At 37.0% G+C, this 68,115-nt stretch overlaps 1 protein-coding gene and 1 long non-coding RNA gene across 5 annotated transcripts; both read right to left on the bottom strand.

Annotated features, from left to right (window-relative positions):
• Window positions 1-10,655: 10,655 nt before the first annotated feature.
• LOC117319479 (piggyBac transposable element-derived protein 4-like) lies at window positions 10,656-22,110 on the bottom strand. 4 transcript variants are annotated; one of them, XM_033874271.1, is made up of 6 exons: window positions 15,905-18,222; window positions 14,597-14,723; window positions 14,205-14,363; window positions 13,478-13,660; window positions 13,072-13,244; window positions 10,656-12,678 (listed from the first exon to the last, which is right to left on the bottom strand). In XM_033874271.1, exons 1-6 carry the CDS (start codon window positions 15,954-15,956, stop codon window positions 11,954-11,956), a joined length of 1,419 nt encoding a protein of 472 aa, XP_033730162.1. In that variant the 5' UTR covers window positions 15,957-18,222; the 3' UTR covers window positions 10,656-11,953. The 4 variants fall into 4 exon arrangements, with proteins under 4 accessions (XP_033730162.1, XP_033730163.1, XP_033730164.1 ...); XM_033874272.1 differs by lacking the exon at window positions 15,905-18,222 and adding an exon at window positions 15,247-15,581; XM_033874273.1 differs by lacking the exon at window positions 15,905-18,222 and adding an exon at window positions 21,809-22,110 and having other exon boundaries at window positions 10,657-12,678.
• A 23-nt stretch (window positions 22,111-22,133) lies between these two features.
• LOC117319480 lies at window positions 22,134-40,371 on the bottom strand. The gene is made up of 3 exons (XR_004530745.1): window positions 40,185-40,371; window positions 22,849-22,931; window positions 22,134-22,334 (listed from the first exon to the last, which is right to left on the bottom strand). It is a non-coding gene; the product is annotated as an uncharacterized LOC117319480 (long non-coding RNA).
• Window positions 40,372-68,115: the final 27,744 nt, after the last annotated feature.

Genomic DNA, 68,115 nt, shown 5'->3' with positions numbered 1-68,115 from the left:
CCTTGTTATTGAAAATCAACTCTAAACCATGTACCAGTCAATAGTTATCTTGTCCACAAACAAAAACTTAAGTACTTTTCCATAGCTCATCAGGAGATAATTGCTGTCGTGGCCATCTTGTAAATTTAATGAATTTTTAAATAACACTTCTTGATCAGAAATGTCACTAGAACATTCCTAGAAAGTCTTCTCACTATGAAGCAAATAATATTGGAGTTATAAGGAAAAATATAATTTCAAAGATGGCGATCATGGCAGCCATCTTGAATTTTATTTTCACTTAATTCATACAAATATCTAGTCAGGACTTTCTAACTAATCATTCAATGCGAATTTCAACACTCTCGGATAAAAAAAGTTAACGGATAAAGCACGCCGCCCGACCGACGCCAGACGATACCCCATAGCAAAAGCTCACATGAACCTTTGGCTCAGGTGAGCTAAAAACTCTTGCATATAAAAACAATCAGTCACTTCCCTTGCATAAAAAAACAATGATTTTATACGGTATAACATATTGAAAAGTGAACTCTGTTTAAACTGGACTCCATCAGGATTATATTGTTACACGTAATTACATGTAGTGTAAAAAGTTAAAACACAAATTTTGAAATTGTATCCAACTATATCTCAGCAAACAATGCTCATTTTATGATGTAAAATGAAAGCATTATGCACAGTATTAAGTTTTAATCAAGAATAAGACTTAAGATTTATAATAGTTATTTTATCTCAACTTTCAGTTCACTCTTCTGTGTGGGTGGGTCTAGAGGTGGGCTCTGGGACGGTGTGGAGAGGACATAGAAGGACTTTAGATGGATCCTTTACAAAAGGCCTGATGTTTTTGTACAGGTACCAGGCATGTTCTGCTGAAAAAGCCTTTGCCTCCAGTCTCACTGGCAAACCCTGTGTAATAATCTTCACAAGCCTCACTGCAGTTGTCTCCCAATCAACACTTTTCTTTACTCTAACCATTCCTGAAAGAAACAGCAATGCCGTGTTATAATCAAATTTAATTTTAAAAGGGATACACATAAAAATGATAAAGAATCCAGTACAAAACCATTTTGTTTTTGAACTGGATAAAAAAATCAAACACTGTGAATCACAACTACATGCCCCACATACCAATACATCATAAGAATCAGACTCATAAATCTACCGGAAATACCCATGGAGGTAATTGATAATGCAAATCACAGTACTTTATATAAATGTAACGAATTAAAATATTTATGTAAATATAGTAGTACATGTACCTGAAGTGGTGGAAGCAAAGTGAAAGTGATGATATTTCCCACTACCAGGAACCGTGCTAAACACAGGCTTCAAAACAATTAAATTGTTTCCAGTCTCTCCAGATCCACGAGTTTGGTGACAGCTCACTATATACATCAGCCTGGCTATGTGTGGATGAAGCAACGATGGTCATTTTCAGGTCAGACAAACTATCCACATCACCGCATTGAATTTTCCTTCAGGCAATACCAAACATCCCATCAACAAGACAACGGGCATGATACAGCTTCATGAAATGTAAATGGATGTCATCATGATATCCATTTGCCAATCTCCATGGCAGATAGCTTGTGACAACCTGAATCATAACAAATAAATTTAGTACTACAGGTTCATTGTATAAACCATTGTATTAAGAACTTGTGTCATAAGTTTATAATGTTACTGACCTGCTTTCTACTATCATGTCAAAAATAAGACACCTGTATAATAACACTATTGTGACATCACAATTACAAAATTTTAGAGACATAAGAGATGAGTGGTTCTCAACATTCAAATGCTTCAAAATATGTACTTAAAAACGTCGTAATGAATATGTAATGTTGAATAATTGTCTCAGTACAAAGAAGCATTTACTTTACTTAGATAGAATTTGAAATGCTCCTTATATTTGCATAACTACCAGTTTTGTGATGAACAGAAACTTACACTACTGGCTTTTTAAAATGAATTCAGTTCAACTTGGCAAATAATCTAAACTGATGTGCCACACTTGTTTAAGGTGTTTTTTCTTAACTCAACAGCAAATATTCCATACCAAATTCTTATTTTAGCCACCACATTTGTCTGCATTCAAATACACACTTTTCCCCCTTCCCCACGGCGTTCAAAGAAGTTGTGCAACATATAGATACCACTGCATTGGCTGAGTGGCTCTGAGTACCACCCTGACCAATGGACTGATCCTCGCCAAACAAATAATTTGTTTGCAGGGACCGACCATCATTGCAAACACCAAATAAATTGGCTTTATATGGCGATCTGAAAAAAAATCAAAGCTGTACAACGTACAATGAATTATATTTTATTGAATATGATACAATACTACAGAGATTTAATGGTTTTAAATGTAACCTGTAACCTGTTTTACCAACTGCTTCTCCCTTTTAACAGACTGTAAATGGTTTTTACCTGAAGTAGAAAGCTCCTTCCTGTCTGCAATGACTGGGCAGAAGTACACTTTGAGCATAATGAAACGTGTATTGGACATCGTTTAGGTCCATTGAAGTTGGAGGAACAGGAACAGTAGACTAGCAGCATGACACTTTTGCCGATAATGGTCTCTCTCCTTTTGGGCTGATGAAATGTGTTCTGCAAAGTCTGTGCTAGCCACCATTTTATCTGCCTCAGTGATGACCTAGATGTACAAAAATCTTATCAAAACATGTCATCAAAATTTATCAAAACATGTCATCAAAATGTTTCATATACATACAAAAAGTATATTATGAACCTATTAAATGTATATCACGCTGTTTAAAGCAATAAAAGTTCTTTGTAATTTTGCTATTAAATTCATATCATAATTGTTATGAATAAATATGTATAAAATGATTACAATATCAACAAATGATTATCTGAAATTAGAACTCATATATTGAGATATTTTGGTTTTAATGTCCATGGATATTAAATAGGACTAGTTTGATCAGATTCTTACCTTCTGTATCCGATTCCTTAAGGATTCACATTTTGTGGCATACATCTGTCTTGCACGACATGAACTGGATGTGTGGGAGACACTGGTGCCATATATTCTCCTCAAAGTGGTCTCAGATAGGCATTGGTTTTCTGTTTCACTGTTGAAAATAAATATCATATCACAAGATCATGAAATTGGAATGTGACGATTATAAACAATACTATTGCTAAACCAATTAACAAAAACATTATTCTAAAAGATTTATGATTATCTTTTTCTGGAATTGTTAGAAAAAAAATAATTTTGAAACATTTGAGAATTTTAATTTTTCCACTTTCAAAGCATTTTAAGTGATGACAAACATATAAAGGGAAATAACTCCAGACTTCAATTTCAAAATAAAATTTGTAGACTGTGATTCCAATGACATATGTTTATAAAGATACAAGGATTTTCTTAAAATAGTAACTATGACCTTGAACCAACAACCCTGAAACTCTAACTTCAATGTCCGAGATGTGTAAAGTGTAATGTTTATGCTTGGCTGTGAGGGAATTATCTAAAATGTACTATAAAACAGGAGAACCTTTGTAAACAGCTTCCATCTTTTATTCTTCTTTCCAACTAACTCGCAAAACGGATTCGGAGAATCCGGATCAGGTATAAACTAATATAACAAAATTAGAAAACATAAAAATATCCGGAATTTGAATTATCTTTCTTTAAATCATAAACCAACTTAATTAAACTAATATGATTTCTAAAGACCAGTAATGTCATGTACATAACATGCCCCCCTTCAAAAAATGAACCCTGTGAATTTATACACTGGTCATAAGAAATCACACCCTAACCTAATGACAATAAACATAGGAATTCAATCTTCAATCAAAAATTAGAATTACAGAGTACAATGCTATACAAAATATTATCATATCACAAACATCTTGTAATATAAATCCATTCAAATGAACCAGTTCGACAATGATAAGTAGAGTATTACTTATTAGCAAATATTTGAATTATTCAAAGTTCAATATAGGAATATACTGGTGTACAGTTTTAGAAACAAGATAATCAAATTAAATTCAAAATCCAAAAATCTATGAGTAAATGATTGTTAGTAGCTCTGTGAATATAATCAACAGAAAATGTGCTACCTAAACAAAATTAAGCATATTGCTTTGCCAAATACTAACAATACATGAGTACTTGCAACTCTGTGAATAATATCAACAGGATGTGCTACAAGATATGTAAGAAGATAAATGACAGACAAAATCAACAAAGCAGGACTTTTACTATGACCTGAAAATAGTTTGACTAGGTCCTAACTAGAAAATCTAGTATGACTAGTATAGTAATACAAAAATCTAGTTTCACTAGTGATAATACAAATACAAACTATGTCCTGACTAGAGAATCTAGTATGACTAGTATAGTAATACAAAAATCTAGTATCCCTAGTGTGATAATACAAATACAAACTATGCCCTGACTAGAAAATCTAGTATGACTAGTATAGTAATACAACTCAACTTTTGTGCGACAAAATTCGACATCAAAATACTATCATAACAACCATGGCTAGTAGAAATATAATATTTTCCAAACATTCATCAATAATAAGATGAATGAAATATATGATGATATTCAAATACTAATTAAACATGAAATATATATTTATAGTCAAAATACTAGTTCAACAGTATGTCATTATGCACAACATACAACATGATTATGTAAACATGTATTACAAAATGTATGTATCAAACGTAACTCGTACATGTATTGTTCAGTTAAGAATGTTGATAATACTGATTATCAGGTAATCTGTATATTTCTAAATGAGCGGCGGAGGGCGTCGCTTAAGTCCTTGCCTAGCATTGCTAGCCAAGTCACGCAAAGGAAGCCAAATTGCGTTCTGCGCTGGTTCTCCCTTCATATGTACAAGGTACTCAAAAGTTCTACCATTCTGTCTCTTAGCCAAAATTCTCTGTACCTTTCCAGAGGCACTACTGGTACACGAGACGTCGGACGGGTTGATGTGGTCCACATCACGAAATCTAACTGGTTTGCGGACAGTTCGTTTTGGCCTTGGAGCAGATATAGGTCGAGTAGGAACTTCGCTGTTTTCATTCTTGTAAGTTTCCGGGGCGACGGTGGCTTGTTTAGAAGCTTCATGATTTCGATCATTTGAACTGTGGCCGGTGGGCTCAACAGATGGGTTCTGAGTAGTTGCCATGAATATATTGTCTTCAGAAGTAGATATTATTTCTGATGTTGAATCTTTCTTGCTAAACTCACAATCAATCTGCTTCTTCATTTTTCCTGTTTGACTGTCAACCGGAACAGAAATTTTGTTCTTGTCATTGTGAGTGTGGCCTCTAATCTCAGATTTGTCCTCTGAACCATAAAACACGGGATCCTTCCGTAAAAACGAAGGATGTCTGATGTGACGAGTCTTTCGCCTTCTGTTACTCCGAGCATGATGTTTGTCTTCGGAATCACCGTCATATCCGTCATCCTCATCATGAGAAGGAACGTTACCAGACTTAGAGTGAACAACAGGAACCTGTAAATGAGGTTGAATAGACCGAATATTGTTCACCTCGTCAAGCGAGTGGAAATCAGATGATGAAACTCCGACAAGATCTTTAAGATGATGTCCTCCAGGTAGTTGAATATGTCCTGTGTTGTCCTCTGCATACGGAAAGAAAGGATCGTCCTCAACAGGGTTTTGAATGGGATCACGTGGGTTGTGCTCAATACAGCGAGACAATGCATCTGGTACAATCATTTCAGCCGCTGGCTTATACTCTAGCTTGAAGTTGAACTGTTGGAGAATGGCGACCCATCTTTCATATATGGCTCCTCTCATCTGTTTCTGAAACAGAGGCCGCAAAGCCTGATGGTCACATTCAACAAAGAAGTAACGACCTTGGACATAGGACTTGCAATCTAATACTGCCGTAACCATTCCTAAAAGTTCTAGCTTTGTAGGACCGTACGAACGCTGATATGGACTCAGTGATTTGGAACCAAAACGTACAACACGTTGTACGACATCCGATTTATTTCCGGACTCACTGGGATAACACTGGTACAACATGTATCCAATGCCATGTGAAGATGTATCAACTGCCAGATGGAAAGGGATATCATAGTTTGGAAAGGCGAGTAGTTCAGAATGTACTAGTAAGTCCTTCAACCGTTGCAATGCCTCTTCTTGTAATGCTGTCCACCGGAAAGAGATCCCCTTCCTGGTCAGGCGAAGTAAAGGTTCAGCAACAGAGCTATATTGCGGAATGAATTTCCGAAACCAATTGAACATGCCTAGAAGTCTACGCAACCCTTTGAGGTCCGTCGGTGTAGGGAGATCTCTGATTGCTTGAACTCTTTCTGGAGGTGGTGAAATCCCGTCCTTGGAAAGGTGGTGACCTAGAAACACACAAGAGTCTTCTGCAAAGGAACATTTCCTTGGTCCTAATTTGAGTCCTGAAGACTGAAGTCTCTGAAATACCTCTGATATGTCCTTCAAATGTTGATCAAAGGTTGCAGATGTTATCAAAATGTCATCAAGATAACATAAACATGACTTAAATGTTAATCCCCTCAGTACTTTATCCATGAGTAATTGAAATGTACTCGGTGCTGAACTGAGACCCATGGGAAGGCGATGAAACTTGAAGGTTCCAAAACATGTATTGAAAGCTGTATATTTAGAACTGTCAACGTCAATAGGCATTTGAAAAAATCCTGAACTCAAATCTATTGAAGTAAAGTATCGAGGAGTTTGATTTGAGAACGACTCAGTTAGTTCTTGTAGATTCGGAATCTCGTATTGAAATGGCTGCGTTTGAGAATTTAAATAACGAAAGTCAACACAAAACCTGAATTGAGATAAACTAGACTGTCTTGTGATTGTCTGCTTTGGCTGACTTGTCTGTGCTCTCTTAGTGACCAACACAACAGGACTTGTGATGATAATTTCTTCAGTCTCGCTGACTGGAATAATGATCCCTTGTTCAAGGAGTTCATCCAACTGATGACGAAGAACTTCTCGCTTATCAGGAGGTAGCCGATATGGTCTTTGGTGTTTAGGTTTTACATCCGGTTTCAAAAGAATCTTGTGTTGAACAAACTTGGTGAAACCTAATCCAGGATTGTCTGAAGTCACAAACAAATCCTTGTGGTTTGATAGCAATGTTCTCATCTGTTCCTTTTGTATTGATGACAGATGGTCCGAAAGATTAAAATTTTCTTGAAACCTGGCCTCGGAATAATTACATTGAGTATCTGTATCAGTCGATGATGTTGAAAGTTGAATGTTTTGCACAACTTTGTCATCGACATCGGAAACTTCATCCTCAGAAGAAAAGTGGTCAAAATGTGCGATTGGCTTGCCCTTAAAAATAGTGATAGGCGATGATGTTGGGTTCAAAAGCTTTACTGGAACAGTGTTCTGTTGTGAAACTGTAACAAGGGTCTTGGCTACAAGAAGGTGATTGTGAACACTGTATGAGCTACTAGTACACATTCCTTGACATCCATATAAGGCTTGGACTGGTAACTGTCCCCATATTACTACTTCAGAATTTGGCTGGATGATGGTACGCTCCATGCATCTCACACGTGTTGATGGAAAGCTATATGAATTGTCCGCAAAGTTGAGAATAACACCTTTTTCTCTTAAATAGCAAGATCCCAGAATCAACGGATGTGAAGTATGTGGCAAGATATGAGCAAGCACATTATGTACCCTGTTTTGTACTTGTATCTTGAGGATTACAGTACCGAAGATTGACACTGATTGGTTGTTTGCCAAAACAATTTTGTCATCACGTGTTGGTTGAAAATTAAATTTAGCATGATTTGGAAGAGCCTCAAAGAGTTTGTTGCTTACAACGTTGATTGAACTCCCCGAGTCGATGAGGGCTGCTAATTTCAAAGTATGTACTGTAACAGGCATGTATATAAAGTTACTATTTTTCTTCTCAGACCCCAAACGATTTACATAGCTGTTCCCGGCGGGCTGGGGTGTGTTCCCGTCAGGTCTTGCAGGTTTCCCTGTCCCTGTTTAACAAACATAAGGCAGGCAAGTGCTCTGTGTCCATACTGAAAGCAAAGTTGGCACTGAAGAGAAGGTGTTGATTCCCCTACTCCATTCCAGTAACATGTCCGTTTGGTGTGACCTTCACCATAACAAGCAAAACACTCAACTCTTCTCTGGTGTGGTAGATGTTGACCCTAGTGTGCTTGATGTTGACCCTGATTTGGTTGATGTTGACCCGGATGTGCTTGATGTTGACCCCTATGTACTTGATGTTGACCCTGATGTGCTTGATGTTGACCCCGATGTGCTTGATTTTGACCCTGATGTGCTTGACTCTGGTGTGGTGCTTGATTTTGCCAGGGTTGTTGCTGAAAGGATGTTTTGTGCTGCGACTGTCTGGGCCTGTATGATGTTGTTCCTGTACCTTTGGCTTGGCCAACAGCAAGGTCTTTGACCAAGTCTGTTAATGCTTGTACCTGGGTTTTGAGATCATTGATGTCATCATCCCTGGGTTTGACCGCAGCACATATTTTTTCGGTGGGTGATGAAGGGACATCATGTTTCCTGTACCCACAGGTTTCACCCATCTTCGCCAATGACAGGACTGCATCAATGTTGCGTGGACATCCTGCACGAACAAAGAAGGCAAGCTCATGGGGCAAGCCACTTATAAATTTGGAGAGCACTTCAAAATCGGGTTTTCCAATCAAGTTACCTTTTTCAAGGACTTGACAGTAAAAGTCCACCAAAGGCTGGCCAGAAATAAGAGACAGTCCCTGAAAGTTGGTGCTCTCCACCATCATGCGTGGGCTCTGCCAATCTAGTGTCAGGAATCTCTCTTTGAACGCACCCAAAAGATTGTCCCATGATTGTTTGTGGGCACTGTCTAATGTATTAAACCAGGTCAAGGCAGGTCCCTGCAGATGTAGGTGAAATGCTGCTATTTTCCTTGATGTATTTACAGAGTCCACATTGATTAACACCTTCCTGTTCGGAGGTTTTTGAGGGTTTTTGTAGGTAAAATGAACAAGTTTTCTATTTTTTCATAATTTTAATCTTCCATGTATATCGAGTGTTATATATCCCAGGATAGGGTATTACTCAAAGTTCATTTTCCTTTCGATATTTTTCATCTATGACCTTTCAACTAGAAAAGGTCAAAGGTCAAAGATCACACAGGTCACATTTTTTAATGAAAAAAAATGTGATTTTTGATGTTTGACTTATTTTTTCACACATATAAAAACATCATGAAGGCTTAATGGATATTGAATTTTAAGCTACAGACATATATGAAGATAGTTTCATCAGATGACTTGGCAAAAGTCTGAAATAAACTTTTGGTGAAAGGTTTTGCACAGTGAATCTATATGGAACCAGAGGGATCTTGGCGCCCACCATTGAATGTTCTTTATAGGTTCCATGTCAGATTGATCTTTTCTCTACTTTTCTCTTCTTCTAAGTCTTACTAATCTGTGTAAATTCAGAAAAACCTCTAGTACTTTTCAAACAAGGGAAACCTATATATAAAATTTAAGATTTAGGCACCAAGGGGAACCTATATATGGAATTTGAGAAAGATTCCTTCAGTACTTTCTGAGAAATAGCGATAACAAACTTCAATTGTCAAAATCCAAGATGGCTGCCTGTTGGCCATGTTGTTTTCCGATTGGTCTCAAAATGCAATATGCATAACTAGGCACCTGGGGGAACCTACATATGAAATTTCAGGAAGATCCCTTCATTAGTTTCTTAGAAATAGCGATAACAAGTTTCAATTTTCGAAATCCAAGATGGCTGCCTGTTGGCCATGTTGTTTTCCGATTCGTCTCAAAATGCAATATGCATAACAAGACACCTAGGTGAACCAACATATGAAATTTCAGGAAGATCCCTTCATTAGTTTCTTAGAAATAGCGATAACAAACTTCAATTGTCAAAATCCAAGATGGCTGCCTGTCGGCCATGTTGTTTTCCGATTAGTCTCAAAATGCAATATGCATAACCAAGCATCAAGGGGAACCTACATATGAAATTTGAGAAAGATCCTTTCAGTACTTTCTGAGAAATAGCGATAACAAACTTCAATTGTCAAAATCCAAGATGGCTGCCTGTCGGCCATGTTGTTTTCCGATTGGTCTCAAAATGTAATATGCATAACTAGGCACCAAGAGGAACCTACATATGAAATTTGAGAAAGATCTCTTCAGTGCTTTCTGAGAATTAGCGATAACAAACTTCAATTGTCGAAATCCAAGATGGCTGCCTGTCGGCCATGTTGTTTTCCGACTGGTCTCAAAATGCAATATGCATAACTAGGCACCAAGAGGAACCTACATATGAAATTTGAGAAAGATCCCTTCAGTGCTTTCTGAGAATTAGCGATAACAAACTTCAATTGTCAAAATCCAAGATGGCTGCCTGTCGGCCATGTTGTTTTCTGATTGGTCTCAAAATGCAATATGCATAACTAGGCACCAAGGGGAACCTACATATGAAGTTTGAGAAAGATCCCTTCAGTACTTTCTGAGAAATAGCGATAACAAGAATTGTTTACGGACGGACGGAGGGACGGACGGACGGACGGAGGGACGGACGGACGGACGGACGGACGGACGACGGACCACGGACGCAGGGCGATTTGAATAGCCCACCATCTGATGATGGTGGGCTAAAAAACAACAAAATACAGATTTTCATAGCATCATTATGTATCATCCAACATTTTTAATGAAATTTATCTGTTGAATCAATATATTACATAGAGAAACAGTTTCGTTGTTACATTCCGCACAGCAAAAGGCTGAACATCTTAAAATATACACTGCTTTGAAACCATTTAGAGGTTTGGGGGGGGGGGGGGGGGGGGGGGGTCTTCGGGGGGGTCTTCATGTGCATTAAGCATTGCTGAAAGTTTGATGTGCATTAAGCATTGAAATAAGCAGTTTGAAATAAAAATTGGATTTATAAGTTTTTTTTTCATTGATGGACCAAATACATTATTTTGGAAAAAGTAAATAAAAATTGAATGATAAAGTTATGTACCTATGTATATGGAGTTATCATACCGAAGTGCACAAAACAAGGGAGATAATCCATTATTTTATTACAGACATGTTCTTGGTGTAACCACCTCTCTTATAAGCTCCTTTCAACAAAGTCAACTAATTACTTATCAACTCCTTAATTTATCTTGTCCTTGTTGAAAACTGAATTAGATTTTAAAACAATATGTTGCTACCCATAATAAAGTATTGGTGAGTTATTATTTAATGAAAAGAGATGATCACCTTTTTTATGAAATACAGTTGCAATTCTATCATGACTTGTTAGTAACAACATATTCTAAGAAACTCAAGTAACATTTTTGAGATTTCCATTTGTAATAAACTTTTGAAAAATATTTTCCAATTTCAGAAAATGAACATACAGATTGCTCCTATAGGGAAAACAACTGCATCAGTAAATTCTGTATATGTTTAACATTGATGTACCTCATATTTCCTCTTTCTGTAGTTACCTTTCTGTAGTTACCTTTCTGTAGTTACCTTTCTTCCTATGCCAATCTTGAACTCTAACACTCTCATCACTTCCATTATGCCACAACTTGAAACAATTTCTTTCTTTGTTAAGACAAAGACCAACATTACACTGTTCACATTTGATAAAGGTTTTCCTGCTTGGCAAAGGAATTCGCTGTATACTAGCTTTAGCATTACACATCACACAATCTACTCTCTTATCAGTAACAACAGGTAAACATTGATTTTCATTTATCTTTTCTTGCTTTCCATATTTATCATATATATATTGGAAAATACATTCCCTAAATTCAAGTTGTCCAAAATGAGATGGCAAATTACTAGCTGATTGCTTATACAATACAAAGGCATTAACAATCATAATGTCAATGGAGTGAAAAAATAAAACTTCCCACCAATGAAATTTAGTTCTCAAATATGAAGAAACTGTGTGACATATTGATTACTCTTATCTACACCTAACATACCTTGATTATAAGAATTTACAACAACAGGCTGTGACACATTGGTTTTCTTAAAACCAGTTCTATGTTTAACAGTACGTACACATGATGTAACATCTGAGCCTTTATGAATTGGAGACACAATCGTAACAGTTCTACAATCTTTCCACTGTACAGTTACATATCCATCTTGTCTATGCCATCTGAAATCGCCTCTACTTGTAGCTTTTTCCCACTGATCAACAGATGTTTTGAAACACAGTGGCATTGCTGTACTGTTTTTGTGTACCGCACCTATGAGATAGGTGGATTTGGCTAGCAAGTCTTTAATCAAATTCAATGATGTATAAAAATTATCTACAAATAAGTGATAGCCTTGATTCAACAGAGGAGATATAAGTTTGAAAACAACATTGTAAGCTAAACCCTTTCCCTTGTCAATAATTTCTGACCGTTTTTTACCTAAATACACATAAAAATTATAGGTATATCCAGTTTGAGTATCAGCAAGTATCCACAACTTTAAGCCAAACATCACAGGTTTATCTTTTATAAACTGGCGTATTCCAGAAAATCTGTGTCTTGAAGCAACCATTCTCTCATCTACTGCTATTTGACGAAAGGGTTGGAACAATTCCTGGGATACTGCGTTGACATGATCTAGAAGGGGTGTAATTCGAGTGAGTTTGTCACCTGCAAGAAAAGATTTAAAAAAAAAAACAACATAAGACAAATGCAGGAATTTATGGGTTTTGTAAATTAAGGTAAACCATTACTCCAGACACAATTTTTTAAACTTGCAGAAAAGGCATTGTGAGTCCCAGTGTTTTTAGTAATCTTTGAATGGCCAAATGTTTTTTCATGTGGCCAAGTTGTGTGATCCAATCTTATGTACTGGGATAGATTGACATGAGACAGAAGGACAGACTGACAAAGTTGAAACAATACTATTCTTCTCAAAATTGTGCAGTTAGCATGAATTTTTTCAAAGATATAACATGGTACTAATAAATGTAATTTAGATCGGTTAGTTTGAATAACATCTATTAAACAGTGGTAGTATATTATGCAAATTTGTATATTTACTTTTATCAATGTCTGCTGGAGGTGCTATCTGTAGGAACGCCAGGATGGACTGGAAACGTCTCTTTGGAAGTAGGAGGGGCACAGGATTGAAACGATACAAGTAGTTTGAGGCCCAATATCTATCCATAGTGGACATCTTTGTGAAGGACATGTATATGATAATACCTATAAACCTAGGACAAAAGGAACACAAAGTTAGTCAGCTATAAACATTTTGTAAAAAACAGGCAAAATTATAATATTGTTTAATTACACACACTGTTGGTCAAGTGTTTTAATTTCAAGACATTGAAGAATTATAATCATTCTAAATTTATCATGAAATTGTTCGACAACAATTGATGTGTACTTTTAAATCTGAAATTTTGCTATACATGCATGGTTATACATCAGGTGTAATACTTACTTATACATTTCTTCCTCTGTCACTCTGCACCAAGTTCCATCCGGCTGGGCATAGGAGGTGAATTTGCCTTTATTAACAAGAGACTCAGCAAAGTGATTGGTTGCAATGCACAGGGTTGTTATTAGCTGTGATGTTAGAAATAACCTCAAGAAATCCATAGGTGTTTTAGTCTTAAGGGAATTCCTGAAACATGAATTTCAAATACTGTTAATACCAAAATACAGACCTGATGCATTGTTTTTAATATGAGGGTTTAGATGCAGTCATACTTTTTTAAGAAATTATATTGCTATGTAAAGATATATGTAAGCAACACTTATGCATGCATGTAGTAGAATAAAGTATCAGTTGGATGAATAGAAAATCCTGTTAAAGTTAAATAACATAAATGTTTACTCTGTCATGCTTATTTACTGTTTAAAATGTTGTTCATTTCACAATATGGTATATTCCATAGATTTAACTATTAAATCATAAACAAGCATATCCCCAACTAACAAAATCTTATCTTGAAATACTTTGCTGAATGTGTATTTTTAGTAAAACAGATCTATACATATAACATTTTAAGCTATCTAAATACCAAACTTTTTCATTCAAATCCATTGAAACTAATTCGTCTGGACAAACAGGTGGAATGAAATACAGACAATGAAAGGCATATTATAGCCCCTTATAAAACTTATCTAAAACTTTGATAAATCATAAAGCTCAACATTGTACACACTTTCTCAGTCTCCCTGTATTTACCCCTGGTGGTAGATTGGGTGTAAATTGGGTTTGTTTGTTGTCAGGGCACTGTTCATCATCTACCGTCTCATCCTGCCAACAGATGCTACCAAGCGGTTCCTGAGATCCCATAAAACTTGAATCCTGGGAGTCAGCACTGAGAAAATTATAATGAAACTATTGAATATTTCACATACAGTTCTAATTTTCTTTGTTTTGAGATTCAAAACATATACTAAGAATATTAAATATGCAAATTAAAAAAGGTTTTCATTTTGAAAATGATTTTTATTATGTCATACATATCCTGAGTGTTGATGGCCATAGATATTAAAATTCTACACTATATTTGCTGAATCTCAAATGCGTAAATCATTTATAGCTGCATACCTTTCAATATGGTCATCATCTAACTGCACATAATCAGGATCAGTCATAATGTCATCAAGAAAGTCCTCTTCTTCCTCTGACATTCCTAGGTCAAAGCCTTCATATGGCTCAAAATAGCCATCAAAATCTGTAAAAAAAAAAAAAGTGATGAAAATTTGACAGACAGAATGGGTGTGGTTCATTCAAACCTATTTAAAGTACTGACAAGACCTTGATTGGATTTGACAATGTTTATTGAAACAATTTACAAGGCCCTCTCCCACCATTACAGCTAGTACACAATTATTACACATAACATGGATGTTGAATCCAGGACCTTCTGAATTCTAGCTCAACTCCTTCTGATCACGAGCTGTATCTATATGCTTTTACTACAATATATATAATTAAATTGTGATGTTTAAAAATTTCACTGAACATTTTGCAAGTAAATAAAGTCTTACCATATTTTTTCATGAATTCTCATGCTATTTGCACATATTTATTTTTTATTTCAGTTTACTTGAACTTGCAGTCTGATACTTACATACTAGATTCAATGTACATCAATGTATATTTATGAAAACATCACATGAAGATTTTTTTTTCAGTCTAGTTTTAATATGCAAATATTAAAGATATTACTTTTATTATTATTTTCTAAACATCACCTTCAGTATGTAAGGTAATTAAAAGTAGCCTAATGTCCCGATACATTTATTGACATGTTTTCCTCATCCACGGTACCATTTAAAGGCTGAAAGGTAATAGCGGACACTAATTAAACTCGTTATCAATAATAAATTGACGATTTGACATTATCATCGAGAGTTAGAGCCATAGTCCTGACTATATTAAAAACAACGAGCACCTGTTAATTTGTGACGTGCACGTGCTGTTCTGTGCATTAGACCAGATAGCTGATCTAAAGAATGTAGATCTAGGTTAGTCAAATTCGCCCAACTCGGCAACTGTCGATTCACATATTGTACAAACGTTACATTGAAGAAAATATCGAATTTATTTTGAAAAACTAAATAATCACACAGGCCTCGTCGGGAAAATATTATATGTATCAATGTGGTCCACATCGTTTTTCTATTGATTTAGTTTTACATCAAAAATTGCACACAATATCGTTGTGCAGGCCTATTTCAGGATGTGTAGCTATAAGGACGCTAGCTATTCAAGGGACTGCACTCTAGCTAGCCCTATTACTCAAAATCTATCATCACCAGAAAACACGAGCCACGAGTAGAAACTTAATATGATAATTTGATTAAGACAAGATTTTCAATAATAAAACGTGGATTTGGGGTTGATAATTACCATAGTTTTCACCACTTGGAACTTCCACGGCCATAGCGTTTGGAGCGTCCATGTCTGGTTAGATGTCGCTGTCAGCATCCCATAATATACCGATTCTATTTTTAGAACATCACCCGAAGAAAGCGAAACACAAGTCGCTTTACGAGTTTATTTCGTATAAATTTCAGCCAATTTTAAAACTAGCGATGTAGGATTTTGATTTTAGCACCACTGACTGTCTATGCAATTCACTTCATAACGTTACGATTAAAAAAAAAATCAAACGTCACGATTTGTTTAAGCTTCTCGTTTTTTCGCTTTGAGTAGGGTCAGCTAAATTCACCATAATTCCATTTCTGCTGCACCAATTTTCAAAACAAAAACTGATTTATAAAGGAAATTAACGTAGTGATTTAGATATTGTATGATTTAAAAAATATGATGCATACAGATATCCTTTTCCCCCCGCCGAACAAAAAATATTGTAACGTTTATGTTAAAAAAAACGAGGTATGATATTTGTCCTCACTTGGTTTCCTTAAAAAAGATGATAAAGAGAAAAGAAAACATCCAAGTTCTTTTTGGGATCTCCGCTTTTTATTGGTATAATCCTTTTAACACCAAGAGTTTTTCGTTTTTGACTTTGAGTAGTTTATTTACAGAAAACGTGAAGAAATTTCACGCCGTTTTCTGCAGTTTCTTAACTGACGTTTTTCCAACAAAAACTGTGTGGTTCTGTTTAACCTTTAACTAATTATAATAAAATTTATATGACTATAAAATAGAGAAATCACTTGTTCCATTGATATCTACTTTTCATTTCTGAGATGCATATAAAGGGCATTTTAATGCGTTTGAAATTAATGGATGACGTTATAAAAGTCATCGGTACGATAGTACCGATGCGAACGGGAAGGTGTTAAAGTTGCATATGAATTAAATTCATTTATAAATTTATCTCCATTTTCATGTGGGTACCCCGAAAATTTTTGACAACTAATTGATTTAGCCATTTCACAAATGTCCACAGGCAAATTAACTTCTAAATGTTCTGAAGGTATGGTCTTAATTGATGTCTCTACTGAATTTGTTATTGATGAAGTGTTGGTGGTGACAATCTCAGTGGTAAAATGATCACCTGACCTAACATTCAATGAATCTATAGAAAACTCTACAGTAGAATCTGTACATGACTCTAAATCATGCTGTAGTGAATCTAGAGAAAATTCTGGAAGGCTTGGAAAAGTAATATCATATTCCAAGTTTAAAAGTGGTATTGGAGTACTTTCATGTATAGTTGGTTGGTGTTGATTATAACAGGGTGTAACAAAGTTTGTGTTCAGTTGCAAAAAGCTATCCGAAAGAATTTGTAAAGATGTTTCATCAGGGTCCGCAGCCACTCTCACTGGTGTTACATTCATAGCATGATATAGTGCACTTTGTCGGCCTGTGGGCTTTCGACAGACTATAACAATAATGTTATGGCAATACCCAGCATGAGAATGTCGGCCGGTGTGCTTTCGACACAAAATAATCACAATATGTCAGTCGGCCGGTGGGCTTTCGACACAAAATAAACACAATATATAAGTCGGCCGGTGGGCTTTCGACAAATGTCCACAAAATAATCAATATATGTCGGCCGGTGGGCTTTCGACAAATGTCCACAAAGAACAAATTCAATAATGTCAATAAATGAATAATTAGTACAAGAATGTCGGCCGGTGGGCTTTCGACAATATATATATGAAAATTACTAGTCAGCTCTTAATTAAGTAAACACAACACAAAATGTTAATTTATTGAACTAGCCCCTGACACACATGGACTTTTTTCTCCTGCCATACTGTTAACAGGCTGCGGCGTGGGTGTAGGCCATCATACAGTTTAAAGTAAGAAAAATTGTGAAATCCTCCCACGTGATCTGTGGATGCGAAGATCTGTATGGAGGGCCAAGTGTGATCTTGTGTGTGTGTTATTAAAATTACAAATGAAAGTGTTCAATTTCATGACAAAGTCCTCAAATTGCTTTTGATATCTTACACATACTGCTGATGGAGTCAAACATGATTTATGAGGATACTTTCTGATCGAGTTTTGGGAGATCTTTTGGAGGAATGGTGCCAAATAATACGCGAGCAGTAGGATTACGATTTAGAATTTCACGTTCAATGTCCAAAATTGTCAAAATGATGTTGTTGTATTTAGTATTTTTGTTGTTGTCTGAATAATCCCCAATATTGCACATACAACATATAGTTCATATCCAGAGTGGTCAAAATCCCGTAACAAGAGATCCCAGAGGGATCTTGGCGCCCACCATTGAATGATCTTTATAGGTTCCATGTCAGATTGATCTTTTCTCTACTTTTCCCTTCCTCTAAGTCTTACTAATCTGTGTAAATTCAGAAACAGCCCTCTAGTACTTTTCAAACAAGGGCAACCTATATATAAAATTTAAGATTTAGCAATAATGGCTGTCTGTCGGCCATGTTGTTTTCCGATTGGTCCCAAAATGCAATACCAGGGACCAAGGGGAACCTACATATGAAATTTGAGAAAAATCCCTTCAGTACCTTCTGTACAATAGCGATAACAAACTTCAATTTTCAAAATACAAGATGGCTGCCTGTCAGCCAGGTTGTTTTCTGACTGGTCTCAAAATCCAATATGCATAACTAGACACAGAGGGCAACCTACAAATGAAATTCAGAAAGATCCTTTCAGCAATTTCTGATAAATAGCGATAACAATCTTCAATTGTCAAAATCCAAGATGGCCGCCTGTTGGCCATGTTGTTTTCCGAATAGTCTCAAAATGCAATATGCATAACTAGGCGCTGAGGCAAAGCTACAATTGAAATTTCAGAAAGATCCCTTCATAAGTTTCTGAGAAATAGCTATAACAAACTTCAATTGTCAAAATCCAAGATGGCTGCCTGTCGGCCATGTTGTTTTCAGATTAGTCTCAAAATGCAATATGCATAACTAGGTACCGAGGGAAACCTACATATGAAATTTCAGAAAGATCCCTTCATAAGTTTCTGAGAAATAGCTATAACAAACTTCAATTGTCAAAATCTAAGATGGCTGCCTGTCGGCCATGTTGTTTTCCAATTGGTCTCAAAATGCAATATGCATAACTAGGCACCAAGAGGAACCTTTATATGAAATTTCAGAAAGATCCCTTCATAAGTTTCTGAGAAATAGCTATAACAAACTTCAATTGTCAAAATCCAAGATGGCTGCCTGTCGGCCATGTTGTTTTCCAATTGGTCTCAAAATGCAATATGCATAACTAGGCACCAAGAGGAACCTTTTTTTGAAATTTGAGAAAGATCCCTTCAGTGCTTTCTCAGAAATAGCGATAACAAACTTCAATTGTCAAAATCCAAGATGGCTGCCTGTCGGCCATGTTGTTTTCCGATTAGTCTCAAAATACAATATGCATAACTAGGCACTGAGGGGGACCTATATATGAAATTTCAGAAAGATCCCTTTATTAGTTTCTGAGAAATAGCGATAACAAACTTCAATTGTCAAAATCCAAGATGGCTGCCTGTCGGCCATGTTGTTTTCAGATTGGTCTCAAAATGCAATATGCATAACTAGGCACCAAGGGGAACCTACATATGAAATTTCAGAAAGATCCCCTCATTAGTTTCTGAGAAATAGCGATAACAAACTTCAATTGTCAAAATCCAAGATGGCTGCCTGTCGGCCATGTTGTTTTCAGATTGGTCTCAAAATGCAATATGCATAACTAGGCACCAAGGGGAACCTAAATATGAAATTTGAGAAAGATCCCTTCAGTACTTTCTGAGAAATAGCGATAACAAGAATTGTTTACGGACGGAGGGACGGAGGGACGGACGGGACGGACGGACGGACGGAGGGACGGACGGAGGGACGGACGACTGACCACGGACGCAGGGCGATTTGAATAGCCCACCATCTGATGATGGTGGGCTAAAAATGTTTGAGAAAGATCCCTTCAGTACTTTCTGAAAAATAGTGATAACAAACTTCAAATGTCAAAATCCAAGATGGCTGCCTGTCGGCCATGTTGTTTTCTGATTGGTCTCAAAATCCAATATGCATAACTAGGCACCAAGGGGAACCTACAAATGAAATTTCAGAAAGATCCCTTCAGCAATTTCTGATAAATAGCGATAACAAACTTCAATTGTCAAAATCCAAGATGGTTGCCTGTCGGCCATGTTGTTTTCCTATTGGTCCCAAGATGCAATATGCAGAACTACAGACCAAGGGGAACTTACAAAAATGTTTGAGAAAGATCCCTTCAGCACTTTCTGAAAAATAGTGATAACAAACTTCAAATGTCAAAATCCAAGATGGCTGCCTGTCGGCCATGTTGTTTTCCGATTGGTCTCAAAATCCAATATGCATAACTAGGCACCAAGGGGAACCTACATATGAAATTTGAGAAAGATCCCTTCAGCACTTTCTTAGAAATAGCGATAACAAACTTCAATTGTCAAAATCCAAGATGGCCGCCTGTTGGCCATGTTGTTTTCCGATAGGTCTCAAAATGCAATATGCATAACTAGGCACCAAGTGGAACCTACATATGAAATTTGAGAAAGATCCCTTCAGTTCTTTCTCAGAAATAGCGATAACAAACTTCAATTATCAAAATCCAAGATGGCTGCCTGTCGGCCATGTTGTTTTCCGATTGGTCTCAAAATGCAATATGCATAACTAGGCACGAAGGGGAGCCTACATATGAAATTTGAGAAAGATCCCTTTAGTACTTTCTCAGAAATAGTGATAACAAACTTCAATTGTCAAAATCCAAGATGGCTGCCTGTCGGCCATGTTGTTTTCCGATTTGTCTCAAAATGCAATATGCATAACTAGGCACCAAGGGGAACCTACATATGAAATTTGAGAAAGATACCTTCAGTACTTTCTCAGAAATAGCGATAACAAACTTCAATTGTCAAAATCCAAGATGGCCGCCTGTTGGCCATGTGGTTTTCCGATAGGTCTCAAAATGCAATATGCATAACTAGGCACCAAGGGGAACCTACATAAGAAATTTGAGAAAGATCCCTTTAGTACTTTCTCAGAAATAGCGATAACAAACTTCAATTATCAAAATCCAAGATGGCTGCCTGTCGGCCATGTTGTTTTCCGATTTGTCTCAAAATGCAATATGCATAACTAGGCACCAAGGGGAGCCTACATATGAAATTTGAGAAAGATCCCTTTAGTACTTTCTCAGAAATAGCGATAACAAACTTCAATTGTCAAAATCCAAGATGGCTGCCTGTCGGCCATGTTGTTTTTCGATTTGTCTCAAAATGCAATATGCATAACTAGGCACCAAGGGGAACCTACATGTGAAATTTGAAAAAGATCCCTTCAGTACTTTCTCAGAAATAGCGATAACAAACTTCAATTATCAAAATCCAAGATGGCTGCCTGTCGGCCATGTTGTTTTCTGATTGGTCTCAAAATGCAATATGCATAACTAGGTACCAAGGGGAGCCTACATATGAAATTTGAGAAAGATCCCTTCAGTACTTTCTCAGAAATAGCGGTAACAAACTTCAATTGTCAAAATCCAAGATGGCTGCCTGTCGGCCATGTTGTTTTCCGATTGGTCTTAAAATGCAATATGCATAACTAGGCACCAAGGGGAACCCACATATGAAATTTGAGAAAGATCCCTTCAGTACTTCCTGAGGATTAGCGATAACGAGAATTGTTTACGGACGGACGACGGACCACGGACGCAGGGCGATTTGAATAGCCCACCATCTGATGATGGTGGGCTAAAAATCGTGCGTGGTCCCCAAGCGTCGAACGCCGGGAAACTTTTAGAGTCAACTCGCCCAAACGAGCACCGGCAAATCTCGAGTCGGTGAAAACGATACACTTGTCCTTAACCTACATTTACCTTACATATTCGCTTAAGATGACCTGAGGATTCTCCACCATGTAATGTTTATGCTTGGCTGTGAGGGAATTATCTAAAATGTACTATAAAACAGGAGAACCTTTGTAAACAGCTTCCATCTTTTATTCTTCTTTCCAACTAACTCGCAAAACGGATTCGGAGAATCCGGATCAGGTATAAACTAATATAACAAAATTAGAAAACATAAAAATATCCGGAATTTGAATTATCTTTCTTTAAATCATAAACCAACTTAATTAAACTAATATGATTTCTAAAGACCAGTAATGTCATGTACATAACAAAAGTTTGATCACTTACCTTCAATGAATGAAGCCACTAGAGCGCTGACAAACTTTGGTGTTACGCACGTTATGTACATATACAGACAGACAGAGAGGGAAGCTATAATCCTCCTGGGTGTCACCTTTAGGGGACTAAAACTACATATTTTTTATTGTTGTGAGTTATTGTTGTACCACTCTTTTGGATGAACATCAGGCAGGCTAGATACTGGTATGGGCATCTGGAAAAAAATGAAAACCTATCAAACTTCACCATATATAAATAATAGAGTTTAAACTAGGGGTGCACTGATTAATATTGGAGTTTCAAATATAGCTCCTCATCGATATCGACCAGATGACAAACATGATCCTTCAAATCAGTGTTGGCTCCAGTAACTCTGGCAAAGTCTTTGTTGTTGAGGACACCTTGTACTGAGATCTGAAAAGTGGTGGCAATTCATCCGTATCAACACCTATACATTTCTTTGTTTTTTTTCTACAAACTGAAGGATGAAACAAAAAGTGATAACTTACTTGAGTTACAATATCTCGGGTAACATAGAACAGATAAAGTAGAATGTGGCCAGAGGGGCCATGATAAAGTGCTACAAAGTGTGGAGAAATGTGTGCTGAGTATAGTTATTGGTGTCAAGGATTACCAGACAACCACTGGAATAAGACATTCCTCCCACAGGGGACAGTGCTATGTCTCAGTGCTGAAGATGATAATCACTTTAAACAATGTGTGTTCACCTCAGCATAGCGAGTGTCTCGACAGCACCGGTGTCAGCAGTCCTGTGGTGAGTGGCTCAATTGTTGTCAATCCCATCACATACCTATGAAAGAGACAGTAATATCATTAGCAACATCAACGATAACTCATGTTCAAAATAAGGAGAGGATATCACAGAATCAGACGGTATTACAGGCACGCCAAAGTACATGTTCCCACAGTGACATATAAACCTGGAGTGGACAACCCAAAGACAAAAACTAGTGACCAAGGGGACATGACAGTAAAGTTTGAAAAATATCCTTCCAGTACTTCTTGATAAATACTGATAGCAAGAATTGTTTATGGACACACAGACAGACGTGGAGGAAACCTATAGTCCCCCGGTGTTACGGGTAGGGGACTAATAATCTGATTTAATGGGTGATTGAGTAATGGTGGTCGATATGGCCAACTTGAATGAAACTGTGGTGGGACAAGAGAAAACATATGGTGGGACAAGAGACAATATCTGGTGGGACAAGAGAAAATATATGGTGGGACAAGAGACAATATCTGGTGAGACAAGAGAAAATATATGGTGGGACAAGAGAAAATATATGGTGGGACAAGAGACAATATCTGGTGGGACAATAGACAATATCTGGTGGGACAAGAGAAAATATCTGGTGGGACAAGAGAAAGTATCTGGTGGGACAAGAGAAAATATCTGGTGGGACAATAGACAATATCTGGTGGGACAAGAGAAAATATCTGGTGGGACAAGAGAAAGTATCTGGTGGGACAAGAGACCGTATCTGGTGGGACAAGAGAAAATATCTGATGGGACAAGAGACAGTATCTGGTGGGACAAGAGAAAATATCTGGTGGGAAAAGAGAAAATATCTGGTGGGAAAAAAAAATATTTGGTGGGACAAGAGACAATATCTGGTGGGACAAGATAAAATATCTGGTGGGACAAGAGAAAGTATCTGGTGGGAAAAGAGAAAATATCTGGTGGGACAAGAGACAGTATCTGGTGGGACAAGATAAAATATCTGGTGGGACAAGAGAAAGGACAAGAGAAAATATCTGGTGGGACAAGAGACAGTATCTGGTGGGACAAGAGAAAATATTTGGTTTAAACAGTATTTTATTATCAATGGTATATACAATACATGGGTCAATATATACAATAATTGGAAGTTAGGGATTTGGCAACAAGAGTATGCTCTTATTTAAAGCCATCTCCCTATAAGATTATTTGCAATTATGATATACAATATTTAATTATTGTTTTAAAAGAAGATACAATAGATATTAAGATCATTTAACAAGACCGACTATGATTTTACTGATAATATCAATACATTGATGGAGCAGAAAAGATTCAAGTGGGGAGTAGGGGGGAGAGAGAGAGAGAGAGAAGAGAGAGATGAGATGAGATTTGATGTGAAACCCAGTTATTGTATTAAAATCTACCTGTTCTGATAATGTAGTTTTGAACTTGATAAAATATTAATTTATTTTCCTCATCTGTCAAGTTTGGGTCGCCATGTAGTAATGTCATGATGCTAAAATTAGTACCCAACCTTGATATTGTTTCTGCCCTAACAGTATCATATTTTCTGCATTCATAAATATAATGAAAGATGGTCTCTTCATCACCACAGGAACATCTGCTGGTCTCTGAAACATGATTATTAAATAAATGATGGTTTAACGAGCTACACCCGAGTCGAAGTCTTGTGTGAAGTACCTGGGCACGCCTTTGGCTGCAATAATAATAAATGTTGGGACTACATGTATTTGATTTATTTCTATAAAGATAGGAGAGAAAGTAAGACCTAATCGGATTGTTTCTAATGTGATCTGGTATCAAGTTCCACTCACGGATGGCTGTTGGAAAAAAGGTTGACATATAGATATTAGTTCTGCTGTGTGGGGGATGCATATCCAAATTTGATCTTAAATTGTAACCCTGGGTTTGACCAGTCGCTTGGGGTAGGAGGTTTTGCAGATATGAAGGTGAAAGTCCATGGACAATATTGTACATATTCTGCATTCTATGTTTGTATCGTCTGCATGACAGAGAATCCCATTTTGTTTCATTTGCTAAACACTGTGATGATGCTGACTTTGTTGCATCTGTCACGATACGAGCAGCTTCAGTTTGTACCTTTTCCAAATCTAAAGTCTGCTGGTGGTTACAGTTCCCCCATACAATATCGGCATATTCCAATATTGGTCTAATATAAGAAAAATACATAGTTTCAAGGGATTTACGATCTAATTGAAATTTCAGTGCTCTAAGAATATCTATTCTTTTCCATGCTTTTGCAAGCATGTTATCTATATGTAACTGCCAAGAGCAGTTCTCTTCGACAGTTAGACCAAGGTGAACATGACTTTTGACTTGTTGTATAGGGGTGTTGTTCATAAATAGGGGAGGGTGGTTTGTTTGGTCACGTTTTCTAGATAGAATCATACTTTCAGTTTTATTTGGGTTGAAATTTACTAACCATTGCCCCGCCCAGGTACTTATAGTAGCAAGATCAGAATTTAATATTTCTGCTGTATGAACTGGATTTTCAACTATAATGTAAAGGGATGTATCATCCGCAAATAGACGAATATTAGCTTGTATTCTATTAACAATGTCATTTATGTATAAAATGAAAAGTAGTGGACCTAATATAGAGCCTTGAGGCACACCTGCTAGTACTCTGCCTTTTTTAGAAGAAGTTCCTTCGACAATTACCTTTTGACTACGTCCATCAAGGTAGCTAGTAAACCATGATAATAATGTGCCAGAGATTCCAGCCTGCTCAAGTTTGTGTATCAAGCCCCTGTGCCACACCCTATCAAATGCCTTACTAATATCACAAAATACAACTCGAACCTCCTTGCCACTGTCAATTGCCTTGAAAAAGGTATTAACTATATCGGTTAGTTGAAGTGCAGCAGAATCTTTTGGGGTAAAACCAGATTGGAATGGTGTAATGTGTCCATTTTCCATAAGAAAGTTGTAGACGTATTTAAAGATACATTTTTCAAAAACTTTTGCAATACAGCTCAAAAGAGAAATTGGTCTATAGTTTGTCAGTAGGGAGTTATCTCCCTTCTTATAGACTGGAATCACATTCGCAGTTTTCCAAGTCTCTGGGAAGTTACGTAGAGATATTGATGTATTAAACAATTTTGATAAGGGCCCTGCTAGTTCAGTACTGGATTCTTTTAAGAGTTTAGGATGTACTAAATCTGGGCCACATGCTTTATTAGTATTGATTAATTTCAGGGCATCTTCCACGTCTGTAGGTGTAAGATGTATATTATCCAATGAAGTTTCAGGTATCTGACTTGGTGGAAGTATTGCATGTAGATCATCTACAACAGATTGCTCACAGAAGAAGTTGTTAAAGGCTTCAGCCTTTTCCTTGGCAGAGCAGAGCTTTATATTATTATGAAGTATTGGTGGATATTGACAATCAGAGGTCTGTTTGAAAAATTGTTTTGCTATTTTCCACCAGTCACGTGGGCTTATATCTCTATTATTATTCAGCTCATCACTTAGTTTGTTCATGTATGAAATTTTCGATTTACGAATTAATAATGTTACTTCATTTCTTTTGTGTCTGAATTCTGCCCACCGTTCAGGACTGTTTGACGATTTTGCAGATTTGTGCAATCGATTTCGAATTCTTATCTGCCTACGAACTTCGTTGTGCATCCAGGGTTTATCGCTGGAGCGTATAGTAACAAACTTGTTTGGAATGTGTGATTCTGCTGCGTGCATGATATTATTAGTGAGTTTGTCCACTTGTTCATCTATGGATAAATTGTTCATATCCCAATCACTATCAGTAATAGCCTGTCTGTAATTTTCATAGTTCCCCTCATTATATTTCCATATCTTCCTTTTGTATGAGTGGCAAGGATAAGACTGGGCAGTGATCACTACATATGGGGTCAAGTACTCCTGAAGAAATAATTTGAATTTGGTTGCTAACCATTATTATATCAATCAAACTTCGAGAAGTTTCTGTTATACGAGTTGGTTCATTTACAATCTGGGACAAATTAAAATTTTGCAGGATATATTTTTTGATCTGTTCTGTGATAGCATATCTTCATTAAAATCTCCAAGGATAACTGCTTTGTTATTCACAGTTAAGGCTTGTTCAATGGAATATTCAACCAAATTCCAATTGTCAAATCTGGGATGTATATAGAAGGCGCCAACAAGAAGTGGCCCTTTGGCGTGATTGATCTCGATCCAAATTGCTTCAACATTATTTATTTGTAAATCATTTCTAGATGTGAAAGATATATGATTTTTTACATAAATTATGACCCCACCTCCATGTCGATTTCTGTCCTGCCTGATAGGAGCTTGGAAACCGTTTATGTTTAATAAAGAATTGTCAATGGAGGGGTCTAACCAAGTTTCACTTAGAGTTACTATATCGTAGTCTTGTAATTCCAGGGATAACTGGTCTATCTTACCAACAATACTACGTGCATTAAGATGACATAATTTTAAGTCATTCGAAGGGTGCGACACAGAGTTTCCTGGACCTGGATTTAGTTCAACATCATTAGCTAATTTAAGAAGAATACATATCATTATTGCAAGAGTTAAAGTAAATTGCATAATAGAATTATTGTAAGTGGGTAGAATTTTATCATCATTAGTTTGATGTAATGATCTGTGTTCCACTGTTAACATAATAAGTAGGATTAGTGGTATGGCTTTCTGGCCGTAGCAAAGGAAGAGATTTACAAAGTAAATATCAAGTAATGTGAATAATTTATATTTATGGTGATTAAGTGATCTACTGTAATGCTGCCCAATCCTTATACGATAACTTACTATATCACTATCCATTTTCAAAAGGAAATGCATGTACCAACAATACGTAGGGAAGGATTGGGACTAACATGGACATGTACATTTGACATAAATTCACAAAGTATATATCATAAACACGTTTATATTTGTAGTAGTAGTTATATGTATGTGGGTTTTCATCAATGGTCATCATAGTATCTAAGTTTTGTGGAGTGAAGGAAAGGATGAGAGTAAGTGAAGAAGGAGTAGAAAGATTATTTAGTGTAGAGAGAAATATTAGCAGAAAGGAAAGCATATTATATAGGTTAGAAGGTTGAGTGCATGTATCATTACATTTTGTGCTTCAAAATTCATACATTCTTTGGGAAATTTTTCGATCTTTAATTTTCCATATTTCACAATTTGCTTGTTATTCAACCAATAGTAATAGTATATCATATCATTGCAAGTTCTGGAATACACTTCAGAAATTACATTTACATATAATTTTATAAACAGTGTATATATACAATAAATGTGCTGAATATATAGCCAATATTTTGTACTAATTAAGAAGATAAAAAGGAACAATTTGGAACAAAAATGTCAATGTAAAAGAAGCATTGATCTAATGTCTCATTTATGGGATTATGATCAGATCATAAATAATGTTTTATGTAAGACATAAATTCAAAAGTAAAATGCTTGTTGCTTCAGGGTTTGAAGTACAGTCATGGTTATTTTTTAAACATATCTTTGCTTAGATTTGATTTTTACCACAATTTGAAAATTCTAACATAATATGAAAAACAAAAAACAAAAAAACAAAAAAAAATAAAATATATATATATACTTCAGTATATGAAAAAGAACACGAAGAATCTTTATTTACCTCCTCAAGAGGTGCTTGATATATATATAATGCACGGTTAAATACCCATGAAAAGCATCAATTATAATGGTGCATTCATCAGATTTTCCGCCGTCCGTAACTGGCAGTATATACCATTATGAGCAGTTACTGTATATTTAAATACAGTGTACATATGTGACAGCGCCTAATTACGTATAACAACGGTTTTTGACAGAGTAATTCTAGTACAAAGATCCATACAGAGACACATACCAAGCTCTTGGTTGCAGATTTATTTTGCTTGTTACTTGTCAGTCGTAAAGGAAATGTCATAATCAGGAAAAACAAAACAAAATAAAAACACTCGTCAGCTAACAAAAATCACCGGAGGCCTTGACCTTCCAAGAGATTCAAAGTCATTGTGGCGGACAAGAGAAAATATCTGGTTGGACAAGAGATTATATCTGGTGGAGCTTATTCTATTCAATTTTTGAAAACAAAGTTGCTTTTCAAGTTTTAGAATGAGGTATTCGGAAGGAAAGCTTGTGGCTATGCCTGGATCAAGTGTCTGATAGGAGGGGTTAGTCTGTCAGATTTTACCCCAGCAACTTTACTGTAGACACTATTATAAAGCATAGTCTGATGAGCATCTCTTCTTCTATGCAGCACAATGTTAAGTGGTTATTTCAGAGATTATTGAGCACATACCGCGACGCTATGCGTTAGACCATTTCATGGTCGCACTGATGATTAATATGCCTGTAATTTGACCAATGTTGATCTGATCTTGAGGTTTCGGTTCAAACAGCCAAGAAGGGAATAAATCTTTACAGCAGTGTAGGCAATATTACATGTTAAACTCTGGTGGGGATAGCTAAAACTGGTGGACACACTCAATGCTCTTGAGTTCAAACCAGATCTATCAGCAGAACATGACAGCAGAGCATCAGAGTTTAGTACTGAACCTCCTGAAGGTAAGACTTATCACCAGACACAGTTCATACTGAACCTCCTGAAGGTAAGACTTATCACAAGACACAGTTCATACTGAACCTCCTGAAGGTAAGACTTATCACAAGACACTGTTCATACTGAACCTCCTGAAGGTAAGACTTATCACAAAACATAGTTCATACTGAACCTCCTGAAGGTAAGACTTATCACCAGACACAGTTCAAACTGAACCTCCTGAAGGTAGGACTTATCACCAGACACAGTTCATCCTGAGCCTCCTGAAGGTAGGACTTATCACCAGACACTGTTCATACTGAACCTCCTGAAGGTAAGACTTATCACCAGACACTGTTCATACTGAACCTCCTGAAGGTAAGACTTATCACAGGACACAGTTCATACTGAACCTCCTGAAGGTAAGACTTATCACAGGACACAATTCATACTGAACCTCCTGAAGGTAAGACTTATCACCAGACACAGTTCATACTGAACCTCCTGAAGGTTAGACTTATCACCAGACACAGTTCATACTGAACCTCCTGAAGGTAGGACTTATCACCAGACACAGTTCATACTGAACCTCCTGAAGGTAGGACTTGTCACAAGACACAGTTCATACTGAACCTCCTGAAGGTAGGACTTATCACCAGACACAGTTCATACTGAACCTCCTGAAGGTAGGACTTATCACAAGACACAGTTCATACTGAACCTCCTGAAGGTAAGACTTGTCACAAGACACAGTTCATACTGAACCTCCTGAAGGTAGGACTTATCACCAGACACAGTTCATACTGAACCTCCTGAAGGTAGGACTTATCACAAGACACAGTTCATACTGAACCTCCTGAAGGTAAGACTTATCACCAGACACAGTTCATACTGAACCTCCTGAAGGTTAGACTTATCACCAGACACAGTTCATACTGAACCTCCTGAAGGTAAGACTTATCACAAAACACAGTTCATACTGAACCTCCTGAAGGTAAGACTTATCACCAGACACAGTTCATACTGAACCTCCTGAAGGTTAGACTTATCACCAGACACAGTTCATACTGAACCTCCTGAAGGTAAGACTTATCACCAAATTAACCTACAACAGATACTGCCTGACAGATAAAGACCACACAATGTTTGTTACCATCTTCTCCAATAGAACTTTAAAATTATCAAATTTAATTCATACCTATTACTAGACTGTACTTTGTTAGTTTTTTTTCTGGACTGCGCAGCTGAGGCTGAAATGGACACTTTTCATCACCATTTCTGCAAGAAAAACCAAACCTCAAACAGATTAATTTCATTTTCAAAAGTTTAACTCATAGCAGCAAACCCCACAAGAAGATTCATACAAAACAGTACACGGTAACATCATTTTTGACTGCTCTAGATCTGTAGGCTTTGAAGAAACTTTCAGAAAAAAGAGAGAAAATATCAACTAGTTTTTGACAGAGTTTGATCAACAGACATTTATTATTCAACAGGCACCTGTCAAAGTCTTAGAGCATCGATTGACCCCATCCATGTAGCTGAGTGCACGTCTTCAGTCAAGTCTGATCTGTGACCGACTTAGACCATGAAGACCACCATTAAACAAGAGGCCCAGAGGGCCTGTATCGCTCACCTGGTTTATTTGAGGAAACATAAAATTAATGTTCATGTTATATTTGTTAATGTCTAACAATGCTACATTGCATATAAATGATTATGGGTTGGGGATCTCAACTGCTTCAAAGATATAACCTAGACTAGAAACAGAGTCAAGACTCAACAAGATTGTGTTTAAGAAACCTATTAAGTCCCTTGGGATGGGGAAAGACCTCTGGGCTTATTTTTTACATCAGGATTGTGTTCATCTCCTGATCTTAATTGTTTCAAAAAAGCCCATCATTTGAATAAATTTGAATCCAAGCCACCTAGAGATGTTACTAGTACCACTGAAATATCAATATTAAACATTGCTTAGGTCCGTCCAGAGAAGAAGTCGTTAATATCAATATTGCCAAACAAACAACTTTTGGCCTCGCCCCTCAGGCCCCTGCAGGGTCAGCCCCATCATTTGTATTAATTTGAATCCCAGCCACTTACGGATGCTAACACTGAAATATCAATGTCATGCATTGCTTAGGTCCAGAGAAGAAGACGTTAATATCAATATTGCAAAAGTGACCCATTTTGGCCCCGCCCCTCGGGCCCCTGGGGAGTTAGTCCCATCATTTGTATCAACTTGAATCCCAGCCACCTAGGTATGCTACCAATGAAATATCAATGTCATGCATTTCTTAAGTCCAGAGAAGAAGTCGTTTACATCAATATTGCCAAATGAACCCCTTTTGGCCCCGCCCCGTAGGCCCCTGGGGGGTCAGCCCCATCATATGTATAAATTTGAATCCCACCCACCTAGGGATGCTTCCTACCAAATTTGGTTAAATTCTGATCAGCGATTCAGAAGAAGAAGTCAATTGTGTTGACGGACGAATAGACGACGGACGCCCGATGCCACGGTATATCCTTCTGACCAGGTGAGCTAAAAAGTAGAATTTGAGGACAGAATTGTTCATGAGACATCTTGGAACATAAAATCTTTGTTCTGAAGTTGATTAGTGTGAAAATTTTTTTGCTTCTGATATAAAGAAAATAGTAAACTTTATTTGTTATACATGCAACTATCTTTGGACACTTTAATTGACTTAAAGCACAGATGCTACAAATATGTGTTAGTACATTTGTTGTCAAGCTTTTTGGGATTAGCAGTTATGATACATTTTCATACAGATGTATACTGGCATTTGTTTCTTCCTTTACTTAAATCTTGGAATTTCTTCTTCCTGTAAGTTTGAAAATTACAAGCCAACTTAAACCCTGTCATTTCTGACTGACATGTTACACAATATGCTAGATACTTCCAACAAGGTTTTAGGATAGCAAGTCTTACTTTGTATGGCTAAGAGTTAACAATGTAAATTATATAATGCTAAACATAAACTGCAGACATCCACCATCAAATGAGAGATAACAAGTTAAGAGGCCGGACTCCTCCTTATCGCACTTTGCTGAGCCCTTAAGGTATTTTTCAAGTTTGAAGTAAATCTGTATACAACTGTTCAAGTTATTTTCACAGAAATGACAAAATACAATGTTTCTAGTTAATGAAGGGGCCATAACTCTGTCAAATAATGTTCGTCGAAAATGACAGTCAAACTTGGCCAAGCCCTTAAATCATTTAACATTGCTATTAAGACTGGAGCAGATCAACCCAATTCACAGGCTGTACTGACTAGAAGACTGACCATCGAAAAGTTTCAGTCGGTGCCGAAACCTAGTCCTTACGGCCTATCTCATGTAGCCGCAGACATCGGAGACATTGTCCAGCACTGAAACTGTATCCAGCAACCGTTCATAACAGAAGGAAACTGGAGATGTGAAATGATGTCATTAGTCTACATGTAGGACAATTCGACCAAACATGTTTGAGAAGAAATGGGTCCTGGGATAGAGTTGTTACACACCGTGTATCAAGTGTAAATACACTCCAAGCTGTACAGGGAAGCAGACTCTGACACCATGACTTTAAGGTTCAATGGTCAGATGACTCTTTGTTTAATTCTGAACAACTTTGCTTACAACAGCACATCATTTGGAAGTGCTAAAACCCTCTCAGGATGTAAGTCTGGGTATTGAGACATTAACCTCACACAGGGTATAAGTCTGGGTATTGAGACATTAACCCCACACAGGGTATAAGTCTGGGTATTGAGACATTAACCCCACACAGGATATAAGTCTGGGTATTGAGACATTAACCCCACACAGGGTATAAGTCTGGGTATTGAGACATTAACCCCACACAGGATATAAGTCTGGGTATTGAGACATTAACCCCACACAGGATATAAGTCTGGGTATTGTGACATTAACCCCACACAGGGTATAAGTCTGGGTATTGAGACATTAACCCCACACAGGATATAAGTCTGGGTATTGAGACATTAACCCCACACAGGGTATAAGTCTGGGTATTGAGACATTAACCTCACACGGGGTATAAGTCTGGGTATTGAGACATTAACCTCACACAGGATATACGTCTGGGTATTGAGACATTAACCCCACATAGGGTATAAGTCTGGGTATTGAGACATTAACCTCACACGGGGTATACGTCTGGGTATTGAGACATTAACCCCACACAGGGTATAAGTCTGGGTATTGAGACATTAACCTCACACGGGGTATAAGTCTGGGTATTGAGACATTAACCCCACACAGGGTATAAGTCTGGGTATTGAGACATTAACCCCACACAGGGTATAAGTCTGGGTATTGAGACATTAACCCCACACAGGGTATAAGTCTGGGTATTGAGACATTAACCCCACACAGGGTATAAGTCTGGGTATTGAGACATTAACCCCACACAGGATATAAGTCTGGATATTGAGACATTAACCCCACACAGGGTATAAGTCTGGGTGTTGAGACATTAACCCCACACAGTGTATAAGTCTGGGTATTGAGACATTAACCCCACACAGTGTATAAGTCTGGGTATTGAGACATTAACCCCACACAGGATATAAGTCTGGGTATTGAGACATTAACCTCACACAGGGTGTAAGTCTGGGTATTGAGACATTAACCTCACACAGGGTATAAGTCTGGGTATTGAGACATTAACCCCACACAGGGTATAAGTCTGGGTATTGAGACATTAACCTCACACAGGGTATAAGTCTGGGTATTGAGACATTAACCCCACACAGGGTATAAGTCTGGGTATTGAGACATTAACCTCACACAGGATATAAGTCTGGGTATTGAGACATTAACCCCACACAGGATATAAGTCTGGGTATTGAGACATTAACCTCACACAGGGTATAAGTCTGGGTATTGAGACATTAACCCCACACAGGATATAAGTCTGGGTATTGAGACATTAACCTCACACAGGGTATAAGTCTGGGTATTGAGACATTAACCTCACACAGGGTATAAGTCTGGGTATTGAGACATTAACCCCACACAGGGTATAAGTCTGGGTATTGAGACATTAACCCCACACAGGGTATAAGTCTGGGTATTGAGACATTAACCCCACACAGGGTATAAGTCTGGGTATTGAGACATTAACCCCACACAGGGTATAAGTCTGGGTATTGAGACATTAACCTCACACAGGATATAAGTCTGGGTATTGAGACATTAACCCCACACATGGTATAAGTCTGGGTATTGAGACATTAACCTCACACAGGATATAAGTCTGGGTATTGAGACATTAACCCCACACAGGGTATAAGTCTGGGTATTGAGACATTAACCCCACACAGGATATAAGTCTGAGTATTGAGACATTAACCCCACACAGGGTATAAGTCTGGGTATTGAGACATTAACCTCACACAGGATATAAGTCTGGGTATTGAGACATTAACCCACACAGGATATAAGTCTGGGTATTGAGACATTAACCTCACACAGGGTATACGTCTGGGTATTGAGACATTAACCCCACACAGGATATAAGTCTGGGTATTGAGACATTAACCTCACACAGAGTATAAGTCTGGGTATTGAGACATTAACCCCACACAGTGTATAAGTCTGGGTATTGAGACATTAACCCCACATAGGATATAAGTCTGGGTATTGAGACATTAACCCCACACAGGGTATAAGTCTGGGTATTGAGACATTAACCCCACACAGGGTATAAGTCTGGGTATTGAGACATTAACTTCACACAGGATATAAGTCTGGGTATTGAGACATTAACCCCACACATGGTATAAGTCTGGGTATTGAGACATTAACCTCACACAGGATATAAGTCTGGGTATTGAGACATTAACCCCACACAGGGTATAAGTCTGGGTATTGAGACATTAACCCCACACAGGGTATAAGTCTGGGTATTGAGACATTAACCCCACACAATGTATAAGTCTGGGTATTGAGACATTAACCCCACACAGAGTATAAGTCTGGGTATTGAGACATCAACCTCACACAGGGTATAAGTCTGGGTATTGAGACATTAACCATACACAGGATATAAGTCTGGGTATTGAGACATTAACCCCACACAGGGTATAAGTCTGGGTATTGAGACATTAACCCCACACAGGGTATAAGTCTGGGTATTGAGACATTAACCCCACACAGGATATAAGTCTGGGTATTGAGACATTAACCTCACACAGGTTATAAGTCTGGGTATTGAGACATTAACCTCACACAGGATATAAGTCTGGGTATTGAGACATTAACCCCACACAGGGTATAAGTCTGGGTATTGAGACATTAACCCCACACAGGGTATAAGTCTGGGTATTGAGACATTAACCCCACACAGGATATAAGTCTGAGCATTGAGACATTAACCCCACACAGGGTATAAGTCTGGGTATTGAGACATTAACCATACACAGGATATAAGTCTGGGTATTGAGACATTAACCCCACATAGGGTATAAGTCTGGGTATTGAGACATTAACCCCACACAGGGTATAAGTCTGGGTATTGAGACATTAACCCCACACAGGGTATAAGTCTGGGTATTGAGACATTAACCCCACACAGGATATAAGTCTGGGTATTGAGACATTAACCCCACACAGGGTATAAGTCTGAGCATTGAGACATCAACCCCTCTATATGGATAATAGCTCAGGCTCTCCATAACAAACTTGGCTGGACATCATCACCAAATTCCAGCTCAATGGCACCAGTGGAACAAGGTCGGACAGTCAGTCTTTAGTCTGGACATGGACAGTGATGTCTACTGACAAGGTTGGACAGTAAGTCTAAAATTAGTCTGGACATGGACAGTGATGTCTATTGACAGTCGGACAGTCTGTCTTTAGTCTGGACATGGACATTGATGTCCACTGACAAGGTCGGACAGTCTGTCTTTAGTCTGGACATGGACAGTGATGTCCACTGACAGGGTTGGACAGTCAGTCTTTAGTCTGGACATGGACAGTGATGTCTACTGACAAGGTCGGACAGTCAGTCTTTAGTCTGGACATGGACAGTGATGTCCACTGACAAGGTCGGACAGTCTGTCTTTAGTCTGGACATGGACAGTGATGTCCACTGACAAGGTTGGACAGTCAGTCTTTAGTCTGGACATGGACAGTGATGTCTACTGACAAGGTCAGACAGTCAGTCTTTAGTCTGGACATGGACAGTGATGTCTACTGACAAGGTTGGACAGTCAGTCTTTAGTCTGGACATGGACAGTGATGTCTACTGACAAGGTTGGACAGTCAGTCTTTTGTCTGGACATGGACAGTGATGTCTACTGACAAGGTTGGACAGTCAGTCTTTAGTCTGGACATGGACAGTGATGTCTACTGACAAGGTTGGACAGTCAGTCTTTAGTCTGGACATAATGTATGACAGTATGGAATGAGAAAGTGTGAGGACAGTATGTTTTATAATCAGATAGAATGGAAGACAAAATGTTAAGAGCAGGGTGTTATTGTGAGATAATGTATGATGTAAAAAAACAGGAAGCTAAATGAAAGAATGAGGGAGATAAGCATCATTAAGTATAATTGAGGGTATGGGTTAGCCTGGGAAACTCTGGACAGAGTAGTGGACAATGGACCACCTTAAAGATGTCCATCTCAGGAAGATAAACCCACCCATATCAGGTAGTTGACCAATAGAAACATCAGTCAGATAATTTGTCTTTCAAGTATGAAACCTAACTTTATCAAAACTCAAGGACAGTCAGAGACTGAACAAGACAGAGACGACACAATCAGGAATGTAGGTCTGTACTCCGAAAAGGGAGAGACAGAGGGGATACCATCAGGAATGTAGGTCTGTGCTCCAAGAAGGGAGAGCCAGAGGGGATACCATCAGGAATGTAGGTTGGTGCTCCAAGAAGGGAGAAACAGAGGGGATACCATCAGGAATGTAGGTCTGTGCTCCAAGAAGGGAGAGCCAGAGGGGATACCATCAGGAATGTAGGTCTGTGCTCCAAGAAGGGAGAGCCAGAGGGGATACCATCAGGAATGTAGGTCTGTGCTCCAAGAAGGGAGAGCCAGAGGGGATACCATCAGGAATGTAGGTCTGTGCTCCAAGAAGGGAGAGCCAGAGGGGATACCATCAGGAATGTAGGTATGTGCTCCAAGAAGGGAGAGCCAGAGGGGATACCATCAGGAATGTAGGTCAGTGCTAAGAGAAGGGAGAGCCAGAGGGGATACCATCAGGAATGTAGGTCTGTGCTCCAAGAAGGGAGAGACAGAGGGGATACCATCAGGAATGTAGGTTGGAGCTCAGAGAAGATAGAGACAGAGGGGATACCATCAGGAATGTAGGTTGGTGCTCCAAGAAGGGAGAAACAGAGGGGATACCATCAGGAATGTAGGTCTGTGCTCCAAGAAGGGAGAGACAGAGGGGATACCATCAGGAATGTAGGTCAAGAGCTCTGAGAAGGGAGAGACAGGGGGGAACTATAAGGAATGTAGGTCAGTGCTAAGAGAAGGGAGAGCCAGAGGGGATACCATCAGGAATGTAGGTCTGTGCTCCAAGAAGGGAGAGCCAGAGGGGATACCATCAGGAATGTAGGTCTGTGCTCCAAGAAGGGAGAGACAGAGGGGATACCATCAGGAATGTAGGTTGGAGCTCAGAGAAGGGAGAGACAGAGGGGATACCATCAGGAATGAAGGTCGGTGCTCCAAGAAGGGAGAAACAGAGGGGATACCATCAGGAATGTAGGTCGGTGCTCCAAGAAGGGAGAGACAGAGGTGATACAATCAGGTATGTAGGTTTGAGCTCTGTAATATCAGGAGTAGATAGTCGATACTGAAGAATGAAGGTGTGAGAAATTGATTGTTATCCAGTATTAACAGAAGACCAAACAAGGAGCCGCAAAGCCTGGCATTATCCCCCGCGCCCTCGCAGTTGGTATGAAAACCCAAATACATGTATAAATTAAGCTCAAAGTAAGAGTTATTTAGGAAACAGTAATTTGGTATTTTTGATTAAGTCTTTATGGTGACAGAAAAAATACCGAAAATGGAAGGTCCACAATAGCAAAAGGCACAACTAGTCTGATATATTCAGAAAGTTTCAAGGAGCTGCATTGAACAGTTTTGGAGTTATAGCCAAGAAACAAAAGGAAACAGTAATTTGGTATTTTTAATTAAGTTTCCATGGTGACAGAAAAAATACCGAAAATGGAAGGTCCCCAATAGCAAAAGCACAACTAGGGCACTAGTCTGATATATACAGAATGTTTCAAGGAGCTGCATTGAACGGTTATGGAGTTATAGCACGGGGGGGAAAAGGAAACAGTAATTTGGTATTTTTGATTAAGTTTCCATGGTGACAGAAAAAATACCAAAAATGGAAGGTCCCCAATAGCAAAAGGCACAACTAGGGCACTAGTCTGATATATACAGAATGTTTCAAGGAGCTGCGTTGAACGGTTATGGAGTTATAGCACGGGGGGAAAAGGAAACAGTAATTTGGTATTTTTTATTAAGTTTCCATGGTGACAGAAAAAATAACGAAAATGGAAGGTCCGCAATAGCAAAAGGCACAACTAGGGCACTAGCCTGATATATACAGAAAGTTTCAAGGAGCTGCGTTGAACGGTTATGGAGTTATAGCCCGGAAACAAAAGGAAACAGTAATTTGGTATTTTTGATTAAGTTTCCATGGTGACAGACGGAGCCCAATTTAATACCCCCCGCAAACGCGTTTTGCGGGGGATAATAAAAGCTGGAACTGGAAAGGTGTCCTCATTGTAATTTCACTGACCACACAGATACCAACAGTATGTAGCAACCCGTCACATAATAACCCAGGAGAGCAGATTTCCACTGTCACCAGTACTTGGAAACTGTCTACCCCTTAGGGTAGATCAGTACTGGGAAACTTCTACCCCTTGGGGTAGATCAGTACTGGGAAACTGTCTACCCCAAAATTAGATTATACCCTTGGACTAGTTATAAGTAGTAGTTTGCACCACAGAAGTCCCCCCTCCATTTAGACAGATCATCATCCAAACACAAATAATGTACAGAAAATAACACTGATTGTAAGGTTGACTAATCCACCGACTCGGGAGAAAATTCTCATTAATTGGTTTTTCAAAATTATCACTGATGATCGATTTTATTTTATTTTTATGACTAATTTTCAATTATTTTTTGTTATTTGCCCACTGTAAGTGTAAGATTATCCTCTATGCACCCATGAGTCGCGTTATTAAGTGACAACATCAAGATGTATATATAAAAAAAAACAAAAAACAAGATGCTTACGAGGACATCACATATATTTTCAACTACATTGGTAAATTCAAGCTGTTCATTAATTTTTTTTTTTCAATATTAAATAAACCATAAGAAAAGAGAATATATCATGCAAATTTTATGGGAATGTATAAAAAAAAGTAATGTGATTTCTGGCCTTTAGACCACGTGAAACATTAAATTTCAAAGAAAATTCTGATCTTTAATACACATCTTTCTGTCCAAGAACAACATCCCTGGAGCAAAATATTAGTTTCAAACATCATGTAGGACATTTTCTGGACATCTACATTGGTCCCACCCTCAATCAATGTAAGGGAGATAATCGGCCAAAAATCACCAGTATTTAAGAGAAATGAAAGTAAAATTATGATATTTTTGAACATTAAAAGCAATTTAAAAAAAAAATCAAAGTGCCAAGGCCAACTTTCATACACAACTTTCCATCTTACCTGACCAAGAACAACATCCCAGTAGCAAAAGATTTAAGTTCCAGCATGGTACAGTAGGCATTTTCTGGACTTAGACATCTACATGGATTCCACCATCAAGGTATCACACGACTTCTCAGCTGAAGTGTTTCACCTGAACCAAGTCCCTAATGAAAGTGTGTTTCTTGTTGTTCTTGGTTTGTAGCTATTTCCTGAGAAAATAACACAATATTTTGGTTTGGTTTATTTTATTTAACGTCCTATTAACAGCCATTTAAGGTTTTGGAGTTAGAGGAAGTACCCAGAGAAAAACCACCAACCTATGTGCCCCTATGTGCAACATGGGTTTCGAACTCGCAACCCAGAGGTGGAGGGCTAGTAACCACACATGAAATGGGTACTTTCTCTATATGAGAATAAAGAGTTGGGTCTTGAGATTTTAAAAATCAACAAGAGATCCCAGAGGGATCTTGGCGCCCACCATTGAATGATCTTTATAGGTTCCATGTCAGATTGATCTTTTCTCTACTTTTCCCTTCCTCTAAGTCTTACTAATCTGTGTAAATTAAGAAACAGCCCTCTAGTACTTTTCAAACAAGGGGAACCTATATATAAAATTTAAGATTTAGCGATAATGGCTGTCTGTTGTATTCGGATTGGTCCCAAAATGCAACACCAGGGACCAAGGGGAACCTACATATGAAATTTGAGAAAGATCCCTTCAGTACCTTCTGTAAAATAGCGATAACAAACTTCAATTGGACCTAAATACGAAAATTTGAGAAAGATCCCTTCAGTACTTTCTGAGAAATAGCGATAACAAACTTCAATTGTCAAAATCTAAGATGGCTGCCTGTCGGCCATGTTGTTTTCCGATAGGTCTCAAAATGCAATATGCATAACTAGGAACCAAGGGAAACATACATATGAAATTTGAGAAAGATCCCTTCAGTACTTTCTCAGAAATAGCGAAAACAAACTTCAATTGTCAAAATCCAAGATGGCTGCCTGTCGGCCATGTTGTTTTCCGATTGGTCTCAAAATGCAATATGCATAACTAGGCACCAAGGGGAATCTACACATGAAATTTGAGAAAGATCCCTTCAGTTCTTTCTCAGAAATAGCGATAACAAATTTAAATTGTCAAAATCCAAGATGGCTGCCTATCGGCCATGTTGTTTTCCGATTGGTCTCAAAATGCAATATGCATAACTACGCACCAATGGGAGCCTACATATGAAATTTGAGAAAGATCCCTTCAGTACTTTCTCAGAAATAGCGATAACAAACTTCAATTGTCAAAATCCAAGATGGCTGCCTGTCGGCCATGTTGTTTTCCGATTGGTCTCAAAATGCAATATGCATAACTAGGCACCAAGGGGAGCCTACATATGAAATTTGAGAAAGATCCCTTCAGTACTTTCTCAGAAATAGCGATAACAAACTGCAATTGTCAAAATCCAAGATGGCTGCCTGTCGGCCATGTTGTCTCCCGATTGGTCTCAAAATACAATATGCATAACTAGGCACCAAGGGGAGCCTACATATGAAATTTGAGAAAGATCCCTTCAGTACTTTCTCAGAAATAGCGATAACAAACTTCAATTGTCAAAATCCAAGATGGCTGCCTGTCAGCCATGTTGTTTTCCGATTGGTCTCAAAATGCAATATGCATAACTAGGCACCAAGGGGAACCCACATATGAAATTTGAGAAAGATCCCTTCAGTACTTTCTGAGGATTAGCGATAACAAGAATTGTTTACGGACGGACGGACGGACGGACGACGGACCACGGACGCAGGGCGATTTGAATAGCCCACCATCTGATGATGGTGGGCTAAAAATATACACTCCTGGTACAAAAAGGAAGGCATAGGATTCCAGGTGTAAAAAGGCAGGAACTCACCAATCCACTGTAAATATCAGGGTTACTGTCTTCGGAGTACAAGTGCATTCTTATATGCTATTAAACTTATCCAATAACATCATTTTTCTGGTAGACAAATCTTAAAACTTTAATTTGATATTCACAACATTTGAACTCCGAATGACTGATTGAGGGGATGGAGTCATTGGTAATAACATTTAATGAAATAATCAGTTGTGTGAGACCTCTATCAATAAGGGAGACAATTGGTCACAGATCACCTATCAGGACGAAGACCACAACTAGTTTCGTTATATGTTTCATTTGTAATATTAAAATTCACAATAAATTCCCAAAATTTCATATAAAAATTTCCATCTCACCTGGTCAAGACTTACATCCGAGAAGCAAAATATAAAAGTTTCAACACAGCATGTTGGACATTTTCTGGAGATAGCTGCAAGCATATATGTCACCAATGTAGGTTATATACATCCGGGTCAGGGGTATAGGTCAATCAGGACTTTACACACAGGAACCTGGAGCACAAAACACACATTCAATATTATTATTTTATATCACAAAACCTAGATTGACATTAGTACTATAAATCCACATTAAATTCATAGACAAAAGTCAGGTTCAGAGAAGCATTTGATTTATTTTCCTTAAACACATAATTTTTTGAGGGGGCTTCATTCCTGGGGCCCGAACCTGGAAGTATGTGTACTTAATTGTGCTCTCAGTCCTATCATAGGACAATATTTTTGTCAAAAATTTAAAATAATATTTTTCATAAACTGTGGGCTATTTGAAATTATTCTATGCCACATAGAAAGAGGAATTAGAGAGATATAAAAACAATTCTGCATACAGTAACAATATATATTTCAGACACCATATGCATGTGTATGAAAAAATGAAACAAATTTTTCAATAATTGTGACATTTCAATTCTGTTAACTGGTATGTAAACTTTAATATTCCCCACGTAAACATCTAGCTATGTAAAGCTTGCTTTCAATTTCAAATTTTAACTTTATTTTTTAAAGAACTTTTTAACTTTATCTTTTAAAGAGCTAAACATTAATTGTTGGCTGTCTAGCCATAAGCAGGGAAGGGACAGGGGAGGTTAATGGGCATATCTCTTTAATGATGATACTCATTACTGACCTTTCTCAAATGTTTCTGAAACACCTTTAAAATTTATTATCAAAACAGGCACATATAAACAATTACCAGATCAGTGTTCAGTTTCACTTTAATTTTGAATTCCAAATGCATCTGACCACAATTGACCAATTCAAATATATGTATGAAGGGAGACAGAAATAGAAGACAAAAACACTTCAAACCTAGAAACATCCACAAGAATAAAGGCCAAGTTTTTCAAGATAAAATGGAAATTTGGTTAATTTGAGTTTATACACAACATATATATACAGTGTATATATTGCTAGCTACTGGTTATCCACTAACAGGTTATTTTATTATCAAATTCTCTATTAGTCTGATCAAGTATATTAGAAAATAAATAGTGGCTTACTTGATGAATAGACAGTGGTTTGTTTACATCTTGCGCATATGCAAATTTAGTAGAGAAGTAGGTAACACGTGACCAGAATCAACCAATGAGAGCCAAGTAAATATAATAGAACAGTTAAAATTGGAATTGTGAAAGGGACAGCACGTGAAATTTATACAAGCATTACATTTGTCGTTGAATCGTACCCACCCACCATCCCCAGGTCATCACCATAGGGTAGCAATATATATAGTCATGTATTGAATAAATCTTGATCAGGTGTAAACATGTAAATTTTAACATAGAATTGTAATCATATAGTAATTGATTTTATGTTTGAGGTCATTGTTGGATCTCTATCTTAGTTTGATGTTTTTGTTGCGTTAAACACATGCAGTTATATGGGCTACTCACCACATACTATGTTTGTGTTCAGGTTTATTATGTTTTGTTTCAACCTATTCTAGTCACTAGTAGCTTGAGGCTTTAGTTTATTTTGTTGTAGTTTTGTAGTATATATATGTAACCATCCAGTTCCTTTACCCTGTTCCAGGGTTTAGTTATGTAACCTGTTCCAGGTTACCTCCCTTAGTTGAGATGTACCCTGTTCCAGGGCTTAGTTATGTAACCTGTTCCAGGTTACCTCTCTTAGTTTGAGATTTACCCTGTTCAAGGGTTTTCATTACAAAACCTGTTCCAGGTTACCTTCCTTAGAGATTTACCCTGTTCCAGAGCTTAGTAAAATGTAATCTGTTCCAGGTTACCTCCCTTAGTTGAGATTTACCCTGTTCCAGGGATTAATTATGTAACTTGTTCCAGGTTACCTCCCTTAGTTGAGATGTACCCTGTTCCAGGGCTTAGTTATATAACCTGTTCCAGGTTACCTAATTACTTAGTGGAGATTGCCTTGTTCCAGGGCTTAGTTACATAACCTGTTCCAGGTTACCTTCCTTAGAGATTTACCCTGTTCCAGGGCTTAGTTACATAACCTGTTCCAGGTTACCTCCCTTAATTGAGATGTACCCTGTTCCAGGGCTTAGTTATATAACCTGTTCCAGGTTACCTAATTACTTAGTGGAGATTTACCCTGTTCCAGGGCTTAGTTATGTAACCTGTTCCAGGTTACCTCCCTTAATTTGAGATTTACCCTGTTCCAGGGTTTTCATTAAATAACCTGTTCCAGGTTACCTTCCTTAGAGATTTACCCTGTTCCAGGGCTTAGATTAATGCAACCTGTTCCAGGTTACCTCCCTTAGTTGATATTTACCCTGTTCCAGGGCTTAGTTATGTAACCTGTTCCAGGTTACCTTACTTTGTGCAGATTTGCCTTGTTCAATGGCCATTAGAATTCCAGGGAATTCTTTTTCCCCATTCAGATAATAACTACCTTTACAGGTTATATCAAAATTAATTAATTGGATCATGTGTTTTTAATATGAAGTTATGGTTATATTTTAGTAAATGTATACAACATGGTGAGTAGCCCCCAAGAAGAGCCAAAATTAAGATTGTAATTCATGTTGCTGAGAAATCTAAAAGTAATCAACCATATTCGAATTTTATCTATGACTTTTCTTGTATGTTGTGTATAAAGATATACAAACCTGTCAACACAGGTGACACCAGTTCTGACCAGAAGACTGACGGCCACAAAGGAATCTCAGCTGGTGACAACACCAAGACCAGAAAGTGGATCCCATGTAGCAGTGGACACTGAAGATAGACCCTGTATAATACATCCATAAACCGACTCGTCAGACTCGGAGACTGAAATAGACGTAAACTGGATTAATGATGTTATATTGATGGTGATGTGGAACGATGTCATCAATGTACACGCAGAACAATCTGACAACACGTCATCAATGTACACACAGAACAATCTGACAACACGTCATCAATGTACACACAGAACAATCTGACAACACGTCATCAATGTACACGCAGAACAATCTGACAACACGTCATCAATGTACACACAGAACAATCTGACAACACGTCATCAATGTACACACAGAACAATCTGACAACACGTCATCAATGTACACACAGAACAATCTGACAACACGTCATCAATGTACAAGCAGACCAATCTGACAACACGTCATGAATGTACACGCAGAACAATCTGACAACACGTCATCAATGTACACGCAGAACAATCTGACGTGTCATCAATGTACAAGCAGACCAATCTGACAACACGTCATCAATGTACACACAGAACAATCTGACAACGTGTCATCAATGTACACGCAGACCAATCTGACAACGCGTCATCAATGTACACACAGAACAATCTGACAACGTCATCAATGTACACACAGAACAATCTGACAACACGTCATCAATGTACACACAGAACAATCTGACAACGTCATCAATGTACACACAAAACAATCTGACAACACGTCATTAATGTACACGCAGAACAATCTGAAAACACGTCATCAATGTACACGCAGAACAATCTGACAACACGTCATCAATGTACACGCAGAACAATATGACAACACGTCATCAATGTACACGCAGAACAATCTGACAACATGTCATCAATGTACACTCAGAACAATCTGACGTGTCATCAATGTACACACAGAACAATCTGACAACACGTCATCAATGTACACACAGAACAATCTGACAACACGTCATCAATGTACACGCAGAACAATCTGACAACGTGTCATCAATGTACACGCAGACCAATCTGACAACACGTCATCAATGAACACACAGAACAGTCTGACAACGTGTCATCAATGTACACGCAGAACAATCTGACAACACGTCATCAATGTACACGCAGAACAATCTGACAACACGTCATCAATGTACACGCAGAACAATCTGACAATGTGTCATCAATAAACACGCAGAACAATCTGACAACACGTCATCAATATACACGCAGAACAATCTGACAACACGTCATCAATGTACACGCAGAACAATCTGACAACATGTCATCAATGTAAACGCAGAACAATCTGACAACACGTCATCAATGTACACACAGAACAATCTGACAATACGTCATCAATGTACACGCAGAACAATCGGACAACACGTCATCAATGTACACGCAGAACAATCTGACAACATGTCATCAATGTAAACGCAGAACAATCTGACAACACGTCATCAATGTACACACAGAACAATCTGACAATACGTCATCAATGTACACGCAGAACAATCTGACAACACGTCATCAATGTACACAGAGAACAATCTGACAACACGTCATCAATGTACACAGAGAACAATCTGACAACACGTCATCAATGTACACACAGACCAATCTGACAACACGTCATCAATGTACACGCAGAACAATCTGACAACACGTCATCAATGTACACGCAGACCAATCTGACAACACGTCATCGATGTACACGCAGCTCAATCTGACAACACGTCATCAATGTACACGCAGAACAATCTGACGTGTCATCAATGTACACGGAAAACAATCTGACAACACGTCATCAATGTACACGCAGACCAATCTGACAACACGTCATCAATGTACACACAGAACAATCTGACAACACGTCATCAATGTACACGCAGACCAATCTGACACATGTCATCAATGTACACACAGAACAATCTGACAACACGTCATCAATGTACACACAGAACAATCTGACAACGTGTCATCAATGTACACGCAGACCAATCTGACAACACGTCATCAATGTACACACAGAACAATCTGACAACGTCATCAATGTACACACAGAACAATCTGACAACACGTCATTAATGTACACGCAGAACAATCTGAAAACACGTCATCAATGTACACGCAGAACAATCTGACAACACGTCATCAATGTACACGCAGAACAATCTGACAACACGTCATCAATGTACACGCAGACCAATCTGACAACACGTCATCAATGTACACGCAGAACAATCTGACAACATGTCATCAATGTACACGCAGAACAATCTGACAACACGTCATCAATGTACACGCAGAACAATCTGACGTGTCATCAATGTACACACAGAACAATCTGACAACACGTCATCAATGTACACGCAGAACAATCTGACAACATGTCATCAATGTACAAGCAGACCAATCTGACGTGTCATCAATGTACACGCAGAACAATCTGACAACATGTCATCAATGTACACGCAGAACAATCTGACGTGTCATCAATGTACACGCAGACCAATCTGACAACACGTCATCAATGTACACGCAGAACAATCTGACAACATGTCATCAATGTAAACGCAGAACAATCTGACAACACGTCATCAATGTACACACAGAACAATCTGACAATACGTCATCAATGTACACGCAGAACAATCTGACAACACGTCATCAATGTACACAGAGAACAATCTGACAACACGTCATCAATGTACACAGAGAACAATCTGACAACACGTCATCAATGTACACACAGACCAATCTGACAACACGTCATCAATGTACACACAGAACAATCTGACAACACGTCATCAATGTACACGCAGACCAATCTGACAACACGTCATCGATGTACACGCAGCTCAATCTGACAACACGTCATCAATGTACACGCAGAACAATCTGACGTGTCATCAATGTACACGGAAAACAATCTGACAACACGTCATCAATGTACACGCAGACCAATCTGACAACACGTCATCAATGTACACACAGAACAATCTGACAACACGTCATCAATGTACACGCAGACCAATCTGACACATGTCATCAATGTACACACAGAACAATCTGACAACACGTCATCAATGTACACACAGAACAATCTGACAACGTGTCATCAATGTACACGCAGACCAATCTGACAACACGTCATCAATGTACACACAGAACAATCTGACAACGTCATCAATGTACACACAGAACAATCTGACAACACGTCATTAATGTACACGCAGAACAATCTGAAAACACGTCATCAATGTACACGCAGAACAATCTGAAAACACGTCATCAATGTACACGCAGAACAATCTGACAACACGTCATCAATGTACACGCAGACCAATCTGACAACACGTCATCAATGTACACGCAGAACAATCTGACAACATGTCATCAATGTACACGCAGAACAATCTGACAACACGTCATCAATGTACACGCAGAACAATCTGACGTGTCATCAATGTACACACAGAACAATCTGACAACACGTCATCAATGTACACGCAGAACAATCTGACAACATGTCATCAATGTACAAGCAGACCAATCTGACGTGTCATCAATGTACACGCAGAACAATCTGACAACATGTCATCAATGTACACGCAGAACAATCTGACGTGTCATCAATGTACACGCAGACCAATCTGACAACACGTCATCAATGAACACGCAGAACAATCTGACAACACGTCATCAATGTACACGCAGAACAATCTGACAACACGTCATCAATGTACACGCAGACCAATCTGACAACACGTCATCATTGTACACGCAGAACAATCTGACAACGTGTCATCAATATACACACAGAACAATCTGACGTGTCATCAATGTACAAGCAGACCAATCTCACAACACGTCATCAATGTACACGCAGACCAATCTGACAACACGTCATCGATGTACACGCAGAACAATCTGACAACGCGTCATCAATGTACACACAGAACAATCTGACAACGTCATCAATGTACATACAGAACAATCTGACAACACGTCATTAATGTACACGCAGAACAATCTGAAAACACGTCATCAATGTACACGCAGAACAATCTGACAACACGTCATCAATGTCCACGCACACCAATCTGACAACACGTCATCAATGTACACACAGAAGAATCTGACAACACGTCATCAATGTACACACAGACCAATCTGACAACACGTCATCGATGTACACGCAGAACAATCTGACGTGTCATCAATTTACACGGAAAACAATCTGACAACACGTCATCAATGTACACACAGAACAATCTGACAACGTGTCATCAATGTACACGCAGACCAATCTGACAACGCGTCATCAATGTACACACAGAACAATCTGACAACGTCATCAATGTACATACAGAACAATCTGACAACACGTCATTAATGTACACGCAGAACAATATGACAACACGTCATCAATGTACACGCAGAACAATCTGACAACATGTCATCATTGTACACTCAGAACAATCTGACGTGTCATCAATGTACACACAGAACAATCTGACAACACGTCATCAATGTACACACAGAACAATCTGACAACACGTCATCAATGTACACGCAGAACAATCTGACGTGTCATCAATGTACACGCAGACCAATCTGACAACACGTCATCAATGAACACACAGAACAGTCTGACGTGTCATCAATTTACACGCAGAACAATCTGACAACACGTCATCAATGTACACGCAGAACAATCTGACAACACGTCATCAATGTACACGCAGAACAATCTGACAATGTGTCATCAATAAACCCGCAGAACAATCTGACAACACGTCATCAATATACACGCAGAACAATCGGACAACACGTCATCAATGTACACGCAGAACAATCTGACAATGTGTCATCAATAAACCCGCAGAACAATCTGACAACACGTCATCAATATACACGCAGAACAATCGGACAACACGTCATCAATGTACACGCAGAACAATCTGACAACATGTCATCAATGTAAACGCAGAACAATCTGACAACACGTCATCAATGTACACACAGAACAATCTGACAATACGTCATCAATGTACACGCAGAACAATCTGACAACACGTCATCAATGTACACAGAGAACAATCTGACAACACGTCATCAATGTACACAGAGAACAATCTGACAACACGTCATCAATGTACACGCAGACCAATCTGACAACACGTCATCAATGTAAACACAGAACAATCTGACAACACGTCATCAATGTACACGCAGACCAATCTGACAACACGTCATCGATGTACACGCAGCTCAATCTGACAACACGTCATCAATGTACACGCAGAACAATCTGACGTGTCATCAATGTACACAAAAAACAATATGACAACACGTCATCAATGTACACGCAGACCAATCTGACAAAACGTCATCAATGTACACACAGAACAATCTGACAACACGTCATCAATGTACACGCAGACCAATCTGACAACACGTCATCAATGTACACACAGAACAATCTGACAACGTGTCATCAATGTACACGCAGACCAATCTGACAACACGTCATCAATGTACACACAGAACAATCTGACAACGTCAATAATGTACACACAGAACAATCTGACAACACGTCATTAATGTACACGCAGAACAATCTGAAAACACGTCATCAATGTACACGCAGGACAATCTGACAACACGTCATCAATGTACACGCAGAACAATCTGACAACACGTCATCAATGTACACGCAGAACAATCTGACGTGTCATCAATGTACACGCAGAACAATCTGACAACACGTCATCAATGTACACGCAGAACAATCTGACAACACGTCATCAATGTACACGCAGAACAATCTGACAACACGTCATCAATGTACAAACAGAACAATCTGACAAAACGTCATTAATGTACACGCAGAACAATCTGAAAACACGTCATCAATGTACACGCAGAACAATCTGACAACACGTCATCAATGTACACGCAGAACAATCTGACAACACGTCATCAATGTAAACGCAGAACAATCTGACGTGTCATCAATGTACACGCAGAACAATCTGACAACACGTCATCAATGTACACACAGAACAATCTGACAAAACGTCATCAATGTACACACAGAACAATCTGACATGTCATCAATGTACACGCAGAACAATCTGACAACACGTCATCAATGTACACACAGAACAATCTGACAACATGTCATCAATGTACACACAGAACAATCTGACATGTCATCAATGTACACGCAGACCAATCTGACAAAACGTCATCAATGTACACACAGAACAATCTGACAACACGTCATCAATGTACACACAGAACAATCTGACAACACGTCATCAATGTACACGCAGAACAATCTGACGTGTCATCAATGTACACGCAGACCAATCTGACAACACGTCATCAATGTACACGCAGAACAATCTGACAACACGTCATCAATGTACACGCAGAACAATCTGACAACACGTCATCAATGTACACGCAGACCAATCTGACAACACGTCATCATTGTACACGCAGACCAATCTGACAACGTGTCATCAATGTACACGCAGAACAATCTGACAACACGTCATCAATGTACACGCAGAACAATCTGACGTGTCATCAATGTACAAGCAGACCAATCTGACAACACGTCATCAATGTACACACAGAACAATCTGACAACACGTCATCATTGTACACGCAGAACAATCTGACAACACGTCATCAATGTACACGCAGAACAATCTGACAACATGTCATCAATGTACACACAGAACAATCTGACGCGTCATCAATGTACACGCAGAACAATCTGACAATGTGTCATCAATATACACACAGAACAATCTGACGTGTCATCAATGTACAAGCAGACCAATCTGACAACACGTCATCAATGTACACGCACACCAATCTGACAACACGTGATCAATATACACACAGAACAATCTGACAACACGTCATCAATGTACACGCAGAACAATCTGACAACACGTCATCAATGTACACGCAGAACAATCTGACAACACGTGATCAATATAAACACAGAACAATCTGACAACACGTCATCAATGTACAAGCAGACCAATCTGACAACACGTCATCAATGTACACGCAGAACAATCTGATGTGTCATCAATGTACACGCAGAACAATCTGACAACACGTCATCAATGTACACACAGAACAATCTGACAACGTGTCATCAATGTACACGCAGACCAATCTGACAACACGTCATCAATGTACACACAGAACAATCTGACAATACGTCATCAATGTACACGCAGAACAATCTGACAACGTCATCAATGTACACGCAGAACAATCTGACAACACGTCATCAATGTACACGCAGAACAATCTGACAACACGTCATCAATGTACACGCAGAACAATCTGACAACACGTCATCATTTTACAAGCAGAACAATCTGACAACACGTCATCAATGTACACGCAGAATAATCTGACAACACGTCATCAATGTACACGCAGAACAATCTGACAACACGTCATCAATGTACACGCAGAACAATCTGACAATGTGTCATCAATATACGCACAGAACAATCTGACGTGTCATCAATGTACAAGCAGACCAATCTGAAAACACGTCATCAATGTATTTTGCGGTGTTTTCATGCTTCTGGTGGGTTTTCCAATAGTGCAAACATATGCAGAACCTCCAAACCTAAAGAAATCGTGTAGAAATTAAAATTTTCGAAAAAAAATTAGAATTTCGTGAAAAACGTGTTTTTTTTGGTATATTTGATATTTTGCGGTGTTTTCATGCTTCTGGCGGGTTTTCCAATGAGGTAAAGATACGAAGAAACCTCCAAACCCTGAGAAATCGTGAAAAAAAATGAAAATTTCGTGGAAAACGTGATTTTTTTCTGTATTTTTGATATTTTGCGGTGCTTTCAAGCTTCTGCTGGGTTTTCCGATACTGCAAACATATGCAGAATCCTCGAAATCCCGAGAAATCGTGAAAAAATGAAAATTTTCGAAAAAGAAATGAAAATTTCGTGAAAAACGTGTTTTTTTTTGGTATTTTTGATATTTTGCGGTGTTTTCATGCTTCTGGCGGGTTTTCCAATCAGGTAAAGATACGAAAACCTCCAAACCCTGAGAAATCGTGAAAAAATGAAAATTTCGTGGAAAACGTGATTTTTTCTGAATTTTTGATATTTTACGGTGTTTTCAAGTTTCGGCCGGGTTTTTCAGTAGTGCAAACATATGCAGAATCCTCCAAATCCCGAGAAATCGTGAACATTTTCGAAAAAAAAATGAAAATTTCCTGGAAAGTGTGATTTTTTTCTGTATTTTTGATATTGTTCGGTGTTTTCATGCTTCTGGCGGGTTTTCCAATAGTGCAAACATACGCAGACACCTCCAAAACCCTGAGAAATGATGAAAAAAATGAAAATTTTCGAAAAACAAATTAAAATTTCGTGGAAAACGTGATTTTTTCGGTATTTTTGATATTTTGCAGTGTTTTCATTCTTCTGGCGGGTTTTCCAATAGTGCAAAAATACGCAGACACCTCCAAAACCCTGAGAAATCATGAAAAAATGAAAATTTCGTGAAAAAGGTGATTTTTTTCTGTATTTTTAATATTTTGCGATGTTTTCAAGCTTCTGCTGGTTTTGCCGATAGTGCAAACATATGCAGAATCCGCCAAATTCCGAGAAATCGTGAAAATATGAAAATATTCGAAAAAAAAAATGAAAATTTCGTTGAAAACGTGATTTTTTCTGTATTTTTGATATTTTGCGGTGTTTTCAAGCTTCTGGCGGGTTTTCCAATAGTGCAAAAAGATGCAGAACCTTCAAACCCAAAGAAATCGGTGTAGAAATTAAAATTTTCGAAAAAAAATTAAAAAATCGTGAAAAGCGTGATTTTTTCGGTATTTTTTATATTGTTCGGTGTTTTCATGCTTCTGGCGGGTTTTCCAATAGTACAAACATACGCAGAATCTTCAAACCCTGAGAAATCATGAAAAAATGAAAATTTCGTGAAAAAGGTGATTTTTTCTGTATTTTTGATATTTTGCGGTGTTTTCAAGCTTCTGCTGGGTTTGCCGATAGTGCAAACATATGCAGAATCCTCCAAATTCCGAGAAATCGTGAAAAAATGAAAATTTTCGAAAAAAAAATGAAAATTTCGTGGAAAACGTGATTTTTTCGGTATTTTTGATATTTTGCAGTGTTTTCATGCTTCTGGCGGGTTTTCCAATAGTGCAAACATACGCAGAAACCTCCAATACCCTGAGAAATCATGAAAAAAATAAAAATTTCGTGAAAAACGTGATTTTTTCGGTATTTTTGATATTTTGCGGTGTTTTCAAGCTTCTGCTGGGTTTACCGATATTGCAAACATATGCAGAATCCTCCAAATCCCGAGAAATCGTGAAAAAATGAAAAATTTCGAAAAAAAAATGAAAATTTCGTGGAAAGCGTGATTTTTTCGGTATTTTTGATATTGTTCGGTGTTTTCATGCTTCTGGCGGGTTTTCCAATAGTGCAAACATATTCAGAACCTTCAAACCCAAAGAAATCGGTGTAGAAATTAAAATTTTCGAAAAAAAATTAAAAAATCGTGAAAAGCGTGATTTTTTCGGTATTTTTTATATTGTTCGCTGTTTTCATGCTTCTGGCGGGTTTTCCAATAGTGCAAACATACGCAGAAACCTCCAAAACCCTGAGAAATCATGAAAAAATGAAAATTTCGTGAAAAAGGTGATTTTTTCTGTATTTTTAATATTTTGCAGTGTTTTCAAGCTTCTGCTGGGTTTTCCGATAGTGCAAACATATGCAGAACCTCCAAACCTAAAGAAATCGTGTAGAAATTAAAATTTTCGAAAAAAAGTTTAAAACTTCGTGAAAAACGTGATTTTTTTTCGATATTTTTGATATTTTGCGGTGTTTTCATGCTTCTGACGGATTTTCCAATAGTGCAAACATATTTAGAACCTCCACACCCAAAGAAATCGTGAAAAAATGAAAATTTTCGAAAAAAAAAAATGAAAATTTCGTGGAAAACGTGATTTTTTCGGTATTTTTGATATTTTGCAGTGTTTTCATGCTTCTGCTGGGTTTATCGATAGTGCAAACATATGCAGAACCTCCAAATCCAAACAAATCGGTGTAGAAATTAAAATTTTCGAAAAAAAAATTAAAAAATCGTGAAAAGCGTGATTTTTTCGGTATTTTTGATATTGTTCGGTGTTTTCATGCTTCTGACGGGTTTTCCAATAGTGCAAACATATTCAGAACCTCCACACCCAAAGAAATCATGAAAAAAATGAAAATTTCGTGAAAAAGGTGATTTTTTCTGTAGTTTTGATATTTTGCGGTGTTTTCAAGCTTCTGCTTGGTTTGCCGATTGTGCAAACATATGCAGAATCCTCCAAATCCCTGAGAAATCGTGAAAAAATGAAAATTTTCGAAAAAAAATTAAAATTTCGTGAAAAAAGTGATTTTTTTTGATATTTTTGATATTTTGCGGTGATTTCATGCTTATGGCGGGTTATCCAATAGTGCAAAAAGATACAGAACCTCCACACCCAAAGAAATTAAAATTTTCGAAAAAAAAATAGAAAAACGTGAAAAGCGTGATTTTTTCTGTATTTTTGATATTGTTCGGTGTTTTCATGCTTCTGGCGGGTTTTCCAATAGTGCAAACATATTTAGAACCTCCACACCCAAAGAAATCGTGAAAAAATGAAAATATTCGAAAAAAAAAATGAAAATTTCGTTGAAAACGTGATTTTTTCTGTATTTTTGATATTTTGCGGTGTTTTCAAGTGGCGGGTTTTCCAATAGTGCAAAAATACGCAGAAACCTCCAAAACCCTGAGAAATCATGAAAAAATGAAAATTTCGTGAAAAGGTGATTTTTTTCTGTATTTTTAATATTTTGCGGTGTTTTCAAGCTTCTGCTGGTTTTGCCGATAGTGCAAACATATGCAGAATCCTCCAAATTCCGAGAAATCGTGAAAAAAATGAAAATTTTCGAAAAAAAATTAAAATTTCGTGAAAAAAGTGATTTTTTTTTGATATTTTTGATATTTTGCGGTGATTTCATGCTTATGGCGGGTTATCCAATAGTGCAAAAAGATACAGAACCTCCAAACCCAAAGAAATCGGTGTAGAAATTAAAATTTTCGAAAAAAAATAAAAAAACGTGAAAAGCGTGATTTTTTTCGGTATTTTTGATATTGTTCGGTGTTTTCATGCTTCTGGCGGGTTTTCCAATAGTGCAAACATACGCAGAATCTTCAAACCCTGAGAAATCGTGAAAAAATGAAAATTTCGTGAAAAAGGTGATTTTTTCTGTATTTTTGATATTTTTCGGTGTTTTCATGAATCTGGCCGGTTTTCCAATGGTGCAAAAATACGCAGAAACCTCCATACCCCGAGGAGCGTTGTTTTCATGCATCTGGCCGGTTTTCCAATACTGCAAACATACGCAGAAACCTCCAAACCCTGAGAAATCGTGAAAAAATGAAAATTTTCGAGAAAATATTTAAAATTTCGTGAAAAGTGATTTTTTTCCTGTATTTTTGGTATTGTTCGGTGTTTTCATGCTTCTGGCGGGTTTTCCAATAGTGCAAACATATGCAGAATCCTCCAAATCCCGAGAAATCGTGAAAAAATGAAAAATTCGAAAAAAAAATGAAAATTTCGTGGAAAGCGTGATTTTTTTCCTGTATTTTTGGTATTGTTCGGTGTTTTCATGCTTCTGGCGGGTTTTCCAATAGTGCAAACATATTCAGAACCTTCAAACCCAAAGAAATCGGTGTAGAAATTAAAATTTTCGAAAAAAAATTAAAAAATCGTGAAAAGCGTGATTTTTTCGGTATTTTTTATATTGTTCGGTGTTTTCATGCTTCTGGCGGGTTTTCCAATAGTGCAAACATACACAGAAACCTCCAAAACCCTGAGAAATCATGAAAAAATGAAAATTTCGTGAAAAAGGTGATTTTTTCTGTATTTTTAATATTTTGCAGTGTTTTCAAGCACCTGCTGGGTTTTCCGATAGTGCAAACATATGCAGAACCTCCAAACCCAAAGAAATCGTGTAGAAATTAAAATTTTCGAAAAAAAGTTTAAAATTTCGTGAAAAACGTGATTTTTTTTCGATATTTTTGATATTTTGCGGTGTTTTCATGCTTCTGACGGATTTTCCAATAGTGCAAACATATTTAGAACCTCCACACCCAAAGAAATCGTGAAAAAATGAAAATTTTCGAAAAAAAAAATGAAAATTTCGTGGAAAACGTGATTTTTTCGGTATTTTTGATATTTTGCAGTGTTTTCATGCTTCTGCTGGGTTTATCGATAGTGCAAACATATGCAGAACCTCCAAATCCAAACAAATCGGTGTAGAAATTAAAATTTTCGAAAAAAAAAATAAAAAATCGTGAAAAGCGTGATTTTTTCGGTATTTTTGATATTGTTCGCTGTTTTCATGCTTCTGACGGGTTTTCCAATAGTGCAAACATATTCAGAACCTCCACACCCAAAGAAATCATGAAAAAAATGAAAATTTCGTGAAAAAGGTGATTTTTTCTGTAGTTTTGATATTTTGCGGTGTTTTCAAGCTTCTGCTTGGTTTGCCGATTGTGCAAACATATGCAGAATCCTCCAAATCCCTGAGAAATCGTGAAAAAATGAAAATTTTCGAAAAAAAATTAAAATTTCGTGAAAAAAGTGATTTTTTTTGATATTTTTGATATTTTGCGGTGATTTCATGCTTATGGCGGGTTATCCAATAGTGCAAAAAGATACAGAACCTCCAAACCCAAAGAAATCGGTGTAGAAATTAAAATTTTCGAAAAAAAAATAAAAAAACGTGAAAAGCGTGATTTTTTCGGTATTTTTGATATTGTTCGGTGTTTTAATGCTTCTGGCGGGTTTTCCAATAGTGCAAACATACGCAGAATCTTCAAACCCTGAGAAATCGTGAAAAAATGAAAATTTCGTGAAAAAGGTGATTTTTTTCCTGTATTTTTGATATTTTTCGGTGTTTTCATGAATCTGGCCGGTTTTCCAATGGTGCAAAAATACGCAGAAACCTCCATACCCCGAGGAGCGTTGTTTTCATGCATCTGGCCGGTTTTCCAATACTGCAAACATACGCAGAAACCTCCAAACCCTGAGAAATCGTGAAAAAATGAAAATTTTCGAGAAAATATTTAAAATTTCGTGAAAAAGTGATTTTTATTTCTGTATTTTTGGTATTTTGCGGTGTTTTCAAGCTTCTGCTGGGTTTTCCGATAGTGCAAACATATGCAGAACCTCCAAACCCAAAGAAATCGTGTAGAAATTAAAATTTTCGAAAAAAAGTTTAAAATTTCGTGAAAAACGTGATTTTTTTCGATATTTTTGATATTTTGCGGTGTTTTCATGCTTCTGGCGGGTTTTCAAATCAGGTAAAGATACGAAAACCTCCAAACCCTGAGAAATCGTGAAAAAAATAAAAATTTCGTGGAAAACGTGATTTTTTCTGTATTTTTGATATTTTGCGGTGTTTTCAAGTTTCGGCCGGGTTTTTCAGTAGTGCAAACATATGCAGAATCCTCCAAATCCCGAGAAATCGTGAACATTTTCGAAAAAAAAATGAAAATTTCCTGGAAAGCGTGATTTTTTTCTGTATTTTTGATATTGTTCGGTGTTTTCATGCTTCTGGCGGGTTTTCCAATAGTGCAAACATACGCAGACACCTCCAAAACCCTGAGAAATCATGAAAAAATGAAAATTTTCGAAAAAAAAAATGAAAATTTCGTGGAAAACGTGATTTTTTCGGTATTTTTGATATTTTGCAGTGTTTTCATGCTTCTGGCGGGTTTTCCAATAGTGCAAAAATACGCAGAAACCTCCAAAACCCTGAGAAATCATGAAAAAATGAAAATTTCGTGAAAAAGGTGATTTTTTTCTGTATTTTTAATATTTTGCGGTGTTTTCAAGCTTCTGCTGGTTTTGCCGATAGTGCAAACATATGCAGAATCCTCCAAATTCCGAGAAATCGTGAAAAAATGAAAATTTTCGAAAAAAAAATTAAAATTTCGTGAAAAAAGTGATTTTTTTTTGATATTTTTGATATTTTGCGGTGATTTCATGCTTATGGCGGGTTATCCAATAGTGCAAAAAGATACAGAACCTCCAAACCCAAAGAAATCGGTGTAGAAATTAAAATTTTCGAAAAAAAAATAAAAAAACGTGAAAAGCGTGATTTTTTCGGTATTTTTGATATTGTTCGGTGTTTTCATGCTTCTGGCGGGTTTTCCAATAGTGCAAACATACGCAGAATCTTCAAACCCTGAGAAATCGTGAAAAAATGAAAATTTCGTGAAAAAGGTGATTTTTTCTGTATTTTTGATATTTTTCGGTGTTTTCATGAATCTGGCCGGTTTTCCAATGGTGCAAAAATACGCAGAAACCTCCATACCCCGAGGAGCGTTGTTTTCATGCATCTGGCCGGTTTTCCAATACTGCAAACATACGCAGAAACCTCCAAACCCTGAGAAATCGTGAAAAAATGAAAATTTTCGAGAAAATATTTAAAATTTCGTGAAAAGTGATTTTTTTTCTGTATTTTTGGTATTTTGCGGTGTTTTCAAGCTTCTGCTGGGTTTGCCGATAGTGCAAACATATGCAGAATCCTCCAAATCCCGAGAAATCGTGAAAAAATGAAAAATTTCGAAAAAAAAAATGAAAATTTCGTGGAAAGCGTGATTTTTTCTGTATTTTTGATATTGTTCGGTGTTTTCATGCTTCTGGCGGGTTTTCCAATAGTGCAAACATATTCAGAACCTTCAAACCCAAAGAAATCGGTGTAGAAATTAAAATTTTCGAAAAAAAATTAAAAAATCCTGAAAAGCGTGATTTTTTCGGTATTTTTTATATTGTTCGCTGTTTTCATGCTTCTGGCGGGTTTTCCAATAGTGCAAACATACGCAGAAACCTCCAAAACCCTGAGAAATCATGAAAAAATGAAAATTTCGTGAAAAAGGTGATTTTTTCTGTATTTTTAATATTTTGCAGTGTTTTCAAGCTTCTGCTGGGTTTTCCGATAGTGCAAACATATGCAGAACCTCCAAACCCAAAGAAATCGTGTAGAAATTAAAATTTTCGAAAAAAAGTTTAAAATTTCGTGAAAAACGTGATTTTTTTCGATATTTTTGATATTTTGCGGTGTTTTCATGCTTCTGACGGATTTTCCAATAGTGCAAACATATTTAGAACCTCCACACCCAAAGAAATCGTGAAAAAATGAAAATTTTCGAAAAAAAAAATGAAAATTTCGTGGAAAACGTGATTTTTTCGGTATTTTTGATATTGTTCGGTGTTTTCATGCTTCTGGCGGGTTTTCCAATAGTGCAAACATACGCAGAATCTTCAAACCCTGAGAAATCGTGAAAAAATGAAAATTTCGTGAAAAAGGTGATTTTTTCTGTATTTTTGATATTTTTCGGTGTTTTCATGAATCTGGCCGGTTTTCCAATGGTGCAAAAATACGCAGAAACCTCCATACCCCGAGGAGCGTTGTTTTCATGCATCTGGCCGGTTTTCCAATACTGCAAACATACGCAGAAACCTCCAAACCCTGAGAAATCGTGAAAAAATGAAAATTTTCGAGAAAATATTTAAAATTTCGTGAAAAGTGATTTTTTTTCTGTATTTTTGGTATTTTGCGGTGTTTTCAAGCTTCTGCTGGGTTTTCCGATAGTGCAAACATATGCAGAATCCTCCAAATCCCGAGAAATCGTGAAAAAATGAAAAATTTCGAAAAAAAAAATGAAAATTTCGTGGAAAGCGTGATTTTTTCTGTATTTTTGATATTGTTCGGTGTTTTCATGCTTCTGGCGGGTTTTCCAATAGTGCAAACATATTCAGAACCTTCAAACCCAAAGAAATCGGTGTAGAAATTAAAATTTTCGAAAAAAAATTAAAAAATCGTGAAAAGCGTGATTTTTTCGGTATTTTTTATATTGTTCGGTGTTTTCATGCTTCTGGCGGGTTTTCCAATAGTGCAAACATACGCAGAAACCTCCAAAACCCTGAGAAATCATGAAAAAATGAAAATTTCGTGAAAAAGGTGATTTTTTCTGTATTTTTAATATTTTGCAGTGTTTTCAAGCTTCTGCTGGGTTTTCCGATAGTGCAAACATATGCAGAACCTCCAAACCTAAAGAAATCGTGTAGAAATTAAAATTTTCGAAAAAAAGTTTAAAACTTCGTGAAAAACGTGATTTTTTTTCGATATTTTTGATATTTTGCGGTGTTTTCATGCTTCTGACGGATTTTCCAATAGTGCAAACATATTTAGAACCTCCACACCCAAAGAAATCGTGAAAAAATGAAAATTTTCGAAAAAAAAAATGAAAATTTCGTGGAAAACGTGATTTTTTCGGTATTTTTGATATTTTGCAGTGTTTTCATGCTTCTGCTGGGTTTATCGATAGTGCAAACATATGCAGAACCTCCAAATCCAAACAAATCGGTGTAGAAATTAAAATTTTCGAAAAAAAATTTAAAAAATCGTGAAAAGCGTGATTTTTTCGGTATTTTTGATATTGTTCGGTGTTTTCATGCTTCTGACGGGTTTTCCAATAGTGCAAACATATTCAGAACCTCCACACCCAAAGAAATCATGAAAAAAATGAAAATTTCGTGAAAAAGGTGATTTTTTCTGTAGTTTTGATATTTTGCGGTGTTTTCAAGCTTCTGCTTGGTTTGCCGATTGTGCAAACATATGCAGAATCCTCCAAATCCCTGAGAAATCGTGAAAAAATGAAAATTTTCGAAAAAAAATTAAAATTTCGTGAAAAAAGTGATTTTTTTTGATATTTTTGATATTTTGCGGTGATTTCATGCTTATGGCGGGTTATCCAATAGTGCAAAAAGATACAGAACCTCCAAACCCAAAGAAATTAAAATTTTCGAAAAAAAAATAAAAAAACGTGAAAAGCGTGATTTTTTCTGTATTTTTGATATTGTTCGGTGTTTTCATGCTTCTGGCGGGTTTTCCAATAGTGCAAACATATTTAGAACCTCCACACCCAAAGAAATCGTGAAAAAATGAAAATATTCGAAAAAAAAAATGAAAATTTCGTTGAAAACGTGATTTTTTCTGTATTTTTGATATTTTGCGGTGTTTTCAAGCTTCTGGCGGGTTTTCCAATAGTGCAAAAGATGCAGAACCTTCAAACCCAAAGAAATCGGTGTAGAAATTAAAATTTTCGAAAAAAAATTAAAAAATCGTGAAAAGCGTGATTTTTTCGGTATTTTTTATATTGTTCGGTGTTTTCATGCTTCTGGCGGGTTTTCCAATAGTGCAAACATACGCAGAAACCTCCAAAACCCTGAGAAATCGTGAAAAAATGAAAATTTCGTGAAAAAGGTGATTTTTTCTGTATTTTTAATATTTTGCAGTGTTTTCAAGCTTCTGCTGGGTTTTCCGATAGTGCAAACATATGCAGAACCTCCAAACCCAAAGAAATCGTGTAGAAATTAAAATTTTCGAAAAAAAGTTTAAAATTTCGTGAAAAACGTGATTTTTTTTCGATATTTTTGATATTTTGCGGTGTTTTCATGCTTCTGACGGATTTTCCAATAGTGCAAACATATTTAGAACCTCCACACCCAAAGAAATCGTGAAAAAATGAAAATTTTCGAAAAAAAAAAATGAAAATTTCGTGGAAAACGTGATTTTTTCGGTATTTTTGATATTTTGCAGTGTTTTCATGCTTCTGCTGGGTTTATCGATAGTGCAAACATATGCAGAACCTCCAAATCCAAACAAATCGGTGTAGAAATTAAAATTTTCGAAAAAAAAAATAAAAAATCGTGAAAAGCGTGATTTTTTCGGTATTTTTGATATTGTTCGGTGTTTTCATGCTTCTGACGGGTTTTCCAATAGTGCAAACATATTCAGAACCTCCACACCCAAAGAAATCATGAAAAAAATGAAAATTTCGTGAAAAAGGTGATTTTTTCTGTAGTTTTGATATTTTGCGGTGTTTTCAAGCTTCTGCTTGGTTTGCCGATTGTGCAAACATATGCAGAATCCTCCAAATCCCTGAGAAATCGTGAAAAAATGAAAATTTTCGAAAAAAAATTAAAATTTCGTGAAAAAAGTGATTTTTTTTGATATTTTTGATATTTTGCGGTGATTTCATGCTTATGGCGGGTTATCCAATAGTGCAAAAAGATACAGAACCTCCAAACCCAAAGAAATTAAAATTTTCGAAAAAAAAATAAAAAAACGTGAAAAGCGTGACTTTTTCTGTATTTTTGATATTGTTCGGTGTTTTCATGCTTCTGGCGGGTTTTCCAATAGTGCAAACATATTTAGAACCTCCACACCCAAAGAAATCGTGAAAAAATGAAAATATTCGAAAAAAATAAATGAAAATTTCGTTGAAAACGTGATTTTTTCTGTATTTTTGATATTTTGCGGTGTTTTCAAGCTTCTGGCGGGTTTTCCAATAGTGCAAAAAGATGCAGAACCTTCAAACCCAAAGAAATCGGTGTAGAAATTAAAATTTTCGAAAAAAAATTAAAAAATCGTGAAAAGCGTGATTTTTTTCGGTATTTTTTATATTGTTCGGTGTTTTCATGCTTCTGGCGGGTTTTCCAATAGTGCAAACATACGCAGACACCTCCAAAACCCTGAGAAATCATGAAAAAAATGAAAATTTTCGAAAAACAAATTAAAATTTCGTGGAAAACGTGATTTTTTCGGTATTTTTGATATTTTGCAGTGTTTTCATGCTTCTGGCGGGTTTTCCAATAGTGCAAAAATACGCAGAAACCTCCAAAACCCTGAGAAATCATGAAAAAATGAAAATTTCGTGAAAAAGGTGATTTTTTTCTGTATTTTTAATATTTTGCGGTGTTTTCAAGCTTCTGCTGGTTTTGCCGATAGTGCAAACATATGCAGAATCCTCCAAATTCCGAGAAATCGTGAAAAAATGAAAATTTTCGAAAAAAAATTAAAATTTCGTGAAAAAAGTGATTTTTTTTTTATATTTTTGATATTTTGCGGTGATTTCATGCTTATGGCGGGTTATCCAATAGTGCAAAAAGATACAGAACCTCCAAACCCAAAGAAATCGGTGTAGAAATTAAAATTTTCGAAAAAAAAATAAAAAAACGTGAAAAGCGTGATTTTTTCGGTATTTTTGATATTGTTCGGTGTTTTAATGCTTCTGGCGGGTTTTCCAATAGTGCAAACATACGCAGAATCTTCAAACCCTGAGAAATCGTGAAAAAATGAAAATTTCGTGAAAAAGGTGATTTTTTCTGTATTTTTGATATTTTTCGGTGTTTTCATGAATCTGGCCGGTTTTCCAATGGTGCAAAAATACGCAGAAACCTCCATACCCCGAGGAGCGTTGTTTTCATGCATCTGGCCGGTTTTCCAATACTGCAAACATACGCAGAAACCTCCAAACCCTGAGAAATCGTGAAAAAATGAAAATTTTCGAGAAAATATTTAAAATTTCGTGAAAAAGTGATTTTTATTTCTGTATTTTTGGTATTTTGCGGTGTTTTCAAGCTTCTGCTGGGTTTTCCGATAGTGCAAACATATGCAGAACCTCCAAACCCAAAGAAATCGTGTAGAAATTAAAATTTTCGAAAAAAAGTTTAAAATTTCGTGAAAAACGTGATTTTTTTCGATATTTTTGATATTTTGCGGTGTTTTCATGCTTCTGGCGGGTTTTCAAATCAGGTAAAGATACGAAAACCTCCAAACCCTGAGAAATCGTGAAAAAAATAAAAATTTCGTGGAAAACGTGATTTTTTCTGTATTTTTGATATTTTGCGGTGTTTTCAAGTTTCGGCCGGGTTTTTCAGTAGTGCAAACATATGCAGAATCCTCCAAATCCCGAGAAATCGTGAAAAAATGAAAAATTTCGAAAAAAAAATGAAAATTTCGTGGAAAGCGTGATTTTTTCTGTATTTTTGATATTGTTCGGTGTTTTCATGCTTCTGGCGGGTTTTCCAATAGTGCAAACATATTCAGAACCTTCAAACCCAAAGAAATCGGTGTAGAAATTAAAATTTTCGAAAAAAAATTAAAAAATCGTGAAAAGCGTGATTTTTTCGGTATTTTTTATATTGTTCGCTGTTTTCATGCTTCTGGCGGGTTTTCCAATAGTGCAAACATACGCAGAAACCTCCAAAACCCTGAGAAATCATGAAAAAATGAAAATTTCGTGAAAAAGGTGATTTTTTCTGTATTTTTAATATTTTGCAGTGTTTTCAAGCTTCTGCTGGGTTTTCCGATAGTGCAAACATATGCAGAACCTCCAAACCCAAAGAAATCGTGTAGAAATTAAAATTTTCGAAAAAAAGTTTAAAATTTCGTGAAAAACGTGATTTTTTTTCGATATTTTTGATATTTTGCGGTGTTTTCATGCTTCTGACGGATTTTCCAATAGTGCAAACATATTTAGAACCTCCACATCCAAAGAAATCGTGAAAAAATGAAAATTTTCGAAAAAAAAAATGAAAATTTCGTGGAAAACGTGATTTTTTCGGTATTTTTGATATTTTGCAGTGTTTTCATGCTTCTGCTGGGTTTATCGATAGTGCAAACATATGCAGAACCTCCAAATCCAAACAAATCGGTGTAGAAATTAAAATTTTCGAAAAAAAAATAAAAAATCGTGAAAAGCGTGATTTTTTCGGTATTTTTGATATTGTTCGGTGTTTTCATGCTTCTGACGGGTTTTCCAATAGTGCAAACATATTCAGAACCTCCACACCCAAAGAAATCGTGAAAAAAATGAAAATTTCGTGAAAAAGGTGATTTTTTCTGTATTTTTGATATTTTGCGGTGTTTTCAAGCTTCTGCTTGGTTTGCCGATTGTGCAAACATATGCAGAATCCTCCAAATCCCTGAGAAATCGTGAAAAAATGAAAATTTTCGAAAAAAAATTAAAATTTCGTGAAAAAAGTGATTTTTTTTGATATTTTTGATATTTTCCGGTGATTTCATGCTTATGGCGGGTTATCCAATAGTGCAAAAAGATACAGAACCTCCACACCCAAAGAAATTAAAATTTTCGAAAAAAAAATAGAAAAACGTGAAAAGCGTGATTTTTTCTGTATTTTTGATATTGTTCGGTGTTTTCATGCTTCTGACGGGTTTTCCAATAGTGCAAACATATTCAGAACCTCCACACCCAAAGAAATCATGAAAAAAATGAAAATTTCGTGAAAAAGGTGATTTTTTCTGTAGTTTTGATATTTTGCGGTGTTTTCAAGCTTCTGCTTGGTTTGCCGATTGTGCAAACATATGCAGAATCCTCCAAATCCCTGAGAAATCGTGAAAAAATGAAAATTTTCGAAAAAAAATTAAAATTTCGTGAAAAAAGTGATTTTTTTTGATATTTTTGATATTTTCCGGTGATTTCATGCTTATGGCGGGTTATCCAATAGTGCAAAAAGATACAGAACCTCCACACCCAAAGAAATTAAAATTTTCGAAAAAAAAATAGAAAAACGTGAAAAGCGTGATTTTTTCTGTATTTTTGATATTGTTCGGTGTTTTCATGCTTCTGGCGGGTTTTCCAATAGTGCAAACATATTTAGAACCTCCACACCCAAAGAAATCGTGAAAAAATGAAAATATTCGAAAAAAAAAATGAAAATTTCGTTGAAAACGTGATTTTTTCTGTATTTTTGATATTTTGCGGTGTTTTCAAGCTTCTGGCGGGTTTTCCAATAGTGCAAAAAGATGCAGAACCTTCAAACCCAAAGAAATCGGTGTAGAAATTAAAATTTTCGAAAAAAAATTAAAAAATCGTGAAAAGCGTGATTTTTTCGGTATTTTTGATATTTTGCAGTGTTTTCATGCTTCTGGCGGGTTTTCCAATAGTGCAAAAATACGCAGAAACCTCCAAAACCCTGAGAAATCATGAAAAAATGAAAATTTCGTGAAAAAGGTGATTTTTTTCTGTATTTTTAATATTTTGCGGTGTTTTCAAGCTTCTGCTGGTTTTGCCGATAGTGCAAACATATGCAGAATCCTCCAAATTCCGAGAAATCGTGAAAAAATGAAAATTTTCGAAAAAAAATTAAAATTTCGTGAAAAAAAGTGATTTTTTTTTGATATTTTTGATATTTTGCGGTGATTTCATGCTTATGGCGGGTTATCCAATAGTGCAAAAAGATACAGAACCTCCAAACCCAAAGAAATCGGTGTAGAAATTAAAATTTTCGAAAAAAAAATAAAAAAACGTGAAAAGCGTGATTTTTTCGGTATTTTTGATATTGTTCGGTGTTTTCATGCTTCTGGCGGGTTTTCCAATAGTGCAAACATACGCAGAATCTTCAAACCCTGAGAAATCGTGAAAAAATGAAAATTTCGTGAAAAAGGTGATTTTTTCTGTATTTTTGATATTTTTCGGTGTTTTCATGAATCTGGCCGGTTTTCCAATGGTGCAAAAATACGCAGAAACCTCCATACCCCGAGGAGCGTTGTTTTCATGCATCTGGCCGGTTTTCCAATACTGCAAACATACGCAGAAACCTCCAAACCCTGAGAAATCGTGAAAAAATGAAAATTTTCGAGAAAATATTTAAAATTTCGTGAAAAGTGATTTTTTTTCTGTATTTTTGGTATTTTGCGGTGTTTTCAAGCTTCTGCTGGGTTTTCCGATAGTGCAAACATATGCAGAATCCTCCAAATCCCGAGAAATCGTGAAAAAATGAAAAATTCGAAAAAAAAATGAAAATTTCGTGGAAAGCGTGATTTTTTCTGTATTTTTGATATTGTTCGGTGTTTTCATGCTTCTGGCGGGTTTTCCAATAGTGCAAACATATTCAGAACCTTCAAACCCAAAGAAATCGGTGTAGAAATTAAAATT

This window comes from Pecten maximus, unplaced genomic scaffold, assembly GCF_902652985.1.
Source record: "Pecten maximus unplaced genomic scaffold, xPecMax1.1, whole genome shotgun sequence".
Classification (NCBI taxonomy): Eukaryota; Metazoa; Mollusca; class Bivalvia; order Pectinida; family Pectinidae; genus Pecten; species Pecten maximus.
This window is presented reverse-complemented; position numbering and strand designations above follow the sequence as displayed.

What these genes read in the sequence shown, in the direction of transcription:
- LOC117319479 (XM_033874271.1), bottom strand. Translation starts at nt 15,956, where the DNA reads ATGGACGCTCCAAACGCTATGGCCGTGGAAGTTCCAAGTGGTGAAAAC. An exon ending in AATACAGGGAGACTGAGAAA is followed by an intron (nt 13,661 to 14,204) that starts GTGTGTACAATG and finishes TTCATGTTTCAG; the next exon opens with GAATTCCCTTAAGACTAAAA. An exon ending in TCCAGCAGACATTGATAAAA is followed by an intron (nt 12,679 to 13,071) that starts GTAAATATACAA and finishes CTTTTCTTGCAG; the next exon opens with GTGACAAACTCACTCGAATT.